Here is a 60,948-nt window from a genome sequence, read left to right as displayed (position 1 = left end):
TGAGAAGTAAATATTGTTAGCATTACATTATGTGTTGTCATTGATGTGAAATCCTTTGGTCCGGATTAAGGTCTGATGTAGTATGATGAGCAGGAGTGTTTGATCCATAGATGAAAAACTCGGATTTTGCAATAACTCGGCGAGGCCAAAAAAATTTAAAAACTCGGGACTCGCCAAAACTCGGCAAAAAACTCGGCAAAACTCGGCAACTTTATCGAACATTTGAAAATACATTTTTTTTTAATATATAATTCAAAAACACACATTTACACCAAATTTGTATAACATATATGATTTCCATGATATATAAATCAAATTTTTTTGGTAATACATAGCAACAAATGCAAGTATCATAGCATAAACCAAAAACCAAGTGCAACATATGTATAAGAGTTCAATACATATCAACGTTTCATAGTGACAGTCTCATAGAGTTATAGAGTCATAGACCACAAAACAAGAACCTCTGAAATTCTGATTACATATCAAGTTCAAAGTTTGGTATCAATGAAATTATGAAAATAAGAAATCATAAATTGCGTCTATGACTAAAGCTCAAAATAGATTGTGGCCGCTGGGTGGGTGGTGCTGAAGTAGTGGCAACATCCTCAACACTAACAGGTGCCTCTTCTGCATGATCAACCTCCTGCTCCTCCTCACGTGCTGCCACTTCCGCATCCCATTCCTCTCCTGCCCTCTCCAACTCACTCAGCTGCTCATTAGTAAGGAATGGATCCAAATCATTATCAACATCATCAGGAGAAGCAACCCATTCTGCTGCATATGGATCAATGTCATCCAAGTCAAGTGCTTCATGTGAATCTTGCCCTAGCACCTTCTTCTCATGTAATCGAATGTTGTACCGCACATAGACAAGATCATTCAAGCGTTGTTGAGTCAACCTATTGCGCTTTTTTGTGTGGATGTTCTCAAAAACACTCCAGTTGCGCTCACAACCAGAAGCACTACAAGGCTGTGATAATATGCGGATGGCAAGCTTTTGAAGATTAGGCGTTGTGGCACCATAATCTTCCCACCACAAATCTGCAAGGATACAAAATGTGATTTATAACTTGTAAAGATTTCAATAATCTTAAAGAGAGAAATAAATGGTAAAAATTAAACATATGTTTTTTTTTACCTGGTCGTAAGGTGGCTCTCCTACGTTTGCAATCAGGTGAAGAAAACAATTCCCCTAAGGCCTTCTTATAACTCTGCAACTCATCAAGTATCAGGTCTCGAAGGATCTCATCATCAACTAATCTCCGAATGCATGTGTCAAGGCCAATTCTAACCTCTGCATCTGCTTTGAAACTCGGAGAGTAAAAAAACTTGGGATTCAAGAAGTAGGCAGCAGCATGAATATGTTGGTGGAGTTGATGGTTCCACCTCCGATCAATTATGTGCCATATGGGTTCATACTTGGTCTTGTTTGACCCATACAAGTGTTGAATCGCCTCTTTGGCCTTATCCATGGCCTCATATAGATACCCCATGGAGTTATGATCCCCATCCACCATTCGTAGCACCCTCACCAACGGTTCCGACACCTAGATATAAAAAATCTAACAAAATCAGCAGATTGAAATATTAGAAAATTAAATAATAAATCATCAATTAAAGTTTCAAAACTTACATTGATGATCTCCTCCACCATCTTGGCAAAATTAGTATCAAAAATGGCAATCACAACCTTCTCTGCTTCAGGCTTTGTAGCATAAGGACTCCCCAACCATCTTTCACTCACGAACATCCGCTTCAGGTTGGGCAATGTAGCAAGTATGCTCTGCAAGGTGAGGAAATTGGTAGCAAAGCGTGTGACCCCCGACCGCACAAGATCCTTACCTTCAGTGTGTTCTCTCATAAGATTCAGGACCCATGTGTGATTGTAGATGTATTTGGTGATATTCCTTCCATCTTCAACCACTTTCTTTACCCAACTTAGTTTCCCTATGTCCTCAAGGAGCAAGTCAAGACAATGGGCAGCACAAGGGCTCCAAAATAATGTCGGATGTCTAGCCATTAGAAGTTTGCCGGCTGCCACATATGCAGCTGCATTATCAGTCACAACTTGGATGACATTCTGCACTCCCACATCCATCAGCACTTCATCCAACATGTTGCACAAGGTCTCCGCATTCTTCACTTCATTGGAGGCATCAATTGATTTTAAAAATACTAACTGTCCTCCTGAAGCAACTAGAAAGTTGATGAGTGTCCTGTTCCTACCATCTGTCCATCCATCAGAAAGAATGGTGCAGCCATTCTTTTCCCAAATAGTCCTTTGCTCTTCCACTAATGCATGAGTGTTTTGGACCTCATCCTGCAATAACGGTCCACTTACCTCGTAACGGCTTGGGGATTTGAACCCCTTACCTGCCACAGTCAACGCGGTGACCAATTGGTCCCAAGATGGACTAGAAATAGCATTGAACGGAACATCGTTGTAGATAAAAAATCTAGCACACGCCACCTTGGCTTGTTGGTGAGCCTCTTTATTCCATGCAGTGCCAAGCAATCCAGGTTGTGCACCAGGAGTGTTACGTGGAATAAAGAAGTTTTCCATGTTGCTGTCCAAAGTTCCCTTTGCTCGTATCCGTGGCCCAAGGGAAGAACCAGATGTCCCCACATCTGTATGTGACCCCATGGAACTCAAATCTGCCCTTGGGGCTGCCATTGCCTCTGCTGTTCTCTTTTTTGTTGCCTTCCTTTGATCATATGCTTCAAGCGTTGCTATTGCATCTCTCGTAGCCTCTTCAGTACATTCCGTACAGCTTGTGGTATCTCGGCATTGAATTTTTGCAAGGTGATATTTGAACCTATTAATGCCACCTTTTACAATTTTTTTGCAATGGTTGCAAAAAACATCTCCTCGTTTTGGACCTGGTCTCCCATGTTTCCAACAAGGGTCTCTCTTTTTGCCACCAACTTTAACTGTAGAAGCTGAATCCATTTTCTTTCAAAAAGATGTGGAAAAGAACCTAGCAAAAGAGAGGCAACATTTAGAGATAAATAACATTGTTACCAAAAAAAATCACAAACATCCAAAAATTACAATGACTGTATAACTGTATTTATTTACAGTCAAATTAGATGACTCTCTAAAATTAAAATTTTTAATTGGTTGTGTATTTTTTTAAGTTTTTAACTTCAAATTTAAATTTAAATGAAATACTTTAATACACATTGACATTACACAGTTGACACTTGACAGTCATTTCAAATGACTATGAGTATTTCACAATTGACTGTGTAATACACAGTCATTAATTACAATGTACATTAATGATTAATGTATTACACAGTCATCAGTCATTTGAAAATGACTATGTATTACACAGTCATTTCAAAATTTCAAATGACCGTGTATTACACAGTCATCAGTCATTTGAAAATGACTGTGTATTACACAGTCATCAGTCATTTGAAATTTTGAAATGACTGTAATGACTGTGTATTACACAGTCATTTGAAAATGACTGTGTAATACACAGTCATTTCTCATTTGAAATGACTGTAATGACTGTGTATTACACAGTCATTTGAAAATGACTGTGTAATACACAGTCATTTGGAAATGACTGTGTATTACACAGTCATTTCAAATGACTGATGACTGTGTAATACACAGTCATTTGAAAATGAATGTGTATTACACAGTCATTTGAAATGACTGTGACTGTGTAATGATGACTGTGTAATACACAGTCATTTGAAATGACTGTGACTGTGTAATGATGACTGTGTAATACACAGTCATTTGAAAATTTGAAATGACTGTGTATTACACAGTCATTTGAAAATTGAAATGACTGTGACTGTGTAATACACAATCATTTGAAAATTTGAAATGACTGTGTATTACACAGTCATTTGAAAATTGAAATGACTGTGATTGTGTAATGATGACTGTGTAATACACAGTCATTTGAAAATTTGAAATGACTGTGTATTACACAGTCATTTGAAATGACTGTGACTGTGTAATACACAGTCATTTTCAAATGACTGTGTATTACACAGTCATTTCAAATGACTGATGACTGTGTAATACACAGTCATTTGAAATGACTGTAAATTGTAATTACTAATTACTAATGATTGTGTATTACACAGTCATTTGAAATGACTGTGACTGTGTAATACACAGTCATTTGAAATGACTAAGACTGTGTAATACACAGTCATTTTCAAATGACTGTGTATTACACAGTCTTAGTCATTCGAAATAAAACAATACAAAAAGATACCTGGTTGTGCGTGCAAATGCAAACAATACAGTCATTTTGACTGTGTAATACACAGTCATTTCAAATGACTGTGTATTACACAGTCAAAATGACTGTGTATTCGAAATAAAACAATACAAAAAGATACCTGGTCGTGCGTACAAATGCAAACAATACAGTCATTTTGACTGTGTAATACACAGTCATTTCAAATGACTGTGTATTACACAGTCAAAATGACTGTGTATTCGAAATAAAACAATACAAAAAGATACCTGGTCGTGCGTGCAAATGCAAACAATACAGTCATTTTGACTGTGTAATACACAGTCATTTCAAATGACTGTGTATTACACAGTCAAAATGACTGTGTATTCGAAATGAAACAATACAAAAAGATACCTGGTCGTGCGTGCAAATGCAAACCCTATGCAAATCGCGTGGCGTTTTTTGCCTTCCGGAGTCGCGCGAGCCGCGAAATGGAATAAAGACTTCGGTTTTTTTTTTGCCTGCGACTTAAGTCGCGTTTTTCTCGCATTTTGTGCCGCGTTTCGGGCGGGTTTTGGCCATTAACGGCGATTATTTGCCAAAAAAATCGCGGCAAGTATATAAAAAAATCGCCCCGAGTATTTCCGCGATTAACTCGCGCGGGATTATGGATCGCGATTACTCGCGAGTTTTTGAATTGCTCGCCAAGTTTTTCATCTATGGTTTGATCTAGGTATATTGTGCGCTTGGAGGTTTCCTGGTTTCACTGGATGAGTTTGGTATCTCGAAAGTTGTCTCTCAGTATTACCTTTGGGTCCGGATTGGTCAGCAGCTCAAGGCCTTGGACCAGACATTAAGGTTGTATAACGTGCGAATGCATTTTGGGTTCGACTTTGGTATTGTATGTAGCATATTGATATGTTCAATGAAGAAATGTGTGATATAGTCCACTTCTCATTCCTTACCACCACCAGAATGTTTAGTGGAAACCTATTTTAGATCTTTGTCTTAACCGACATTGAGAAGTATGATTCTAGAGAATATATATATGAGTTTGATTTGATGAATTGACATATAATGTTTTGTGTTGAAGACATGCGAAATTGAAAGAATCCAGTAGCTGTGTGAGTATAGTGTTGCAGATTGTTACCAGAAGCAATTTCCACAGTGTAGACTGTTTTCGTGGTGGATTCTCTTTATTTTTCTTTCTTCTTCGACAGTGAGCCCACCGATAGTGAACCTTTCAAGGTGGTGAGCCCACCAGCAGTGAGTCACCCTTTGTAACAATCACCTTAACCGGTGTTTATATATTGAAAATTAGCATTCTCCATGGTTTTTTCCTTCTTGGGTTTTCCACATAAAATCTGGTGTTTCTTGTGTTTGTTCTGATTCTCGCATGAGTTTTCAAGATCTGTTAATTCTGTTTATTATTTTGGATTTGTGCATTAAGGTTAAAAAGAATTTTTTTTGGTGTTTCTTGTGTTTGTTATGAATCTTGCATGCGTTTTCAAGTTTTGTTAATTATGTTTATTATTATAGATTTGTGCATTAAGGTTAAAGAGAAAAATTTTGTGAACTGATTCACCCCTCTCAGATGCCCGGATATTCAACAATTGGTATTAGAGTTGTGGTTGTTTGATATAAAAATTTACCGCTTGAGGTAGATCCTGATCTGATGGCACACAAGTTATCCATTTCTATCTTCGATGGATCTAATTACAGCTTCTGGAAAGTAAACATGAGAGGATATTTTGTTTCTTTGGGTTACAATACTTGGAAAGCTATACAGACTAAAGTATGTTCTACGACAAAAGGTCTTAATACTTCGGATGAGATTCAAGCTTATGAAGAAAATGAAACAGCGAGGTATGCTATCTTCAGTGCATTATCAAAAACTGAATTGACTGAGGCTTTCTCTTTGAATACTGCTCATGAGGTTTGACAGAAACTGAAAGACATCTATGAAGGGAATGAGAGAGTCAAGCTGACAAAGAAGTTAACAACCAAGAGAAGATACGAAAACCTGAGGATGGAAGAAGGAGAAGATATTGTGAGCTATTTTGAGAAGGTTGATACCGCAGTGAATGAGATCAGAGAACTCGGAGGCACCTTGAGTGATGAAGATATGATTGACAAATCCTGATGACATTACCGGTAAGCTACAGTGATAAGATCTCAGCGATTGAAGAAACTTATGATCCAAAGAAATTCACAAGAGAGCAACTATTTGGTACCCTAACTGCATTCAAAGTAAGGAAGTTTGGAAAGGACAAAGATAAGTCAGAGACTGTGTTCAAGGCATCTGAAGACAGTCTAAATGATGAAGAGAGCACAGACGAGGTAGAAGCAAACTTTGTGAGAAAGTTGAAGAAAGACACTGACAAATACAAAGGGTATGTTACCCTTTAAATGTTTTAGATGTGGTAAGATTGGTCATATTGCAACTAGATGTCTAGAAGAGGAAATAGACAAAAGTTTAAGGAAAACGAGGGAAAGTTCAATAAGAAGGCATATTATGTTAAGGATGATGTTGGTATTTCAGATGATGAATCAGACTCTGAGGATGGTGATTGCTTGTTTTTGGTAGAAAAGGATGTTCCTAAGTTTGATATCTTTAAGATTGTTGCTAATACATTTCATGCTAGAAGGGATAAGAATGAATGGTTAATTGACAGTGGTTGTTCGAATCATATGATCAATGATAAAAGTAAATTCAAAAAACTTGAAAGATATGATGGAGGATCAGTTAGATTTGGAGATGATCAGACAACACAAATTGTTGGTAGTGGTTCAATTACTTTTGATGGAAAATATAACATTGACAATGTTTATTATTTGAAGGGTTTGCATCATAATCTCTTGAGTGTTGGACAGATGTGCGAAAATGGATACAATGTTGTTTTTCAAGACAATGAATGTGAGATCCGGAAGGAGTCCGGAACGGTTATTGCAACTAGAAGAAGGAAAAATGGAAACATGTACCAGTTGGAAGGAGCTATAAAACACTGCTTGATATCACAACTTGATGACAACTGGCTACGGCACCAAAGGATGTGTCATATCCATTTTGATAATTTGGTATAGATTAGTTCAAGGAATGCAGTAAGAGACTTGTCCAGATTAACTAAACTAGAGAACAACATCTGCAGGGAATGTCAAATAGGAAAGCAAACTAGAAGTACATTCAGAGGAAAGGATTACTCGTCTATCGGATTACTAGACCTGGTTCACACAGATGTCTGTGGTTCGACCCGAACAAGGAGTTGCAAGATGAAAGGTATTGCATGTTATTGATTGATGATTATTCTAGAATGACTTGGGTTGCATTTCCAAGAGAGAAATCTGAAGCATTAGAAAAGTCAAAGATATTCAAGGAAAAAGTTGAAAATGAAGTTGACAGGAAAATCGAGTGTTTAAGGTTTGGCGGAGGAGGAGAATTCATCTCGGATGAGTTCAATGACTTCTGTGAGAAGCATGGCATCAACAGACAGTTATCTGCTTCCCAAACACCCCAACAGAGCGATGTAGTTGAAAGAATGAACCGCACTATACAAGAAGCAACCAAAACCATGATAAAAGGAGCAGATTTATCAGAAGTTTATTGGAAAGAAGCAATTCATATAGCAGCATACACACTTAACAAAATTTTGTATCGAAGAAGGTATGCTAAGACATATTATGAACTATGGTATGACAGAACTCCGACAGTGAAATATTTCAAAGTTTTTGAAAGCAAGTGCTATATCCGGAGAGATGAGGATAATCTTGGAAAGTTTGACAACAGAGTAGATGAAGGCATATTCTTGGGTTATTCAACAAAGAGCAAAGCATATCGATGTTTCAACAAAAGATTGAATAAGATTGTTGAAAGTAAAAGTGTAAAAGTTAATGAGAATACTTAAAAGGATTTAGAGATTGCAACATGATATGAATCAGATGAGTATGACGAAAAGGAAAAGAAGAAGAAAGCAAGAGTGAAGAAAAGAACAATCAAGATGCTCCGACAGTTGCATCCAAGACTCCAAGATATGCCAGAAAGAATCCCTCAAAAGAACAAATCATTGGAGATAAGAGAAAAGGAGTTATCACAAGAAGCAAAGCAACACAAGAACAAGTCTTGTTGTGTTTGCTATCTCAAACTGAGCCAAAGACAGTAGAAGAAACTTGTAATGGTCAGAACTGGATGAAGGCAATGCAAGAGGAACTAGATCAGATTGAGAAAAACCAAACATGAGAATTGGTCAGCAGATCGGAAGACAATAATGTGATTGGAACTAAATGGGTATTCTGGAACAAGCTGGATGAAGATAAAAAGGTTGTAAGGAATAAGGAAAGGTTGGTTTGCAAATGATACACTCAGATTGAAGGAATTGACTTTGATGAGACTTATGCCCGGGTTGCAAGAATGGAAGCAATCTGGATGTTCTTGACTTTTACATCATTCAAGGACTTCAACGTTTATCATATGGATGTGAAATGAACATTTCTGAATGGAGAATTGAAAGAAGTGGTCTGCATTGAATAACTGGAAGGATTGAAATTGAAGGATGATCCAAACATTGTTTGCAGATTGAAAAAGGTTTTGTATGTACTGAAACAAGTTTCTAGAGCTTGGTATGGGAGATTAGACAAGTACCCAACTGATCAAGGTTTTCAAAAGGGTTCAGCGGACAACAACTTGTACTTCAAGGCAGGCTCAAGTAAAATTCTAATTGTGGTAGTATATGTTGATGATAGAATCTTTGGAGGAAGTAAAGACGTGCAAAAGATTTGTTGTTGACATGCATAAAGAAATTGAAATGTCCATGATTGTTGAGTTAAATTTCTTTCTTGTATTGCAAGTTAATCAGAATGATAAAGGAATTTTCATTTCTCGGTTTAAGTATATCAAAGAACTGTTGAAAAAGTTAACCAAAGATGATAAATCAATTAAGGCAGATGCAAGTCGATATAGGTCAATGATTGGAGGACTGTTATATATGACTGCTACCGGAGCGTATATCATGTGAGCAGTATGTTTGGCAGCAAGGTTTCAACAAGAACTGAAAGAATCACATTGTAGCAGTGAAAATGATTTTCAGATATCTTAAAGGTACAAAAGAATTCAGTTTGTGTTATCCGAGGAACTCAGATTTTACCCTCACAGCTTATACTGATGTAGACTGGGTCGGTAGTGTGGATGACAGAAAAAGTACTAGTGGAGGAGCATTCTTTCTTGGCTCTTAGTTAGTTGCTTGGTCAGGTAAGAAACAAGATTTTGTGTCTTTATCTATGACAGAAGCAGAGCACATTGCAGTATCTTCTTGTTGCACTCAGATTTTATGGATGAAGTAGAGTTTGAAGGACATTGGTGTAAAGTTTGATGATCCAATTCCAATCATGTGCGATAATACTAGTGCAATAAATATTTCAAAGAACCTGGTACAACATTCCAAAACAAAGCATATATCTATTAGGTATCACTTCTTGAGAGAAAAAGTTCTAGACAATGAGGTCAGACTTGAGTATGTACCTACAAAAGAGCAGATTGCAGACATATTTACTCAGACATTGTGCAAAGATACTTTTGAGTATCTCCATCAAAAGTTAGGGGTATTACCCCCTACCAGTATGAACTAATATGCATTGGTCTAGTGAGCAGCATGTACATTCTTTTCTGGATTGATGATGGTGTGCTTCCTCTCAGGGGAGCAGGAATGAGTTTTTCAGGGGGGTTTGTCCACCTTTGTCATTGTTGTCAAAGGGGTAGAAAGAGAGAGATGGTTGTGCATAATGATGATCTTTCATTTTTCATGTTGTTTTTGTTGATAGATGTTTTCAACAATGACAAAGGGGGATATTGTTAGCATTACATTATGTGTTGTCATTGATGTAAAATTCTTTACTCTGGATTAAGTTCGGATGTGGTATGATGAGCAGGAGTGTTTGATTTAGGTATATTATGCGCTCAGAGGGTTCTTGGTTTCACTACATGAGTTTAGTATCTCAAAAGTTGTCTCTCAGTATTAACTTTGAGTCTGGATTGGTCCGGAGCTCAAAGCCTTGAACCAAACATTAAGGTTGTATAACGTACATGTTAGCAGCAACCAAGAAGGAAAATTGAGAGGGGGCTCGGGAGGTGAATCAGTTTTCACTAGATCTTACAAATTAAGCACAATCTCAGATCTAAACAACTGCAGCAAGAATAAAGATAAACATAATAGCACCAACGCACATGACACCAAGATTTTGACATGGAAAACCCGATGAAGGGAAAACCCATAGTGGGAATCTACCCACAATAAGATGATACTCTACAGTAGTATGTGTAAATATTACAATGGGGAATGCACATACATTCAGGCACACTGCCTAGAGCTCACGAAAGGTTCACTACCTTACAATAAGATTTGGACTACAATCCGCATTACATGAACTGCAAATATAACATCTCCTTATGCCCAATGACAGTTCCGATTAAGCACATTTGTTTGCCTTGCAACAATCTCTGCTCAATACACCACACCGAATGATAAATTCGTTTATGCACACATACACCACTCACTGATAATGCTGACACAACATCGACACCCAAATTACATGACTATACCACCTATTTATACAATTCATCAACCTTGACTACAAGGTCGACCAAACCATCAACCCTTAATTACAAAATTACATCTCACAATACATCAATCAACCATCAGACCAATACAATGACATATATGACATAGCATGGACCTAAACCAAATCTCCAAACACACATCACCACTGGAAATCTCGCCATGATCAACCACAACACACCACCAAGAATACTGCATGACATGAAGAATATCATCCAATAAACAAAATCACCAAGAATGTGCACAAAGATCAATGCAGACCACCAAGACAAATAGGACACGATCAGGGAACGCCAACAAGCACATTAGAACCAACCGCAATAGCTGCACCAACACCACTTATTCAAATCTTCATCAATAAACACGCTAACTCACATGAACACTCAACAACAACAATTCAGATTAGAAAGATAGCTTGCGGAGCACCAGATCAGGAACCATTTGAACTAAAGATACACATGAATATACAAAACATTCTCCCAAATTTGCAACCAAAGATATGATCATACCGGAGCTCACCGTATCAAATACTAAACTCTGCCAACCATAGAACAAAAAAACTGGACTACAAACGGAATCAAATAATATGATCAAGTAAACTTCCGGATCACTGAAACCAATAAGGAATGAGGTATTCCAATATCCCAAATAGATAAACCAGCCATATTAACTCAACGAAATCACTGAAACACCAAACAACACTTTGCAATACCAAGATACGGGAATATGTTGACATCAATGACAACAACATATCCTGGCAACAACAATATCCAACAGTGCGGATTTATTTTGGGTCCGGTTTTGGTATTGTATGTAGCGTGTTGATATCTTTTATGAGGAACAAAGTGATATGGTCCACTTCTCATTCCTTACCACCACCAAAATGTTTAGTGGACACCAATTTTAGATATTTGTCTTAGCCAACATTGAGAAGTATGATTTTCAGAGACAGTATATATAGGAGTTTGATTTGATGAATTGACATATGGCTTTTTGTGTTGAAGACATGCGAGATTGAAAGAATCTAGTAGTAGTGTGAGTATAGTGTGCGGATTGTTACCAGAAGCAGTTTTGACAACGCAGACTGTGGTTTTGTGGTGGATTCTCTTTATCTTTCTTTCTTCTTCGGTAGTGAGCCCACCAGTAGTGAGCACCTTGCCAATGAGCCACCATTTGTAAAAATCACCTTAACCGGTGTTTATAAATTGAGAATTAGTGTTCTCCGTGGTTTTTCCCTTCTTGAGTTTTCCATGTAAAATTTGGTGTTTCTTGTGTCTGTTTTAATTCTTGCATGCATTTTCAAGTTCTATTAATTATGTTTATTATTATGGATATGTGCATTAATATTAAAAAGAAAAATTTATTGTCAACTAATTCACCCCCCTCTCAGTTGCCTGGATATTGAACAAATATGGGTGGTACAGATGTAGAGGGGATCCTACAATGAACGCTTTGAATGCATGACTCACAAAACAACGTGCAACTAATCATCATATTGCTTAGTTGGTTATGATGGCTCAAACTCTTACAAACAACAATAACAATGGTGTAAAAATGGAGGTAACAACTAACTGTTAGACATATCTAATACCGGGAGTAAACTTAGAGGGCGAGGGGTGAGGGGGGGGGGTGTGAATCAGTTTACCATCAGAAATCAAAACTAATGCATATCAAAACCAGCACAATGAAGGATAGAACATGAAAGCACAATACACACAACACCAATATTTTGACGTGGAAAACCTAGTAAAGGGAAAAACCACGGAGGGAAACCCTACCCACAATCCGATAATACTTCTGCAGCAGTATGTGAAATTAGAATGGGGATTGCACTTGCAATTAGGCCAACCGCCTAGAGCTCGCTACTCATCACAAAAAAAAGTCTCATTGACTTACAAAAAAAATCAAACTGCAATCTGGAAAGAATGAACTATGAAAGTAGCATCTCCTAATGCTTGATACAGTTTCGGTTAAGCACATATGTCTTCCCTACAATACAAAAACCTTCACCGAATGATATATCACTTGTTCACACATAAACCTTCCTCTGATAATGTAGACATAACCATCGATCCCATCCATCGATATTCAAATTACATGAATATGTCACCTATAAATACAGATCATCAACCTTATTGACAAGGTCGGCTAAACCCTACACCCATAAACCAATAATAACAAAAATTACATTACACGATATCATAGGACTAATATTATGATTTACATTACACAACATGGACCTAAATCAATGGAGCAATCATCGGTGAGGAGAGACCTCAAAGTGATCAATTTGGACCGGTCAACAAGAGTAAACACAACAAAAACACACAGATATGATAGAGGCAATGCATAACAGATAGTTTTATTGCATGAAAATTTATTACATCCAATTGGTAATAACTGGGTTACAACATACCAGCACACAGGTCTAGTAGAATAGGTCACAATCGAGACCTTGAATCGAAAGATCTATCTTCTAGGCACGGTCTATCTATCTGAAACTCTGATTGACTCTCATTCATTACATTCTAAAGCATGATTACAAATATATATCGATCCAAAGGATCTAGTCGGCCCAAAAGGGATCAAAACCCGAAGAACAAGACCTAACGTGCAAAATGAACAAGGTCAGCCTCCGCCAAGAGATTACTCCGAAAAATCCAAAGGATGAAACGTAGAAGATTGGCCACATGTCAAGGAACATCGAAATCAACACTCAAGGCTCTGCAAGCTTCGGAATGGGTTTCGGTAAATCACCAAAATAGGTCTCAAGCAACCGGTAACAAAGGAACAACCAGTAACAAGAAACGGTCATGAAAACCGGTAGCGATATCTTGTCGGTAAGTGATCCAAATGCGATGCAGTCTTAAAGCAAGAAAGATGATCAAGTCTTCAAGTAGAGTCCAACTTCACATGATCCAGTTAGCCAAAACCATGACACATAGAAAAGTAAACTGAAACTGCAAACAAAAAACAAAACAGAAAGGAAAATGTTTTTGGTTGATGCAAGATTGTTGTGAATTGGCGATGTTCCTGCATCAGACATCCGAGGTTAATGAAAAAGTGAGTCTGTCACTTTGTTGGGGTCAGAGGGAAACCAAGGCGGTCTACCTCTGCTTGAGAAATCCAAGATGAATCTTCAACTGGTTTGCTCTTCCACTTCACAAGATATTCTTTGTATTGATTGTTCCGAGTACTACGCCCAATCCTACTGTCCAAAATCTCTTCAATCTGATTTGATTCCTTCCCGGGCAATTGTTTCTCAAGGTCTGCAACACTATCCTCATTGAATTCTGGTTCATGGTACTCATGAAGATCTGCAATGTTGAATAAAGGTGAAATACTTAGGTTATTTGGTAGCTCCACTTCATATGCATTTCCAGAACTAAACTTCCTCAAAATCTTATAGGTTCCAAACTTCTTCATCTGCAACTTATTATAAGTTCCAACCGGGAATATATTTTTTCTCAAATATACCATTACTTCATCACCAACTTCAAATTCCTTATGTCTCCTCTTCTCATCTGCCTTCCCCTTATATTTGTTGTTCATGTCTTCCAAATGTTGTTTAACCTGAATGTGCAATGTTGCCATGTGATCTGCAAAATCTTTTGCTTCTGAACTCTTCCGGTCTTCACTGCTAATGTCTCTCAATTTTGCTATACCTCTAGGATGCACTCTGGTAACAATCTCAAAAGGTGTTTTTCCGGTACTTCTATTCACTGAATTGTTGTAGGCAAACTCTGCTTGTGCAAGGATCAAATCCCAACTTCCGGTTTTATCTCCCACTAAACATCTCAAAAAGTTTCCCAAACTCTGGTTAACAACTTCTCTATGTCCATTTGTCTATGAATGAAAAGTATAACTGAACTTCAAATCTGTCTTCATCTTCTTCCAAAGTGTTCTCCAAAAATAGCCAACAAACTTAGTGTCTCTGTTTGAAACTATGCTCTTAGGTAATCCATGCAATTTCACCACTTCCTTAAAAAATAGGTCTGTTGCTTGTAATGCATCCGATGCCTTCTTACAAGGAATGAAATGAGCCATCTTTGAAAATCTATCAACTACCACAAATATAGAAGCATTCGCTCTCGGTGTTTTAGGCAATCCAAGTACAAAATCGATGCTTATATCCTCCGAAGGTCTTACCAGTACTGTCAAAGGTTTATACAATCCCACATTTTGACTACTACCTTTTGCAACTTGACAAACTTTACAACTCTGCACATATCTCTTAACATCCTTATGAATCTAGGGCCAAAAGCACTGCTCACTCACCAATGCAATTGTTTTGTCAATACCAAAATGTCCAGCTAAACCTCCACTATGCTTCTCTTTTATTAGGTTCTCTTTTATGGAACTCTTAGGTATGCATAACTGAACTCCCTTGAATAATATCTGATCCTAAATGAAATAATCAAACCATTTGCTCCTATCAACCATAACCGGTTCTCTAGATGCTTTCGAAGGTTCTACAAAATTCGGGTCTTCATCATACAAGGTCTTCAAATCTTCAAAATCTAATATTGTCTCTCATCTCTGTCAGCAAATTTCTTCTCCTACTCAATGCATCAACAACTTTCTTAGATTTCCCACTTCTATACTTCAACACAAAGGTGTAACTTTGCAAGAATTCTACTCATCTCATATATCTCTGATTCAACTTACTCTGATTGTTCAAATACTGTAAGGCTTGATGATCTCTATACAACACAAACTCCTTAGGCAACAAGTAGTGTCTCCATTTCTTCAAGGCTTGAACCGTGGCATAAAATTCATGATCATACACTGAATATCTCTTCCGGGCATCATTCAATTTTTCACTGAAATAGGCTACTGCTCTCCCTTCTTGACTCAAGACTGCTCCTATTGTTGTTCCACTTGCATCACAATCCACTTGGAATACCTTATTGAAATCTGATAAAGCTAACATAGGCTGCTCAGTCGCTTTTTGCTTTAACAATATAAAATTTTTGTTTGCTCCTGTGGTCCACTTGAATTCCTTTCGATCTCCCTTCATGGTCTCAGTCACAGGGTTACAAATTGAACTGAAATTTCTGATAAACTTCCAGTAAAAACTAGCCAATCCATGAAATGATCTTACTTCCCCAATGATTTCCCATGTAGGCCACTCAACAATTGCTTTCACTTTCTTAGGGTCCATCTTCAAACCATCCTCAGATATCACAAATCCTAAATAGACCAACTCATCCTTCATGAAAGTACACTCTTGATATTGATCAGCAACTTTTTTTCTCTCAACCTCTGCAAAACTTGTCTTAACTGCAACAAATGCTCCTCTTTTGTTTTACTGAAAATCAGAATGTCATCTAAATACACAATAACAAACTTACCCAAGAATTTCTTCAATACCTCATTCATCAACCTCATGAAAGTACTCGGTGCATTAGTCAATCCAAAAGGCATCACCAACCATTCATATAGTCCTTCATTTGTCTTAAATGTTGCCTTCTACTCATCACCTTCTCTGATCCTGATCTGATGATATCCACTCTTCAAATCTATCTTTGTAAAGTATTTTGCTCCACTCAAACAGTCCATTATGGCATCCATCATAGGACAAGGAAACCGGTATTTCACTGTGATCTTGTTTATTGCTCTTGAATCGGTACACATCCTCCATTCTCCATTCTTCGTAGGTGCTAAAATTGTTGGTACTACACAAGGGCTCAGTCTCTCCCTGATCAATCCTTTCTTCAACAACTCCTGCACTTGTCTATTCAGTTCTTCATTCTCTGTCAGTGTCGATCGGTGTACAACTTTGTTAGGCGAACTAGCTCTGAGAACAAATCCATGCAGTGACTAATACTTCTAACAGGTGGCAACCCATCAGGTACATTATTTGAAATGATGTCCTCATATTCTGTCAACAAATCTCTTATCTCTTCCGGGTGTTCTTCTTCTGGTTCTGGTCTCTGAGTCTTCTTAGGAATTAATGCAAAACACACATTCTCATGTCTCAATCCATCCATGAATTTCCTTCCATGTACTAAACAGATTCTCGCATTTGTAAATGCAAAACACACATTCTCATGTCTCAATCCATCCATGAATTTCCTTCCATGTACTAAACAGATTCTTGCATTTGTACATACTTCATTCTTCAAAGGTTCCTCCAAAGGTAACAAAGTTTGTTTCATCCCATTGGCCATAATAGTGTATGTATTATTCCTTCCATCATGTATTGCCTGTCTATCAAATTGCTAAGGTCTTCCCAACAAAAGATGACAAATATCCATAGGCATAATATCACACAAAACTTCATCATGATAATTCCCAATTTTCAATTTTACCAAACACTGTTCACTTACTAACAACTTGTGTTCATCCTGAATCCATGCTATCTATTAAGGCTTAGGGTGTTTCAATCTCTTCAATTTCAACTTATTCACCATCTCTTCTGAAACAAGATTATCTGAACTACCACTATCGATAACAACTTTACAACACTTACTGGATAGCTTACATTTGGTCTTGAATAGATTCTTCCTCTGCAAGGGTTCCTCATCTCCTCCAGTATGACACAAAGCTCTCCTCATCATCAGCAGTTCTCCATCTTTCGACCTATCGTTTGATCCGGCGGGGTTTTCTTCCACCATTGCTGCTCTTCCGATAGCCTTTGTCTTCTTACATTTGAATGCACGGTGTCCTTCTCCTCCACACTTAAAGTAGGTTCCTCTGAATGTCCTCTTATCTTGTCTTCCAAAGTTCTCATTTCGGTAACCATCCAGTTCTCTCCTCCGATAGAAATTTCTATCCTTTCGGTATGAATTACCTTCTTTGCTCAAGTCCTTGTCCTTGTTCTGATCTGCATTGGTTCCTCTTCCTCCTTGAAATCTTCCTCTGGTAAACCTTCCACCTCTACCTCTTTGTCTCTGCTCATGTCTTTTGTTCAATTTCTCTCCACCCTTTAGTGCATACTCATAAACCTCTTCAACACTCTCCAATTTGATCATATTGAGTTCATCTTGTATAGACATCCGCAATCCATTTAAATATCTTGCAATTTGTTCAACTTCATCATCAACACGTTCAAATCTGATGTTCAATTTCCAAAAGCATTCGGTGTACTCCTTCACACTAGATTCCTTTTGTCTCAAGTTCTGCAATTTCCGAAACAAATCCACTTGATAATTCGTCGGGACAAACTTTGATTTCAACTTAGCAATCATCCGATTTCATGTCTTAATCTTTTCTTTACCTATGTTTTGTCTATCAACTTGCAAATGCTCCCACCAAAGAGATGCATGATCTTTCAACCAGGTACAGGCATATTTCACCTTCCTCTCTTCTGCAGTGTTTTCAAAATCGAAATACTTCTCCATCTCCGAGATCCAATCCATCAATTCATCTGAATCTAACTTCCCATAATATTCCGGTGGGGTAAAATGAGGTTTAGTGTTTGCCCTACTCAAAACCCTTAAAAACCTTTCTTCATCTGGATCAACCGTCGGTAGGTTCACTTGTTTTGTCGGGGTTTTTTCTCCTTCATCTTCGCTTACATCTTTAATATGTCAGCCTCTTCTCTGGGCTATCTCTACGGCTTCGAGTCGGGCTACTATTCCTCGTAACATCTCCATCATAGCAGGGTCTGCATTCCCACGTGCTCCACCATTCCTAGGTCCTCTTCGTGCCATCAATTCACGCTAGTCCTTTGCAATTGCAGGTCGGATCCACAATTTGCCACCCTACAACAAAATTCAACACACGCAACCTCCGAGACGAAACTTCGCTTTGATACCACTTGGAGCAGTCATCGGTGAGGAGGGACCTCAAAGAGATCAATTTGGACCGGTCAACAAAAGTAAACACAACGGAAACACACAGATATGATGGAGGTAATGCAGAATAGATAGTTTTATTGCATGAAAATTGATTACATCCAACCGGTAATAACCAGGTTACAACATACTGACACACAGGCCTGGTAGAATTGGTCACAATCGGGACCTTGAATCGAAAGATCTATCTTCTAGGCACAGTCTATCTATCTGAAACTTTGATTGATTCTCATTCATTACATTCTAAAGCATGATTACAAATATATATATCAATCGAAATTATCCAATCGGCCCAAAAGGGATCAAAACCTAAAGAACAAGACCTAACGTGCAAAATGAACAAGGTTGACCTCCGCCAAGAGATTCCTCCGGAAAATCCAAAAGATGAAACGTAGAAGGTCGGCCACATATCAAGGAACATCAAAATCAACGCTTAAGGCTTTGCAAGCTTCGGAATGGGTTCCGGTAGATCACCAAAATAGGTCTCAGGCAACCAGTAACAAAGGATCAACCGGTAACAAGAAACAGTCATGAAAACCGGTAGCGATATCTTGCCGGTAAGTGATCCAAATGCGATGCGGTCTGAAAGCAAGAAAGATGATCAAGTCTTCAAGTAGAGTCCAACTCCATAGGATTCGGTGAGCCAAAACCGAGACACATAGAAAGAAAAACTAAAATTGCAAACAAAAAACAAAATAAAAATTTGGTTGATGCAAGATTGTTGTGAACCGGGGATGCTCCTGCATCAATCAAGTAACCAAACAATTCCATCCACCAGAAATTCCGCTAAGACCAAAATGCAACATGTTTTACCAATCGATAGAAACCCTTAGTGAAGTAACATAGAAAGTCTAACTAGATCCAAATAGGACCACCATAACAACACGCCAGCCAAAAAAAAGTAACCAAACACTCGGAATATGATCAAGAAGCACCTTCAGCATGATAGAAACCGATTCCATAAGCCAAACCAAAATTGTCTGACCAAAACACCAAATATCACTTACCGGTAAAGCTAACTAGTATCGGGAAATACCAACCAAGAATATAAGCGATAGTTACCGGAGCTCCAAAACATGAACCAACAAAATATGGCAAACAGATAACCATCTAGAGTAAGCATCCAAAACCGATTCCAGAGATCTGATCATACCGGATCAAAATCATAGGCAAAACCAAGATGATCACCAAGACTAACTGGGATAGCCTCCAACCATTGACATCAATGACGACACTTAACCAAATCCAGCATATTGCCAACAATCTCCCCCTTTAACATTGATGGTAACACTGAATGTGAATAACATCCAAGTGCCAAGGAATTCCAACAATCTCCCTCAAAGATATGACTGATTTTCACATGAATACCACCTCTCCCCCTTTGACATCAATGACAAAGGACAGATACCAAGTCAAAAATACTGAACTAAACAGTTGACTACTCCCCCTGAGTAGTAGCATCATCTCATCAACCCGACTCAAAGAAAATATCTTATAAGCTTACCGAATTGATGCATTCCTACATCTCTAAGTCTCTTTTGGAGGGTTGGTAACCCCCAACTGATCTGTGAGATATTCAAAAGTATCTTTAGGCAATCGTTTAGTTAGAATATTTGCAATCTGCTCCTTAGTAGGCACATAAACCGATCTGACTTCCTTTGCTTCAACCTTTTCCTTCAAGAAATTGTACCTTATAGAAATGTGTTTTGATTTGGAATGAAATACCGGATTCTTTGACATATCAATAGCAGCAGTATTATCACAATGAATAACAATAGGCTCATCATAACTTACCCTTATATCTTTTAACATTTGTTTCATCTATAAAATATGAGTATAGTTGGTAGCAGTAGGTAATAAAATACATGATTGTTTCTTGCTAAGCCATGAAAACAACTTCGTCCCAAGAAAGAATACACCGCCAGTAATGCTCTTCATGTCATCCACATCTCCTGCCCAATCAGAATCTGTATATGCACATAATTTGAAGTCATTCTTTGGATACCATAACCCAAGGTTTGTTGTACCTACCAAACACCTGAATATCCTCTTAACAACAATATCATGAGTTTCTCTAGGATCTGATTGAAATCTAGAGGCAATACAAACAACATTCATAATATCAGGTCTAGTCTGAGTTAAGTACAACAATCCACCAATCATTGATTTTTCAAATTCATTCTTCATATCAGCAAATTTCATGCATAGACTATCTTCTCCTCCAAAAATGATATCATCCACAAAGACTTCATTGATTAGTATGTCATCAAGCTTAGTTTTGTAATATAAGTTACTATCAGCATTACCTTTGCTAAAACCAAGCTTAGAAAGATATTTGTCCAATCTAGCATACCATGCCCTAGGGGCTTGTTTTAGTCCATATAAACCTTTCTTCAATCTGCAAACCATGTCCTTGTCTTCTGATAAAGAAAATCCATCAAGCTGCACAATGTAGACTTCCTCTTCAAGATCTCGATTCAGAAACAAAAATCATGCATCATTTATCCATAGCTCCTAAGTAGAACCTAGGTTTTGTTCCTCGAGTCATTTGGTCAATGCCCATGTCTTCAGATTCAAAAAAATTTGCCTCAAGTACAAAACAAAAAGTAGGGTTATGTTTTTTAGTTTTTTTGTGGAATTAGGGTTTTGATCCTCAGGCCATATCATTACTGCCATGTTCTCAAAATTGAAAATTTTGGTCTTGAAGTGTAAAAAGCGAGGTAAATTAGGGTTTTGTTCCAAAAGATCATTCCTCATACCATATGATCAATACCCATGTCCTCAGAATTGAATTTTTTTTTTTTTTTGTTCTAGATGATCCAAGTATGAACACGACAAGTCAAAGATGGACATGGCAGTTTGAATGAAGATGTTTGGAAGAAAAGTGTCATGAAAATGAAAATTTGTCCAAGGGAAGATCAAGTTTGACCAGCCAAGCACATGGAAGAATGGCAGACAGAGGGTGAAGTCTGCCCTATCCAAAAGTTTGTGAACATGGCATAAAGCATGAACCAAGCCTGCCCTTGACTGATAGTCTCCAAAGTCCGCCATGGCATAAGAAAGGCCAAGTCCGCCTTGGAGAATTGAAAGTTGGTAAGAAGAAGATGGATGTCTAAGCGTCAAACTCCGCCCAAGGCAAGGCACAAGCTAGACTCTGCACAAAGCAAGAATGGCAAAGCATTGGACAAGTCCACCATGCACAAACAAAAATTGGCCAACAAGTAGCAAACTCTTACCTACAGTTAAGCAAGGATGGCAAAGGTTAAGTAAACTCCGATCTACAATTAAGTCAACACCATGAAGAATATCCACACTTGTTCCAAGTGCGCCTAGCATGATGAAATTATGGCTAAGACTATCTAAAGTCCACCTAGGCATGAAGAATATGTGCCAAAGAAATCTCTAGTCCGCCCATGGCAAGACTCCATCCAAGTCTCCCATGGCATGGAACTAATGAAGTCCACCTTAGCCTAAGTAACTCCAAAGTCTGCCTTGTCTTAAAGTTGTTCAAGTCTGCCTAGCCAAGGAAATAAAACAAAAGCAAAGAGCAACATAGACCTCGCCTTTCCATGAAGACCACCAATTCCGCCTTGTCAAAAGAGATGCAAACTCTGCCTTGTCCAAGCATGTGCCAAGTCCGTCTTAGCAAGGAAACCATCAAGTCAACAACATCAAGGAGATGTCTAACAATGTTTGAAGTCCACCAAAGAAGAAAGAATTAAAAGATGGCAAAGTCCAACTTAGGCAAGTTGAAGTTGGCAAAACATTGGCCAAATCCGACTAGGTATAAAAGACTCCAATTCCGCCTTTAGAAAATAATAAAAGTATTTTTGGCCTTGCGGAACGCGCAAGGGGCGCTGCCCCTTGACCCCAACTTGGGGGCGCTGCCCCCAAACCCCCGTTGAAAAATATAGGGGGAAACTACGCCGATAGAAGTAGGGAAAATCTAACCTCCGAGTCTGATTAGGCTCCATATAACAACACAACTTAGAAATCTTGGTATTTAGATTTAGTATTTCAAATTTCCTATAGTCTCATTTGAAATGTAATTCTTATACTGTAATTCTGTCATACATCTTTTGAAAACTAGTTTTTCAAGTACTGTATGTATATGTATAACTATATCAGCACCACCACCCCGCCACCGCCCCACCGCTGTCCCCCCGCCGTCCCCAAACTTAGGCCCTTGGTCCCCCCGTCTCAGAAACGCATCCCCGTGTCCCCCCTTCCCCAACGCCCGTGGAACACTGGTTAAAAGTAATTGAATGACGAGAGCTACATTTTAGCAGACAGCATAGGCGTGGCTGCTTCTAAACAGGATTTATCAGCCAAGACTCAAGTGAACGAGAAATTCACAGAAGCTGTCTGTGCTATTTCCCAAGAGAAAAATAAAAAATGTAAATGCAAGTAGAAATTGACCTGGCTGCATACCATTTGTCAGAATGGATCAGATAGAACATTTAGGAATGTATCCAAGTATAGAGTGGCAAGATTTTTTGTGGCCCCTCACAATCAAAATTGGGACTACTAGAAGTAGTCATAGATGATCAGTTACTACAAAACCAAATAGCATCCATGCATCTTACTGCAATCTGTTTCCCATCAATTACAAGATATAAATCAAATATCCATGGAATTAACTCTCAATTGAAATTACGAGAGTGAATTCTAGGATAGAATTTGGGACTACTATAAGTAGTCATGGATGATCAGTTACTATAAAACCAAATAGCATCCATGCATCTTACTGCAATCTGTTTCCCATCAATTACAAGATATAAATCAAATATCCATGGAATTAACTCTCATTTGAAATTACGAGAGAGTGAATTCTAGGATAGAATTCTAAATCTCTCAGTTTCACTAGGGTGTAGAATTCTAGGATAGAATTCTAAATCTCTCAGTTTCACAGTGTGTGTCTCTCAAAGAAACATAACTAGTTACATTTTCTGTTTCAAATTTCAATACATGATTTATAGAAGAAGAAAGAAAAAAAAGACCTAGAGTTTAGAAATCACAACACATACCTTGCCAAGACGTAAGCACAGGGCCACTCTCTGTAATTCTCCACCAGAAAGATTTACAACTTCTTGATCCATTTGTTGCTCAATTTGAAGGGGCTTCATAACATCAGTATTAAACTGAGGGTGTGTGTATGAATCACGAATCTTTTGGTGCAATAAATGCCTCACAGTTGACTGAAACTTTGGGCTGATCTTCTGTGGTTTATATGACACATTAAATTCAGGTATCTCCATTTCTGAATTTTCTACTATATCTGGCTTCAACAACCCAGCCTGCCATTGAAGACAGATTAACAATTCAAAATATATATGAGATACAAAATTCATAAACTCAAAAAATTACAGCTGATCTGCACTTGAGATCAATTTATGTTTCCAGTTTCATGTCTGTAACCAAAATTAAGACAGCCACTAATGTGCAATATGCATACCAGCATGCGTATGAAAGTAGTCTTTCCTGTTCCATTTTCTCCCAACATTACAACAATTTGAGAATCTGTAAATTCTCCCTCCTTTACACTATGCTTGAAATTACCCTGAGTTTTTGACATACTTGGGTACTGTACCAGGCATAGCTTTTTATTTCTTCTGCACTTTCTTGAGGTGTAAAGAATCAAATCTTCAATTATATGATTGCACAGAATAGAGAAAAAAAAGAATATTGTAGTGATATGCATATTCAAAAATTCACCTTGAATGTCAGTTATTCATCTCGAAATCGAAGATTTTCTGTGGGAATAAAACCAGCCAAAAAGATATTGATGCCTTCTCTTACTCAAAACGGAAGTGTTACCACCCTATAAGCTCCAGGCTTTCCGTACAGGCAGCAAATAAAGTCCGATAAGTAATTAAGGACACTAAGGTCATGCTCAACAACAATAACATAGCTGAAAAATTCAGGACACCCAAGCATCAATAACTGTTATGGGTAAGTAAACAAGCAAGCTTGCAAAGATTTTTGGTTCAGGGATTAGAGTTAAACTTGACCTGTTAGGCCTAAGCAGAGACGGGACTACTTGAGCAGCTTTAAGCCGTTTCTTTACATCAAGATAACTCGAGGGCTCATCAAACATATATATTTCAGCATTTTAAATTGCAACTACTGCAATTGCAAATCGCTGCAATTCCCCTCCAGATAAATCACCAACATTCCAATCAATAACTTGATTCAAATCCAGATCGGCACAAAGCTCAGATTTCATATCTCTTTCATCCTTTTGGGAAATCACTTGCTCCACATTCCCTTGTACTGCCTTTGGTATGTGATCAACATATTGAGGTTTAATTATTGCCTGCTCCAACGATGAGCCCATCAGTTAACTTTATCTGCATTTACTGCTTAAAACAACCAAATATGTATTCAATATATAAAAGTCACCCCAATGGTAGCAAAACATGAGTATTTATTACTCGTATTTTAACATCATCTGCAAATTTTATAGGTACAAAGAATGCAAGAGTTTGTTTTAGTTAATAGCAAATTAAGAAAAAAGAAAATTTAACTCCCAAAAATATGCATCCTTGGGCTTAGCGGTTTACTACTCACAAGATTATAATATGGATCTTTCATCAGTCATATTCCTATTAGCTTACACACTGTATTTATTGCTAATCCTCCCTACTCTATTTGATGTGCAAGGCTTTGTACTATATGACAGGATACCAATAAAAAACTTATGGTAATTGTTTCGAGTTTCTCTCCTGACATCAATATCATGTTCTTACTACAGTCAAAAAGAATTAATGCAGAGCAAGAAAAGAGAGGGCAACCTTCAGATTATCTTCTAAAATACAAGTGAAATAGTTTTGTAGCTCTGATCCTTGGAAATATGTAAGAATTTCCTGCCAGTCGGGAGGATTCTGCAGAGGCATAAAAGCCAAACCATAACAACCTTAGTTGTGAATGGTTCAAAATAAACATCTTGGTAGAATAAACAGTTACATTCTAACATTATCTACTTATAGTGACCAATTCCAGATCAAAAACCTTACATTGAACCTGCCAAGATTGGGCTTAAGTTTTCCAGCGAGGACTTAAGTGCAGTAGACTTCCCAATACCATTTGTTCCAACAAGTCCCAAAACCTGTCCTGGTCGTGGCACAGGCAACCTGTATTACAATAGTTAGCACTAATTATATAATTATCAATTTGTAGTAACAGTCAAATATTCTACACTGCCAAATTTTACGGTTATGATCTTTTCTTGCTAACCTTTGGAGCTTGAATGTGTTTGGCCCATATCGATGTGTCGTGCCTTTATCTAGATCTTTTGGGAGGTTAATGATCTGGATAGCTTCAAATGGGCATTTCTGTAAGAAATATGAAATAATTTGTTTTAAAAAATCAGTCATTGCTGCATTTTTCAGAACCTCTGTAGAGCCTAACCTTCTTTACAAGAATATAATTACATGGTTGAGCTTCACATAAAACAGATCATACAATCTGAATAGCTTCAAATGGGCATTTTCTGTAGCAAATATGTGTTGAATTGATGTATATGCATTATGTATATTTTATTTTTTTTATCATCAATTACTTTAGAGAGGAAGATTTATTCTTCCTTTATACATATCGATGGTGCCCCTTCACCAAGCGTCACCACTCTTCCAAGTTGATCTCCAATAATTATATTATTAATAATAATATAATAATTATTATATTATTATACAATATATTTATAATATAATTATATTATCTCATAATAAGAGTATAATAATTATATAGTATAATTATAATATAATTATATTATCGCAATATTATCACAACCTTAATGTTGTCTATGTCAGCCTGAAGGAATCTGACCATAGCATCAACACTCCCTCTTAGTCGATTAGGCCAATTAGGCCTCTTACATATTTGTCTTCCTCAGGCTGGAAGTGATGACCGACGCTGCCAATCTTCAACACTCCCTCTCAGCTAGGGAGGATACTTCCAGCTGCACAAGACATATCACCTCATCGAGATGACCAACACAATGACTATACTTATGAGCAAGCAAGAAGCTTATCACCTCATTGTGATGTTAGGTATTATGGCATATCCATGAATATCACTTCACGTATATCCACCATAGAGATTTCCTCAAATAATATCGACCATTATGGTTTATCCATAGATATCACTTCACATGATATCCACCATTATGGTATATCTAAAGATATTACTACATGGCATGTCCACGGATTTCACGTCACATGAAATCCACCATGAATATCTCTTTATATAATATCCACCATTATGGCTTATCCATGGATATCACGTCTCATGATATCCACCATTATGGCATATCCATAGATATTACTACTAGAGATATAAACCATTATGACATATCCATAGATATCACGTCCCATGATATCCATCATAATGGTATGATCAATCAATATCGTAAGATCGTTACCTTACGATAATGATCAGATGTCCAAGTGTTCACTATTGAGAGATCGTTACCTCACAATAGTGGTCACAGGGGGCTCATCAATCACTTAACCAAAATTGTCATGGAGTCACACATATGACATCCACCATGAACCATATTAGAGGGTGTACATATGGACTTTCTCCTTAAGTCTCTCTCAAATAGAAATGCAATCACAAGAGTTTACACTTTAAAACATCTTTTGAGAAGAAGAATACATTAGTGAATAGCATACCTTTCCACCATGTCTCTAACATAATGATACTTGATCTCCACATGGTTTTGACCTTTCATGAAATAAAAGGTTGGAGTTTGCATCACTCTTGGTGTATTCCAAGCTCACCAAGTATTCATCTATCTAGGAATATCATGACCTAGGAGTCAACATAAAGGCCTTCCAACCTACATATATGGGAGTCCAAACACAGAATAAAATACCTAAAGGTACCTTATCCTCTCTTGAACAAAGTTCCCAACTGCTAAAGATCTCACCGTAGGATCAGTCAGAGTAACTCCAAGGTTCTTGTATGTAGGTTCTCTACTCGTGGATAAGCTCTTTGTGGTACAATGTGATTTTTGTTGGAATCACAAGGGGACTTACACTTGATGACTGAACGTCTGATTCGCTTTGAATATTACTGGAACATAGGATTTCACTAGTCTAGATTTTGAAAAAAAAGGCAAAGGATGAGGTCGAGGAAAGTATCTAATTCTAACGCTAAGAATGTAAGAGCAATGAATGACCTTTGATGAAATTCTAACTAAGTCTTGTTTTGACATCCCAGGACCATCTCCACAAGGTTAGTGCGATCTTCAGAGGAAAGCTTTATGATCTTCAGATCATCACTACAATCATAAATACCATCAGGCTGATGCATGCCAATGAAGAAGTGACAATTGAAGTTAAGCTCAAGTTGAATGATTCCAGTTGACTACACAAGGCAAGTCTGCAATCAACACACTGCTAGTAGTATGGATATACAAATTTCACCATCAATCAAACACATTTCTTCCACTTATCTAATAACATGAAATCAAATCTGAGAAGTAGAGACCATGCAAATTGTTGAATTGACCCATAGATTTCACCATTTCTTCAATGAAGTTTACAAGTCTTTTACAACAACATCTTGGCAACAATCTTTGCCTTCTCTTCCTATTCTACTCTAACTGCTATTCTATTTGCTATTAATCATTAGCTATTCTAACCTCTATGAACTAACCATTAACCTTCTAGCTAGTAGCCTTTACAAATGAGGAGCCAGGGCTTATATAGTGCTCTCAATACAATTCAATGGCTCAGATCAATTTGAGATCAATGGCCAAGATTTAACAATGAAACCCTAATTAGGGTTTGTTACAACAAACTCAATTTTAGCCAATGAAATAATTGCATTATTTGGACACGTCTTCTCTGAAATATTCGACCAATGGATAACCGGGGTAGGTACATCGAAGTTTGTGTCATCTTTGATGAGTCAGGTATATTGAATCTGGACACGCTGAGGTGGACCAATCCGACTGGAGGAGTGATGATTGGGATGCCACCTTGTTTGACACTTGCAACTTGGTTGATGTTCAATTTGATGATGCTGAGAAGCTAACTTTAATTAACTCTTCTGAGACTATCTGCTTCTCCAATGGACCCTTGCTTTAACCTCCCTTGTCTTTGATGTGCAGGATGGATGGTGCACCTTTCCTTCAAATGCTGGACTGGAAGAGGTTGTCCTTGATGATGCTGGATTGGAGGAGGTCGTCCCTGTTGATGTTGGACTGGTCTTCTTTCATCTGCAAGACAAACCATAAGATGATTAAGGACACACTTTATATTTATTCTAACATAGCATTTTATACCTTAAATCGCCAACAAAAGATATTAAAATGAAGCTTGCTCAAGATTTTCCCTAGGGACAGGCCCCATAAGAATTTCGCCCTGGACCCTCTGGAAGGGTCAGGAGCGAAATTTGCATTCCTGGCCAATTTAGACCTCTTTTCAACATTACCTCACATCTAGCCCTTTGCCTGGCCTGAACAAGGTGAAAAATAGGAGTTTCGAAAGATTTCGCCCTGGACCCTTTGGAAGGGTCAGGAGCGAATTTTGTATTCCAGGATGATTCTATCACTTGTTTACTCCAAAACTCCTCCCAAGGCAAACATATGATAGTTTTCCTTCCTCCAGCACCCAGGGACCCACGCCTTGACCTCTATCATGAGCAATTTGAGTGAAATTGAGAATTTCGTTCTGGACCCTCTGGAAGGGTCAAGAGCGAAATTCCTGTTTTAGGCTTATTCTTCCATCTTCTTCCCTTTCAATTTATCTTGCAAGGCTTAAATAATCTCCCTCCAGTCTTTTCATGCCTTAGGAATCAAAATTTTGTCTTTACACAAAGGGGAAATAGTGATTTTGAAGAATTTCGCTCTGGACCCTTTGGAAGGGTCAGGAGCGAAATTCACTTTTTGCTTGCCTATTCACACTAAATTTCACTTTCTTCACTTCACTTCATCTGGACTCCCTCATACTGAATCCACTTCTCAACTTGGCAACATTGGTTTGATCTTCACAAGGTCTAAAAAGGAGAATTCGCTTAAAAAACTAGCCAGGGACAGGACCTATCCAGAATTTCGCTCTGGACCCTTTGGAAGGGTCTGGAGCGAAATTCTCATTTTAGCTCAAAATTCACACTTTTGATGGTCAAACATCTTTCCAAGCCATTGCAAATAGCTTCTCTCACCCTAGTCTAGGCCTGACTTAGCACAAAATTTGGAGAAAAGGATGGTTTTAGTGTTTTTCGCTGTGGACCCTTTGGAAGGGTCAGGAGCGAATTTTTTTTTTTGAGCTCATTTCTTCATATTTGATGACTCTTGGCAATTCAAGGACATGCCTAAGGACACCTCTAATCTTGATCCACACTAAACTTGGCATAAATTTGAGGGAAAATATAGGTTTTGCACAATTTCGCCCTGGACCGTTTGGAAGGGTCAGGAGCGAATTTCACCTTTTGCTTGTTTATCCTCACTCAATTCCATTCTTTTCACTTTGTTTACTTCGACTCTCATCCTTGGATCCCTCTCCCATGCTTGCAACATTTTATTTGACCTCAAAATGACTAGAAAAGAGAATTTTGCTAGAAATCATGGCCAGGGACAGGACCTATAATGAATTTTGCCCTGGACCCTTTGGAAGGGTCAGGAGCGAAATTCTTCCTCTAGCCCAAAATCATCATTTTTGGAGACAAAAATCCATTCAAGGGCAATCTCAAGGGCTTATATCATCTTTGTCTAGGCTTGGCTTGACACAAATGTGAAAGGAATAGCTAGATTTTAGAATTTCGCTCTGGACCCTTTGGAAGGGTCAGGAGCGAAATTCTTGATTTGGCTCAATTCCTTCAATTTCAATGATTCCTAGCAACTTGAAGTTACTCCTAAGGACCTCTCCCATCTTAATTCAGCTTAGTCTGCAATTGCCTTGGCATAAAATTGAGGAAAAAAGGTGGTCTAGTTAAATTTCGCCCTGGACCCTTTGGAAGGGTCAGGAGCGAATTTCCATTTCTAGGCTTGATTCTTCATCATTTCAAGTTGAATTCATCTCAAAAGGCTAGAAAACACTTCTCCTCTCACATCCAACCCAAGTTTGACTTGATTTTGTAAGGGAAAATAGGTAGCTGAAGAATTTTCGCCTTGGACCCATTGGAAGGGTCAGGAGCGATTTTCATCATTTGGCTCAATTCCTTCAATCTTGATAATCATTGGCAATTTGGAGTCATTCCTAAGGCCTTCTTTAATCATGATCCACACTAGATTTGGCATGAAACTAAGGGAAAAGATAAGTTTTGCACAATTTCGCCCTGGATCCTCTGGAAGGGTTAGGAGCGAATTTCCCTTTATAGCCCAAAATCATAATTTTTTGAGACAACAATCAATTCAAGGACAATCTCAAGGGCATCCCTCACCTTGGTCTAGGCATGGCTTGGTACAAATTTTGTAGAAAATGATGGGTTTTAGGATTTTCGCTCTGGACCCTTTGGAAGGGTCAGGAGCGAAAATCTTGTTTTAGGCTTATTCTTCCATCATTTCAACTTGAATCCACCTTAAAAGGCAAGAAAACACTTCTCCTCACCCATCCAAGCTACAAAAACCCAAGTTTGACTTGACTTTGCTAGGAAAATAAGGGATTTTAGGAATTTCGCTCTGGACCCTTTGGAAGGGTTAGGAGCGAATTTCCTATTTTGAGCTTGTTTTGACTACTCCATTACCTCAATCCAATATTCAAAGGCAAGAACACATCAAATTCCTTCTAACCACGCCATAAAACTCAAGAATTTGACCATCTCCAAGAAGAAAATATGAGTTTCCAAGAATTTCGCTCTGGACCCTTTGGACGGGTCAGGAGCGAAAATCACCCTCTTGGCTAAAATCCTTCATTTTTCAATGCTTTCAAACATTTCCAAAGGCCAAACATGTCCATTCTTCCTTTCAAGATACCTTGCAAATCAAAATTTGGTCAAACAAGGAAGGGAATGAGGTCTAAGAAGATTTTCGCTCTGGACCCTTTGGAAGGGTCAGGAGCGAAAATCATGATTTGGGCTTGTTTGTTCAATTTTCAAACTTTCAATCTCATTTGGGAGCAAACATAGATCGTTCTTCATCTAAGGAGCAAGGTTTCAAGCTAAAACAAGGGAGCAAATGAAGTATATAATGAATTTTGCTCTGGACCCTTTGGAAGGGTCAGGAGCGAAATTCATCTCCTAGGCAAAAACTTGATTTTGTAAAGCATCCCACTCCCTCTCAGGGCAAGAACATACTAATTCCTCCTTCATGATGTCAACGCCTAGCCAAAACAAGGAAGAAAACAAGAGATATAAGGATTTTCGCTCTGGACCCTTTGGAAGGGTTAGGAGCGAAAATCATGTTTTGACCTTGATTCTTGATTTTTCAAACTCTAATCTTCCTTGGGAGGCAAACATAGAGTACTTTCCTTTCATTTCCACCTTGGTCCTGACTTTGGCTAAAAGAAAAATGAGTGTTTTCAAGAATTTCGCTCTGGACCCTTTGGAAGGGTCAGGAGCGAAATTCGTAATCTTGGCCAAAATCCTTCACATTTTCACATCCCATCACCTCAAAACTAGAACGTTGGTTTAAACAAGGGAAAAAATGAGGTTTTCAAGAATTTCGCTCTGGACTCTTTGGAAGGGTCAGGAGCGAAATTCCTACTTTAGGCTAATTTCCATCATTTTGTCACCTCTAATCTCCTCTCAAAGACAAATGTGCATCGAAACCTTCCCATCACGCCCCAGAAGTCAACAAACTTGGTCATGTCAAAGAGCAAAGTGGAGAAAAATGAATTTTGCTTTGGACCCTTTGGAAGGGTCAAGAGCGAAAATCATCCTTGGGCTCAAATCCTGACTTCATTTTCACATTTCCTCATTCAAACAAGCGTTTTTACCTTCATTCAAGCCTAGGAATGCGTTAGTTCTAGGTTTTGGTCAAAATAGAATGTCTTATGGAGAATTTCGCTCTAGACCCTTTGGAAGGGTTAGGAGCGAAATTTGACATTTTGGTCTCTCTGTCAGGATCATTTTATGGAATATAACATTTAAGTATAAGAACTTATACTTAAAGTTATATTCAATATATACTGTCAGGATGTTTGAGAGTGGTTTCAGACCTCCAGGAGTTATATTGCAAAATCTAGTTTTTGGAGGATTCTTCAGTTTTCCAGACTTAGTCAAATTTCACGATCAGGACATTCCAGACTTAGCCAAATTTCAGGGCATTTGAAGATCAGGATGACATTCCAGACTTCATCACTCACCAACTTGACCTAGCTCGGACGTTCAAGAATGATACTTACTGACCAAGCAAGACACAATTAGCAACAAGAGCAAAACCAGGCCCTAAGGAAGACTTTCAAAGAAACCCTAACTTGGAGCATCTACTAACTCAACCTAGCTCAAGTAGAGCCTGCTATCCAGTGATCCCCCTGACAACACTCATCATGCAAAGGCTAATAGACAAAACCCTAAAAGACCTAGAAAACAAACCCTAGAAAGCAAAAAGTAGGGGTCCCCGTTTGCAATGGGGCAATGTGTGAATACATCACAACAAGTCTGAATCACTCTTGGTGTTTTCCAAGTTCACCAAGTATTCATCTATCTAGGAATATCATGACCTAGGAGTCAACATAAAGGCCTTCCAACCTACATATATGGGAGTCCATCCCATGAATCATAGTCCTCTAACTGATCACTCGAGAAACCATCTCGACATGATCAACTCCCTCTAAACCAATATGACCAAGATCCTCAGTAATCAAATAAAGCAGATCCTTTGGCTAGTCCCTCTGAAGCTCCAAGTACTAACATCAACCTCTTGTTCTTCTCGTCCAAGGTTGTCTCAGTTGGTTTGTCAAACTCCCTCTGAATGTTAATTCTTCCTCTTTGAAGAAACCGACTGATGCTAGAAACATACATGATCCTCTAATCAATGTAATTGCATGAATTAATGACTACATATGAAATTCATGAACATTATGAAATACTTATCTCTTGCAGAGGTATTCTTTCGATCAGTCACACACCCTGCCCAATTGGAATTAGTATATCTTTAGGCTCCCTTGAGTGCAATCTCTTATGCTTCTTGGTCCGTCCTTTCTTTATCTCGGAAGACTGCTTATAGAATTCTGGTATGTACTTAAGCAAGAGCCCCTATGGCCAACATTGCTTCCTCATGGACTGTTGCACTTTTGCATGCAAATATTCAAAGAAGTAGAGCCGTCATTTGATCAGCATATTGTTGAATAGCATATTTAGTACCATTCACACCTCCGAACTTCTGTATAATTATCCATTATGACAGGAAGTAACTACACTATAATGTTAGCAATTTCTACAGTAGAACACCTCATATTTTCATTTACGGTCTCATATGCGTATGTCCTGAGACGAGAGTCAGAAGCATCTTTTCTGTTTGTATTGCAAGCAGTCTGTCCAGTAATAAATCTCGTTGGAGTCTCCCCGAACCTACACCCAGTGTAATACTCTAGCATATGATAATGAGTTCCCACGATTTGCTGCAACAGCTCACACCAATATAGAAATATGGAAGTCATGATAAAGAAGCACCAGGCAGAGAGAAAGCTCTATTAGAAATCTAAGCTTTACGCCATGTATGGGATAGTTGTACCCTCCAAGTAACAACCTGATATGCTTGATAGGAGACTACTGCTAGTGTTTCAAATCACTAGGCATTAGGTGGCGCTTCAAATGCCCAACTCCAAATGCCAGAGCAAGGAACAACATTCTCAAATCTGTTCAATACTGTGATTTAACAACCATCGTTCATGATCTCAGACAGGCTTTGCATTCGGGGAAAATCATGCACAGGCTCTTCGATTCAAACTCATACTTCAAGGAAAGAATGTCAATATTGCACTTGCATGGGAGTAAGATTCAACCAAAATACTAATGTTTCCCTTCTGTTTGATAATCGAATAATATTTCTTTATTTCCTTATGGCAACCTTAGAAAGAGCGGCATAAATAATTAAATCGCACCTTATAAGCTCATACTGCCCTAGAGTTGAAGAATCATGACTTCGTGAGAATAATCATAGACTCCGTTATTAATATTCTATTGATTTACCAACACGTCTCCATTTCTAGAAAACCAAGCCATATTTCATAAATGCTACCTTAAGGACATCATCATTCATTGTAGCTATGTATATTATCTTAATTCTGATCGCTGAGCTTGCAATGTAAGGGATCCACTGCAGAAAAGTTAAAGCATCGTTTCATGTATGGGCTACCAAAGCCGGATCTAACAAAGGCCAATAATTTTCTTTCAACCCCAATTATCGTGCCTGCTTTGATACCATGTTGAATTGATGTATATGCATTATGTATGTATATATATTTTTTTATCATCAATTACTTTAGAGAGGAAGATTTATTTTTCCTTTATACATATCGATGGTGCCCCTTCACCAAGCGTCACCACTCTTCCAAGTTGGTCTCCAATAATAATATTATTAATAACAATATAATAATTATTATATTATTATACAATATATTTATAATATAATTATATTATCACATAATAATATAATTATATTATCTCATAATAATAGTATAATTATATTATCGCAATATTATCACAACCTTAATGTTGTCTATGTTAGCCTGAAGGAATCCGACCATAGCATCAACACTCCCTCGTAGTCGATTAGGCAGATTAGGCCTCTTACATATTTGTCTTCATCAGGCTGGAAGTGATGACCGACGTTGCCAATCTTCAACAATATGAAATAATTTGTTTTAAAATCAATTCATGTTGCATTTTCCAGATCCTCTGTAGGACCTAACCTTCTTCACAAGAACATAATTACAAAATTGAGCTTCATGTAAAACAGATTATGCAAAACAATCTCACCTTAACGCAGATACCATAACCAATGCACAACTCCTCTGATATAAAGGCTATTTTAGAGGCAGATGAAACCTCTATGCAGAGCTTTCCTGCAAGATACATGATTAAAAATCCTTCAGTAAGATTCATAAGATGAATGTAACTGAATCATATAGCCAAGCTCCACAAGATACTAAATAAATATTCTAATTTAACAGATATACCAATATCCATGTAATTCCACGAAATGAAGGATATTAAAAAACAGAGGGCATTGATTAAAATATAATTTCAGATATAATTAAGAGTTAGCCATGATTGAAAAGGGATTAGAATTAGAGATATGACACCTTCCAAAAAATGATTTTTTGATGAAAATCAGTGTTTCTCAGATATTTGTATATGGAAGGACAAGGTTATGGGGATGGCAAAAGAATCTGGATTTTGGAGACAACATGCAAACCAATATATAGAACCAATTTTATTTTTTTTAAATACTAATAAAATTAGAAATACCTAAAACAACTAATAAAATTAAAAGAAGCCAAACTTTAGAAACATGAACATGTAGGGAACCACGTAGGTGTCTTGAGTCAACACCAGTAGATGGATTCAATGAAAGATCTCTTCCTTGGGTGCCATACAGTAAATGTCGATCTGGAACAGATTCACTATTCAGTTAGTGATCTCTTATTCCTCCAGTTGAGTGATATAGACTTCCTCTTTCAGATCTCCAAATGAACCTGCCAGCCCAATTGCATTGACAATGCCAAAACCACATTTTGTAGACTCAGACTGCAGCATATTCAGCAAGACAAAAGTTTCTAACTCGCAGAGTAGTCTGTAAAACTCTGATCAACTTAAAAAACATAAATTTTTGAAAAAAACCTAAACTTCATGCAAAATACAGCTACAAGATGTATCATATGAGTTTAGTTGGTGTCCAAGGGCCACACTCCCAGTGGGATACCTAGCAGAGGTCTAGGGATAGCACCCCCTTCAGGATGTAGGGGCAAAGCCCGTAGCAGAGGTCTAAGGGGCAGCACCCCTAGCACATTGCAATATAGGGTAGGTTCCGAGGATGGAGCCCCTGCCACAAAGCCCAAATGAAGACCTTCAAAACCACATAGACATTAATGGCACACATCATTTTCATAATTTTTTTAAAGCGAAAAAGAGAATTTTTAGAGTGTTTAACCCACTTTTTTTTTTGCGAATTTGACACATTGCTAGCACGACAAGTCAGCCCGCCAAACTCACCTAAGTAGACTTTGGCAAGTTAAACCTACAATTAATCAAGGAAATGAACAACTCACCGTCAAATTCTGGCAAGTTAAACTGACAATTACTCCGGCAGTGCTCTTGAACAATGGGTTGGAACAGAGGCGAGGAAATGAAAAACTCACAAGTGCTCAACAACTTGCTGAGCCTGCAATCTATGGGGCCCAAAACCATTTTAATAGTCTTGATCTTTGTGGTGGGGAAAAAAATTTCTTCATAGTCAAAGCCTTATTTTGAAGCATAGCCCTTAGCCACAAGTCAGTCTTTGTACTTGTCAATGCTACCACCATCTTTGTATTTGATTTTGAAGACCCATTTGCATCCAAAAGTTTTCTTCTCTACTAGAAGATCAACAAGTTCCAAGTGCTAGGCATCATTGATGCTTAATATTTTGCATCTGCACCATCTTTCCAAGGTTGTGATTCAAGAGCTTACATCATTGTATTTACCCTTGCATCTTTCATGGTGGTATAACATCACTAAGGTATTTTATGCACAAGAGATGAGGATTGACGTGGAGATAGAGGTAGAAATTGTTCCATTAGAAACAAAACCTCTTCTCAAGATTCTTCTACACGATGAATATCCTAATGTTCGATCTCAATACATTTTGGTGTTTGGTGGCTTACAAATGCTAGTGAGAAAGATATACTACAACCTTTTTCCTTGTGAAAAATAATATCCCCAATGATGTTCAACTTCTTTGTAGCTAGAACCAAAAACCAATAGCCCTTCAACTCTAAACAATATCTAAGAATCATCCAACATTTTCCTTTGCACCTTAGGAATATGCATGAAAGCTTTAAACCGAAACACTCTCAAATGTGAAATTTGGGGCTTCTTCGCAATCCAAGGATCAATAGGAATGTGATGTTCTCAAGCACTTTCAAGGGTGTCCAATTCAACAAGTACATAGATGCATGAACTACTTCAACCTAGAATGCATTAATTAGATATGTAGCCTTCAACATGCATTGCACCATTTCCATAATGGTCCGATTACGCCTCTTGACAACACCATTTTCTTGATGTGTATATGTTTTGGTCAATTATTGTTTGATTCCATGTTGCTGAAAGTTGTTAGAAAAATCCTTCCTCGAGAAGCATCCCCCTTGATATAAGTAGATGACCTTGAGAATGACTATTCTTTCTATAAGGGTACAAAATTCTTTGGATTTTTCAAATATTTAATCTTTGCTAGTCAAATAATAAACCTACATTTTCTATATCATCCTCAAAAAGCTGAAAATATTGGGCATGACTATAACTAGGTGTAATTGATCCACACTAATCAATGTGCGCCACATCTAGAGGACCAAAACCTCATATGTTTCTACAACAAGAAAGGGAACTTGATTTTGTTTCCTGACAAGACAATTGGAACTAAGTACTTTTGCTTTCTCTATGGAAGGAAGTCCTTACACCATGTCTCATTTACTCAATGCAAGAAGATACGCCAAACTAAGATGATCAAATCTTTTCTCCCATTAAGTAGTAGATAATTTGTTTTTACTACAAGGGCCTTGTCTTTGAGGTAGACATTAACCAACTAAAACATTTTACTAACCCCTAAGGCCCAACCAACAACTTCACCAATGTGAGTCTTGTTTTGAATGAGAGATAGTTTCTCACCATAATATTTATTGAGTTCAACTTTCAAGTCGTTCTCTAGTAATTTCCTTACTAATACAAGGTTCTTTGGGAGCCCTAGGACATACAAAACCTATGTAAATTGACATTGGTGAGTCATGAGGAGTACAAAAATATCTCCAATACATAGAAAGTATCATCACTGAGTGAAATTTTCCCATAAGAAATTGTTGGGATGAGGTTATAAAACCGGTTATGTTCTCTTGTTATATATCTAGATGCACCAAAATCAACATATCAAACAAGACATCCAAAAGTGAAGACCTCAATATCTACAACATATAAAAATACTTCTTTGTTAGGTGCACTATTGAAGCAACATCTCCATATTGCTTGTGCCTTTTTTGCCAAAAAAAAAATCTTCTTCTTGTTCTCCTATGATACAGCACACATGGTGTCATGGTCAACACTAATGTAAGTCACTCCTGCAACATGATCAATAGCATTACCCCAAGCTGATGTCCTCCCTAGTGTGTCTGATTCAAGTATGAGTCAAGTCCATAAACATAAGGCAAAAGATTAAACCAGCTAACATGTCTTAAGATGTCATTTCACCAAGACTCATAATTATCCTTTTCCATGACTACCATAGAAGGATGTGTTAAGTTCTTTCAAAATTCTGTGATCAAAATAGAAGAGATGGAGATATGATCTGAAAGTTGTATTTTATCTGCTATAGCGTGTTTTAAAGATGCACCACACTTATCAATTTCGATGTGTACATCCTCCTCAATGTAAGCATGCTATATAAGTGGATGAGGGGTTATGTAGTGAAGAGATATGTCTTCCCACATGGGAAGACACATCTCTTCCCTACGTACCTCTCACCACAGTATATAAACTAGTCACCATTTACTTACTCGATCGGAAGGAGTGTGTCTTGTTTGAGAATCACTTTACCACCCGATACCATGAACGGTGTAACTGTTGGTCAAACACAATAAGTTAGCTTTGGTTTTATTTATCATTAGTTAACGTTAACATATATATATATATATATCGGAAGCATGAGATAGTACGACCGACGTTACAAAGTTAACACTCCCTCTTAACTAGGGAGGACACATTTCATGTTAGAGAAAACATCACAATTCATCCATTGATTGTGAAGAGAGGAGATATCACACCATAGTGATATTCAGAGATATGGTTCAACAATGAATATCAAGTCCCATGATACTAACCATAACTCATAGTTATCAAGTAAGGTATGTGCACTGGCATCAAGTCACATGATGCCTACCATACTGATAATAATTTCATGGCATGTCCACGAATATTATGTTCATAATATTCACCATGAAGATCTCTATCATAATTATGGTTTATTTAATGATATCAACCAACATATATCTACCATAATGTCTCAGAGATATATATACTATTATGACATGTCCACAGATATCAAGTCACATGATATCCATCAAGATAGTTAAATTGATAATTGTAAAATCGTCACCTTACAATATCAATTTGAAACAAGTGTTCATTATTGAAAAGTCATCACCCTTCAATAATGTTCACAGAAGGCCCATGCAGTCATGGAGTCACACACATGACAAATAAAAGAGTTTACACACTAAACATCTTTAAATATATTAGTATATCAGAATAAATGAGACTCTATCTCAAAATTAAATAACATTTTCAACCATACCTAGTTTATTTCTAAAGTGTTCAATCTTGATCCTGGAGAGAGGCTTGGTAAGAATGTCTGTAATCTGATCACCTGTACTAATATAATTCAGTCGGATCACATTCCTTTCTACCATATCTCGAACATAGTGATAAGGAATCTCAATGTGTTTAGACTTGTCATGAAATATTGGATTCATTGAAAGCTTGATGCAATTATGATTGTCACAGTAGATGACAGACAGATTTAAGGGCTGACCAAACAGTCCTCCAAGCAATTTCCGGAGCCATACAACTTCTCTTGCTCCCATGGAGGCTGCAATGTATTCAGCTTCTGTAGAACTCTGAGCAACTGAAGACTGTTTTCTACATATCCATGAGATCACTTCTGATCCTAAACTGAAGCAACATCCTGATGTGCTTTTCCTGTCAACTATGCTTCCAGCCCAATTAGAATCAGTGAATCCATGTAGGTCAAGTTTTACATGTTTATATTTCAAACCAAAAGCAATAGTTCCTCGAAGATATCTCAGAATATGCTTTGCAGCAACAAGATGTATTTCCTTGGGTTCACACATGAACTGACTTAGTGCATTTACAACATAACATATATTAGGTCTTGTGTTTACCAAATACATCAGAGATCCAATAATCTGTTTGTAGAGTGTAGGATCTGCAAACTTTGATTCTGCAGCTGTTTCCTTTAGCTTGTGCAGATTTGTCTCCATAGGTGTGGTCATGGATCTACAATCCAACATTGTAAATCTCTTGAGTATATCAATGGTGTATTTTCATTGATTAAGGATTATACCATCTGCCTGCTGCCAAACTTCCAATCCAAGGAAGTAGTGAAGAATTCCTAAATCTTTCATATCAAACTCAGAGGCTAATTCTTTCTTACATCGAGAAATACAATTATCCTCTCCTGTGATTAGTTGATCATCAACATAAAGAATAAGAATTAAGAATTCACCATTGATTACCTTGTAGTAAAGATTTGAATCTGCTTTATTCTTGAAAAACCCTGATTCCAAGAGATAGTGATCAATTCTTTCACACCATGCTTTGGGGGCCTGTTTCAATCCATAAAGAGCTTTCTTTAATCTGCAGACATGTGATTCAGCCTTATGAATCACAAAACCTTCAAGTTGCTGCAAATAAACTTCTTCTTCAATTTTACCATTCAGAAAGGCAGTCTTGACATCCATTTGATGGACTTTCCATCTTTTAGATTCTGCAATAGCCAAAACTGCTTGGAGATAAGTGTATCTGGCAACAAGAGCAAATGTCTCTTCATAGTCAATACGTTCTTTCTGTGAGAAACCTCTGGCAACAAACCTTGCTTTGTGCTTCTCAATGTTGCCATCTGTTGCATGTTTGATTTTGAAGAGCCGTTTTTCCCTCTTCATTTTGGCACGCCCGGTGGGACCCACGTCCCTGAGAACTAATGTTGTTTTTTTTAGGTTTTTGTGAGTTGTGAGACGCAGGTTCCAGAATAGCGCGATTGCAGTATATATATATATATATATATATATATATATATATATATATATATATATATATATATATATATATATCTTTTTCGTAGGTTCCAGAATCGCGGCTCTGCATTTTTGCGCGACAGCTCCTTATTATGTTCTGTTTCTGTTTTTTTTTTTTTTTTATGTTTATGTTTCTGTTGCAGCACGACAGCTCTGTTATCTGATTTGCTATTTGATTTGTTGTTTGTTCTGTTTTAGTATAATCTGTGTGAGAGTAGGAGAGTATGCTCTTGTCTATATAGACAATCAGAAATCCAGACGTTTCACTTTTCTATTCTGTTTAGCACGACTGTATGCTCTGACCGTAGGAAAGTGTGAAAATAGGAGAGTATGCTCTTGTCTATCTAGAGAATCAGAAATCCGGACCTTTGACACTTTTCTAGCTATGTAGTGCTACTGTCTACTTTGTTAATCTGTCTGAAAATTTTAGGCGCTAAATATAGTCTGCATTTAATTAATTTATTTCTTGTTATCTACTCTGTTTAAATATAATCTGTCCGTTCGTAGGAAAGTGTGAAAGTAGGAGAGTATGCTCGTCTATCTAGACAATCAGAAATCCGGACCTTTCACATTTTTATTTTATTCTGTTTAGTGCGACAATTTGCTGTGTTAAATCTAGGGTTTCTGTCTGCTCTGTTAAATCTAGGGTTTCTGTTCTGTTAAAGAGTAAATATTTTTTTGTTTTTTCGCCATATCTTCTTTATCTTGACTCCATTTCCCTTCAAACTTCACTAGATTCTCCACATTGCCATTTTCCACATTTTCTTCCTTGGAGGCCTTATCTCAAAAATCCACTTTTTGAAGCCCAAAATCCCATATTTCTCTATTTTTAGGGTTTGCCATAACTTCTTCCCTTTTCATCCAATCACCTCCAAATTTTTCCCATATTATCCATCTTCAACTTTTGCTTTGTTGTCTCTCTTGGACAAATTTTCCCATTCCTTCATCTCTCCTCCAAAATCCCCATTTTTCGCTTGCTTGTCCCTTGGAAAGTGGTAAAAACCTAGTCAAACCCCATTTACCCATCAAAACTTTCTTCAAATCCACATTTGTCATTAGTAAAAAAGTTTTTATTCATGTTTTTCTATTTATTTCCAAAAAAATAAAAATAAATTAATATTTTTGTCATTTTGTTGATTTTTGCAGGACGTTTGTTGAAGACTATTTTTCCAAACTACTAATCAAGTTGTTTTGCAGGACGTTTTTTGAAGATTCCATTTTTCAAAGTACTAATCAAGTGGTTTTGTAGGTTGCCTAGCTGATTCAACCAAATATTGTGCATTTATTTAAATTAGGCACCTAGATATTAATTAAAATGGAATGAATCATTGTCTTATGTGTCTTTAAGAAAAGCGTAAAGGTAGTAAAGTATGCTCTCGTCTTACTAGACGATCATAAATTCAGACCATCCAACCTTTTCTTGTTTGATTGTGTGTTTACTTCTAGCGGGCTTGCCCTCCCAACTTACTCTTTTAGAAGGTAAGAAGCGAACGACCCAAGGGAGTACACCCGGATCTGGAGTTCCCAACTCACTATAATAAATAGGCCATTGACTACGCAAGGGTTAATGGTTGGGGCTATATGAGAGTTCACTCTCACATTGGGTGATTAGTAGGATCCTAGAGATCTCAATCATGCTTGCGTAACTATTAAGTTCTTGGTGCTTCGTTGGGTTACAGGCCTCAATTGCGCTTGCGCAACTTCGAAGGGTAGCTCCTAACGAGAAGACTTACTAAACACCTTGTTCATAGTGGCCAAAAACCCTCTAGTCATTAGTGCAGGAGGTTAAACCTCTGAAGCGACCCATATTCTTACGGCCTTTAGTAGAGACACAAAGTTTGCCATGAGGAGTTTTCATGGGAATTGATGCTTGGCTGCCCCGAGAAGTGAGTGCCGTGGAGGGGAGCTAGTGGGGTCAAGCATCTAAGTGTCCACTCTGGGTAAGCGTAGATGGGAAACCAATTGAGATTCAATGACTATTGTCCTTGCTAGCCTTAAGAATGTTGTATATGAGCATGAGTGTCTTTGAGATAATATGCATTTAATCATTGTGTTTGCTTTGTTTGATACATACTTGCCAAGAGTAGACTAAAAACACATCACTATCCCCAAACACTTTGCAAAAATATTTGTCAAGACACAAACAAATTGTACAAGTCATTACCCACACCAAGTCTAAAATTGCGTCAAAACTCTGTCCGTCCCATTTTTCATAAGCTTAAGAGAGAAGCTAAGAGTTTATCCTCTACGTCAACATTCAAGTTTGTCCTTTGAAACACCTACTATCGTCCAAATCAGGGTGGTCATATCTCTTCATACAACTTGCCATTTAAATAGATCTTTCATGTTTATGCCAAAGACAACCTAGTCATTAAGTTTTCATCTAAACCATCACTACCATACCTTCTTCATCAATCATCCTCAAATTTCTTAAGTCCTTTCATTCTCAAATTTCTTAAGTCCTTTCATCACAAATTTCTTAAGTCTTTTCATCCTCAAATTTCTTAAGTCCTTTCATCACAAATTTCTTAAGTGCTTTCATCCTCAAATTTCTTAAGTTCTTTCATCACAAGTTTCTAAAATCCTTCCATCACAAATTTTCTAAGTCATTTCATCACATTTTTCCTAAGTCTTTTCATCACAAATATCGTGTATGGTCGCAACTCGATCCCAAAAGAAAAAGATGGCTGATCAACAATATGGCATGCCAGACATTGGTGTCCTATATGAAGATCCCACACAAGATCATACACAAAGTGGGCAACCAAGCGATCAAGATCAAAGCCAAAATCTTGACATGGTTAACCAAGAGGAACTTTGTCCGGAAGTGCAAACTTTTCTAGCGGATTCTTATAACCAAGAGATGATAGAAAAGTTTATTAAACACAATCCTACTGCACTTCTGAAAACTCTTCTTGAACATGGAGCTCAACTTCCACCTGAATTTAATAGATCCGCTCTCGTCCAACAACCACAAGGAGACCTCGCTCCCACACAAAGTGCTGCACCTACTATTCAAACTCAATCAATTGGAGCCCCATCAATCATCAAAGCCCAATCAATGCCACCCGCGACACCTCCCACCACTGTCTCCATCCCGCCTTCTTCCTCTTTACCATTGATACCACTATCAAATCCAATCTCATCCATTCTCCAACAAACTTCTATACCACCTCTTTCTATTCAACCACATATTTCTATTCCAAAAACTTCCCTTTCTCCCAACAATGTCGCAAATTTTATCTAGACCGCATTCAATCCCGTCACAACAGTTGGCGGACCGCAACCAACTATCACACGAACCCCAGCGACATCGGTCATCACATCCCACGTTTCCACCTCCTCATCATATCAATATATTGGTGGTGGTGCACCTTCTTTAGTTCACCCAATTTTTGGGGCAGATACAATTCATCAATATCAAAGTCCACAACAAGACCTCATCAAGGAAATTCAAGACATGAAGAATATCATCAAAAACATGAAAGAAAAGACTAATAAAAGGAAAGCTTACTTATTGGAAGAGTTTTGCCGTTGTCCTTACAACCCATCTATATCAGTTGCACCATATCCCCCGGGATTTGAGATCCCTAAATTCACCAAGTATGAAGGCAAAGGAGACCCCCGCGACCATGTTCGAGAATTCCACATCTTATGCCAAGAAGTCTCCTATACTGACCTTTATCTTCGCAGACTCTTTCCCAAGAGTCTCACGGGAGACGCCCTGACATGGTTCTCATCTTTACCACGAGGTTCCATTGTCTCTTTTCCAGACTTTACAGAAAAATTTGTGGCCCACTATGCATACAACATGGGTAATGACGTTTCTATGATGGACCTATGTAATACAAAACAAAGGCCTGGAGAAACCTTCGCCAATTTCCTACAAAGATTGCGACATCTTATCAAAAAATTCCAGTGGGACATGCCAGAACAACATCAAATTGAACTATTTCAAAAGAACTTGGTGCCTGAACTTTCAAGACCTTTAATATCTCGGCCTCGCCCTCGAACGTGTCTTGTTGGAGGAAGGGACCTTGAAACATTACCAGAAGTCATCACAAAGTTCTTCTTCTTATCATAACGACAAGCCAAAATTCTGGGCTAAAAATAAAAATGTGGTCAATGATGGTGTAACTGATTGAAAGCGGGTCCAAACCGTGGCCACTCCCCCAAAATCCACCACCAATATTCATCAATTCAACAATCAAAACAATTCAAATCAATCTCAAAAACCTCACAACAATGTCTCAATCCAAGGACGACCACCCCGATCGAATAACAGGACTCCAAGAGATTTCACTCCTCTTGCTGAGCTTATTGAAGTGGTGTTTCAAAAGCTTGTCCAAGCAGGTATAGTGGTTTTTCCAATCACTCGCCTGTTTGATCCCAATCAACCTAAACCAAGATGGTATAATGAAAATGAGCATTGTGAATACCATCGTATCAAGGGACATGATACACGAAAGTGTATGAAACTGAAGATCTACACACAAGATCTCATTGATAGAGGTGGGATTAAGGTAGCAAATGCAAAACCTGGTAATAACAATGACAAACTCAAAATGTACTAGGAACCCTTTCCAAAGCATGATAAAGGAAAAGACTCATCATCTAACGCAATGGATTATGACTACGCTAATCATGTAACCGGTTTTAATTTTTTAGTAAGTCGCATTGAACCTACAGACAATCATGTCAATGCCATAACTATCCAAGGAGTTAATCCTCCTTCTTCCCAAAGCAGACCAAATCCGGCTAGAATAGTCATTCAAGGTGCCACGCCTTCCACTTCCCATTTCCAGAATGACTGTAATGCAACTACACGCCGATGAAGAGTCACCATCCAAGGAGTTCCTCCCCCACCAAACCCCCCACCCATGTCTTCCACCTGCCGATATGACCTCCTTGATCAACTTGGGAAAACACCTGCACAAATCTCCATTTTGGAACTTCTCAAGACCTCCCCGGTCCATAAAGAAATTTTGGAACAAGCCCTTCTCCAATCACGCATTCCAGATAACATCAACGCCACCCAATTCGAAGCCCTCATTGGAAACCTTGCTGCTCAGCAGCACATTGTATTTATCCCCAAAGATGCTCTTGTAGATGAAGACCATAACAAACCTTTGCACATCAAAGCTCTCATCCACAAGCACAAGGTCAAATGTATCTTGATAGATGGTGGATCCGGGCTTAATCTGTGTACATACAAATTGATTAGACAATTGAGACTTTCTAAGGATCTAATAAACACATCAGGAAGGATCACAATAAAGGCATATGATGATGCAGAAAGAATTTCAAAGGGCGTGATCACCTTACCTCTTCAAGTGGGCCGCATTACAATTGAAACCCCTTGCCAAGTACTCGATCTTGATCTCCCCTACAACATTCTCCTCGGGAGGCCATGGATTCATTCCTTGCAGGCCGTACCCTCCACCTATCACCAATGCATCAAATTCCCCTATAATGGAAAAGTGATCACTGTCAAAGGTGATCCTCAACCTTTTTAATATTGCAAACTATTAGAGGGGAAGCATCCGTATCATTGCCCACTAAATAGACCTTCGCCAACGCCTCCATTTGACACATCAAATGTTGCCTCCACATCATCCCAACCAAATAATCAAATCAAGATCTTGGACAATGGTTGTGGAGAATACAAATTGGAGGACGTCTTATTAATAGGCAACCTCCCTCTCTCTCCTAAGTCATTTGGTAAACCAAAAGAGCTAAAAAAGGACCCGAAACTAGTCATGCAATGCCAAAACACCACCTTCCAGCAATGGGGCCCACTTGATAACGAAAACCTCGAAGCAGATATCTCTTCATGGCTGTACCGGGAAGAGGACGATGATCCAACAAGAATATCCAAAGAAATGTATCCAAAAGCATTTGCCATAGTTGAAAAAATGGGTTACAAAGGACACGGTCTGGGACCAGAGGAGAAAGGAAGAAAAGCACCCATAAATCCTATCTCCTACAGATACAACAGAGGCTTGGGGTACAACACGGTGCCTAAGATTACTATCGCCGGTGGCCCTTCTAGTCCTTCTTTGGATATCGAAAGCACTGACGAAGAGGAATTCCACGAAATGCCTTATGAATACAAGAAAGATACCTTCTTCGATGCTTGCATCAATACCATCACCCTCGTAACCCCTCCCACTTCACATGAGCTACATTTTGTCCATCTTGATCTCATTGACTGGGGCCAACGAGACAAACCCAATTTAGATATCTGCGTCGACGATAATGCTCTCATTGCTTTCCTAACAACGCAAAATATGGAAGACTAATAGAATTGAGTGTATTCAACTACACGAAAAGGGATACTTTGGTAGTCAAGTCAATGCCCTTATCCACAAAAAAGATAATAAAAGAAAAATATATGATTTCCTAGGTGAAAACCTCTCTGAGGCGCCTTTGGATGAACAAGAAATAAAAACAAAGGGCGTATCTGAAAGTGAAAACCTGGAAAAGGCACTTGACAATGAGGGATTTGACCTCCCTACCATTGGTTACCTTCCATAGGACAAATCAAATTTGTTGGTAGAAGAAACAGACAACATCAACATGGGAACCGAAGTCATTCCAAAAAATGTGCTAATTGCCAAATCCCTCACCGAAATCGAGAAACGAGACTTCATCAATTTCCTTACAGAGGTTAAAATCAATTTTGCATGGTCCTATTTTGATATGCCAGGGTTGGATCCTGCCTTGGTGGTTCACAATCTCGCCGTCCGCCGAGATGCAAAACCTGTGAAACAAAAACTCCGCAAAATGCACCCTCGTATTGCTCTCTTGGTCAAGGCAGAACTTCAAAAGTTGTTAGACGTAGAATTTAACAAACCCATAGACTACGTTGAATGGCTCTCCAACATTGTGCCTGTCGGCAAACCTGCTGGGGGCATCCGCATTTGCACAGATTTCCGAGATCTAAATATAGCTTGTCCTAAAGATGATTTCCCACTCCCAAACATAGATATGATTGTGGATCTTACAACAGGACATGAAATGCTATCGCTAATGGATGGGTTTTCTGGATACAACCAAATCAGGATAGCAGATGAGGATCAGCATAAAACCGCATTTACAACACCATGGGGTACTTTCTGTTACTGGGTCATGCCTTTTGGCCTTAAAAATGCTAGAGCTACATATCAATAGGCAATGACAACAATTTTTCATGACCTCTTGCACAAAATTATGGAGGACTATGTGGATGATCTGCTAGGCAAATCCAAGGCACGACAAGAGCACATCCCTATTCTAAAACAGATCTTCGAAAGATTGGAAAAATACAAGCTGCGCCTAAATCCTAAAAAGTGTGTGTTTGACGTCACATCGGGAAAACTACTAGGATTCATTGTTTCCCACAGAGGCATCGAGGTTGATCCCGCAAAAGTAAAAGCTATTATGGAAATGCCTCCGCCAAAAGCTCTCAGACAACTACGCAGTCTCCAGGGAAAACTCCAGTCTGTCAGGCGTTTCATTTCACAGCTAGTCGATAAGTGCCATCCATTTGCACATTTGTTACATAAAGACACAAAATTGAAATGGGATTGCCTCTGTCAAAAGGCCTTTGAAAAATTAAAAGAATATCTAGCATCACCTCCAGTTTTGATGCCAGCTACCTCTGGAAAACCCTTCATTTTGTACATATGTGCTACTACAGTGGCATTGGGGGCATTACTGGCGCAAACAGATGATCAAGGGAAGGAACACACCATTTACTACATCAGTCGGACGTTGGTAGGATATGAACTCAACTACACCCCCATTGAAAGAGCATGTTTGGCATTAGTATTCAACACACAGAAACTACGACACTATATGCTAAACAACAAGACAAAATTAATTGCTAAAATTGATCCACTTAAATATCTCCTGTCAAAAACTGCTCTCACTGGCAGAACGGCTAAATGGGTCATGTTTCTAAGTGAGTTTGACATCGAATATGTGGATAGAAAGGCAATCAAGGGACAAGTTATTGCAGATCAGTTGGTTGAAGCTCCACTTCCAGGCGACCATCCTCTTCTCACAGAATTACTAGATGAGTTCATTATGACTGTTGCCACATCCTCCACATGGAAATTGTATTTTGATGTCTCCTACACTCAAAATGGATCGGGGGCAGGAATATTATTGGTCACACCTCAAGGAGATGGCATCCCCAAATCATACAAGATAACCTTTGCATGTACTAATAACATAGCAGAATACGAGACCGTCATCACAGGTTTACGTTTGGCTATCCACTGGAAAATAAAGGAATTACAAGTCTATGGCGATTCCCAGCTCATCATAAAACAAGTTAATGATGAATATCAGACAAAAGATGATAAACTCCTTCCCTACCGTACCATGGTTGAAGATCTTAAACAACATTTCACGGCAATCAAGTTTGATCAAATCCCACGAACAAACAATAGGGCTGCAGATGCAATGGCCACCATTGGCTCCTTCCTTCAAATGCCAGCACACAGTCAGAAGTGTGAGTTCTTGGTCGAGCAATTGTTTATACCAACATACGACCTACCATAATCTGAAATGGTGTGTGTTTTCGTTGGTCCAGAGTCCCCTTGGTACCAAGAAACCTTCACTTTCCTGAAAGATAACACCATTCCCCCTCGTCTCACCAAAACCCAACAACAAACTTTCATCTGCTGATTGTGCCCATTACACCATCCTTGCAGACACCTTGTTTAGAAGGCATTTTGATGGTCCCCTCCTAAGGTGTTTAGATAAACAAGAAGCCGAATGGGCATTACGCGAAGTACACGAGGGCATCTGTGGGGCACACTCAAGTGGACTCACATTGGCTAAAAAACTTTTGAGAACGAGATACTATTGGCCTAAAATGGAAGAAGATGCATACAACTATGTGAAGAAATGCATCCCTTGCCAACAACATGGCGACAAGATTCATGCACCGTCACAACAATTGCAGCCATTCATTACAACATGGCCCTTCTCGCAGTGGGGGCTCGATCTCATTGGGAAAATCCACCCTTCATCTTTCAATGGACATAAATTCATTATCACCGCCACCAAATACTTCACCAAGTGGGTAGAGGCTATCCCTCTTACTTTCACCACCGGCAAGCAAATATCCAAATTCATCTTGAACTACCTAATCTGCCGATATGGCATCCCAAAAGTTATCATCACAGATAATGGTAAACAATTTAAAAACCTGGATGTCAAAGAGCTCTGCCAAAAATTCAACATCCAACACCGCTTCTCCACTCCATAATATCCCCAAGGCAATGGCCAAGCTGAGGCTTCTAATAAAACCCTAATAAAAATCTTCAAAAAGACAGTGAATGAAGCGGGCCATGATTGGCACCTCCAAATCCATCCTGCATTGTGGGCCTACCGTAGCTCCATCCGCACCCCCACAGGTGCCACTCTTTATTCCTTAGTATTTGGTTCCGAAGCTATCCTTCCCCTTGAGATCGAGATCCCCTCTCTAAGGGTTTCGGTACAAAACATCCTACTAGAGGAAGAATACATAATTGCCTGCTTACAAGAGCTAGAATTGTTAGATGAAAGGTGCCTCAAGGCCTTGAATCATCTCCGAGTATATCAAAACCGTCTGCGCATAAGTTATCATAAAAAAGTCAGAACCCGAGAATTCCAAGTTGGTGATCTTGTCCTCATGGAGAATCAGAAAAATCTACAAGAAAGAGAAAAGAAAGGCAAGTTCGAGCCTAATTGGCTTGGACCATATGTAATCACAGCGAAATATGGATCAGGAGCTTATCAGTTGGCTACTCCTGAAGCCGATCCTTTGGATGATCCAATGAATATCATGCACCTCAAAAGGTTTTATGCTTAGTCCTCAGAAAATCTTAAATTGTCAAAAAAATAAAAAAAAATCAAAAAAAAAGATTCTGAAAAAATCGTCACTTTGGTGCAAACCTGGCAAATAGGTACCTTATGATACAAAAAAATTAAGAAAAAAAGAAAAAAATCAGAAAAAGAAAGAAAAACAATTTGTGGCACTATGGGCAAGTATCTTGGTGAAAACCTCTGTGCAGGTGCCAAGGTAAATAACTGGATCCACTGTCTATCATGTCGATACTATAAATCATCTGCCATCCAACCCACCCATGCACAACATTTCTTCTTTTCCGCCTCCCAATAAAACATGCGTATGATGATGAGTCTTCGCCTAAGTCATGAACAAGAAATGTCCTAGTGAAACTAAGCTTTTATGCCCCTGTATAAGCTTCAAGAAGTCTTGAGAAACAATCCGAAGTCCATCCTAGTTCTACTCTTGGCAAGAGGTATTATTTGGTCACAAGGAAGAGATTTGTTATATTTTGTTAGATCTTTTCATATAGGCTTGCATCTTTTGCCCTACTACTGCCACTATTTACGACTGCCTGGGTTCTTCCATATCCAGGTATGTTATGATAGGTGCATACTGGGGCATATTTCATAGTATGACATGTTTTGGATCCTTCTTGTATAAACTGACGACTTGGTACTAATGTTTATCAACACTTACCTTCTCGTGTACAAGAGGTATCAGTGTGTTTGAGGGTTTCCTTGCACGAACCCACAACTTTGTATTAGTGTTTCTTAACACTTGCATTGTTGTGTGCAAGAAATTCCCGTTTGTCTGCAGAGTCAGTCCACGCCCTGGGTTTCTCATGGCATCCTGATTTCTATAATCAGTGGTGCAAGTCACTCAGGGCAACATCAAACTAGGTTGGCTCTCCACATTTATTGTGCACAAAATCTCACCACCATTCCATCAAATCCTAAACTCAATAATCCCATGGAGTTCTTAATTGCCTCCATTTTCCTCCGCGGTCTCGCATCTCTTATTCTTCTTTCCAAATACCTCACGACTACTTCATATATCTTCCTCATTTATCCCTTCCACCCTAATTTTTCTTCCTCTATTTTTCTTTTTTTTCCTCACATAATCGATTCTGATTCTGATCATGTCTTATACAGGATGAATCCTTCCTGAAACCAGACGTTGTGATCTGATCATGTCTTATACAGGATGAATCTTTCTTGAAACCAGACGTTTTGATCTGATCATGTCTTATACAGGATGAATCCTTCCTGAAACCAGACGATCTGACCATGTCTTCTACAGGATGAATCCTTCCTAAAACCAGACGCTCTGATCATGTCTTATATAGGATGAATCCTTCCTGAAACCAGACGTTCGTTGTGATCGATCATGTCTTATACAGGATGAATCCTTCTTGAAACCAAACATTGTGATCGATCATGTCTTATACAAGATGAATCCTTCCTGAAACCAGAGGCTCTTATCATGTCTTATACAGGATGAATCCTTCCTGAAACCAGGCGTTGTGATCAATCATGTCTTATACAGGATGAATCCTTCCTGAAACCAGACACTTTGATCATCTTTGTCTTATACAGGATGAATTCTTCTTGAAACCAAACTGAATCTAGATCTTATCAATCAAATCAAATCAAATCTATCAGGATATCAATTTCGCAAAACTCCAAAGATCAAATACCTCAATTGATCTCCCGAGGGGGCATCACCATACCGTAATCTATAAATCAAGAGCCGAGGCATCCTATCAAACCAATATAAACATCAAAACAAGATTATTCTTTGAATCAATGCATCATCACACCTTTCTTTAAAGAGGGGCAAAATGTAGACACCTAAAAATAATTATTTTAATTATTTTCAATTCCTCACATAATTAATTAATTAATTATGTTAATTAAAATTCTTCTCAATATTAATTAAATATAATTAATATTGTCACTATAGCATATGATTGATTTATTTAATAAATCAATCCCATTCTTTATTCTTCTAAAAAATCAAATCCTCAAAAATCTTCCTCTTAGCTAATTAATTTTAATTAATTAGTTAACCTACATGATTCCTACAAATCATCTTCTTAATTCATCATTAACCTAATAAATTCTTCTAGAAACTCCCTAAACTCACTTAACATTATTTTTCTAATTTTTTATTCCCTCCACTCATTCTCTCTCCTAGTTAAATTCTCCTACAAATATAAATCCCACCTAACATTTCCTCTAATCCCCCTCCTAATGAGTCGTTAATGGCTAATCATCATGATTAGCCACAAAGTCAACTCTTTGTCCTTTCATCCAGCCACTAGCTTTAAATGCTCTTTTTCTAGATGAACGTAAGATTTTCTAAATCTCACATTCCTCTAGGCATTTCCCTCTCCCAAGGAATTTTTAATTCCTTTTTATTTCTTTAATCCCCATAATATCCGTTTTTGAAGAATTTTTAATTCCTCCAATGCATCTTGTAGCGTGTGGAGATACGAAATGCCTTTCAGGCAATATTTCTTGGTCTCCACACCCTCTCTTGGACCTTGTGTGACCTCACAAGTAAATCTTAGCCCGTCATCTCGAATTCATCCTAGCCATCCGTTTTCCTCTCCTCTTCCTATAAAATAGGGTTCCATTCCTTCATTTGAACATCTTGAAATCCAGTAAGCTTATGCTGCCCTTTTGAGCGCAGGAAATCATCTTGGTAACTTGATCATCTCATCCTTATCATTTGTGCACAATATTGGAGAGCCATCCACATCCAACAATCAAAGGAGCACATCAAGTGGAGCATTATCAAGGGGCGCCTTCACTTCATCAAGCTCAATCCAAAGGAGAAGGTAAAATAGCAAGGTGAAATGGTTTTTTTATGATATTTTAGCATTCTGCATGTTTATTTCGTTATGTTTTGATCAGTTTACCTTTCAAATCTGTTTTTCCCTCTTCACCGGTAAACCAAACTTTAATGCCGGTAGACAGTTTAACAGTTAGTTGTAGTACCGGTAAAGTTTAATGCATGAAATAGAAAGACAAATAACATACACAACACATAACACAATTATTTGTACGTGGAAACTCTGTAAGGGGAAAAACCATGATGGGAAACCTTACCCACAATCAGATGATACTACTACAGATAGCATGTGTGTACAATATGGAGTCTGCACATGCAGAAAGGCCAACTGCCTAGAGCTCACTGCTCAATCACAAAATGGGAGTCACACTGACTACAATTGGATGGTTAAATCCAATGATAATCTAATGCTTAGAATAACATCTTCATATGCTGGATTGAGTACCAGTTAAGCTCGGATTTGCCTTCTTCAAACCATACTTCAATCTTGAATGATGTCTGCGTGTATAGCTCTGCTTATATTCGCATGTACCTTATTATAATCCTTTTCCACACTCTTCCACACAATCTCATAAATGAGATCTTACAGATATATACCAAAACCTAGGACCAAATGAGTAGGTCAGCTCACTAAGATATTACAATAAAATCAATTACAAATGAATCAATATGTGATGCATGATGTCAGCTCAATTTATTTACAATAACAATAAATCATCTTCATGACGTGTCGTGTTGATCTGGGATAGATATGCTTGTTGGTCCATAACCTAGACTTATTTGTCAGTAACAACAAATATGCAAACCCAATTAGACCAATGAACAAATCACCAAAACCAAGTGTCCAAACAATGTATTCGACATAACCAAGTAGTCTCCAAGTCATTCCAAGTGTCGGTGAACAATATAACCTGCCGGTGAACTAGATATCGGTGACTGTGCATAAGTCACTGAACATGCCGGTGAACATAACCAAAGATCTCTAGGTGTTTCTGAAGTGTTGACAAGTGTTGACATCAATGACAAAACCATATCAACATATCGAAAATACCAACACTTCTAGACTCAATTAAGAAGATAAGTGATTGTAATGCATTGTCCTACAAGGCAATTGATGACATAATACCTATTCTTAAAATGATTGCACCAAAATGAAATGTAGATCATGTAAAGGATTCTTTAGGACAGTTAGACACATTGTCTAAATTTATTGTTGGAAATGTAATAATAGTGGATAAGGTAAATGAGGATAAATTAAAAGTGAAAATGGAAAAAGAAAAGGAAAAATTCTTTGAGGAGACAATAAAGAAGTGCACTGAGCATATCAACACACTTTTATCGGTACTAAATACAAAAAATTTGGAGTATAAGGAACTGTACAGAGAAACATGCAAGCCACATTTGTTGACCCAGGACATTGAAAAAAAAATATGCAGAGTACAAAAGGAAATAGATGATATAGCTGATAACATTATTGGTTTATCTGAACCTATATCAGTTATTGAGCAAGAAATAGCAGGATTTGAGGAAAAGTTAGAGAAATTTGAGAAAGAAAAAGCAAGGATCAAAGCAAATGTTAGAGAGCTAAAGTATAAACTTAGTCCTAAACTAGATAACTTTATCTCTCTGAGAAATGAGATCTCTAAGGCATTAATTCAAGGAGAAAGATCACCGGAGGAGCATATGCATCATCTCACTGACACGATCCAACGAACTGAGGCAACCATGAATGATAGAAACAGATTCATGCAGAGTTTAAATTTGGTTTTGGCTGATATATTTCAGATTGTAACCAACCGGTTACAAACCTTAAGGTTAAATTTTTCACTCGTTTGACATTTTTTGACAACCTTTGTCATTGATGTCAAAGGGGGAGTAGTGACAGAGAAAAATGGCTATTCAGAGGAGATCATCTGCTCAGGGGAGCACATCATTTTGGTAAAATTTTGGACTTCACTTTTTGGAAAAAGTTTTTGGATTTTTCTCATGAGTGTTGCCATCAATGCCAAAGGGGGAGATTGTTGGCACTCTACACTCTAGTGAGAAATGATGGTGTTGTCATTGATGGCAAACTACTGGCAACCACCCGACATTCATCTGGTAAACCACTGGCAAGCACCGACACCGGTAAATACTTCACTGACAGCGGCTACAATGTATACCGACACCCCAGCCGACAAGAATAAACTTTTGTTTATTGTATTTAATTGTAAATATCTTTTTGTAAAACCGACATGGCATATTGTAATAGACTCATATATGTATGAGATCTTATAAATAATTTTCATATATAGGATGGAATAGGAGATGAGATAGGAATGAGCGAATAATAAGGGAAAATTTTGTATAAGGTTTTTTATTATAGTATGAGCTTAAACCGGTATTGAACCTAGCATAGTTGATGCTGATTTGAAGTAGTACATTGTATTGGATTTTCATAATCCATTTTGTAAGTCAGTGAGACTTCTACCTTGTGATTGAGAAGTGGGCTTTAGGCAATTGGTCTTCCTGCATGTGCAGGCCCCTCATTGAAAGTAATATTTATTCATTGGCTAGTGAGTGAATATTGTGGGGCACAAATCCTACCGAGGTTTTTCCCACACCGGGTTTCTTTGTTAAACATCTTGTGTTATGGTGTGTTTTCTATGCTAGCTTTATTGTTCATGTTTATTGCGTTAATTCTTATTTACCGGTACACTGTTTTGGAATGCAAAATACTTAATAAGGTTAAATATTTTGTTAACCGATTAGATATTGATTCACCCCCACCCCCTCTCAGTATCTTTGGGACTATCATCAATCCTAACAGTCACTTTTCTAAAATCAAAATACAATCTTGGATATCCTCCTAAATATTCTCCATAAATTTGTCAGACATAGGTGTGTGGGGTGACCTTGTCCTCCGTTTTTTGCTCCTACAAAAGTTAGATTTAATCGTTTCTGTCTACTCTACTTAATTCCATAATTACAACTTTTGAATTTGTCGCTTGCACATAGAAGGAGATAAGTTGTGTTGGAGATAGGGGTTTGCCTAATCCAAACCCTAGGTTTGAAATTAACTCTTGAATTAAATTGAAAATGTTGAAGTAAAATGCTTAATGTTATACCTCATATCTACTATAGCTGATGAAGGTTGATGATGCAATGCTCTTTGAATGTCATCACAAGTGTTGATGCAATAACATGACATGAGGTGACAAGACCTAAAGGAAATCAAACATGCACATATTCTTGCATGAATATTGATACAATTTGTTGGTCCATGATGTTTAATTCTTGAAGAATGCCTGAAGAATATGGTGGGATGAAATGTTGCCTTGATGATTGAAGGTGGATGATAACAAATCCTTATGATTGATGAATTATGGATGGATGTAAAAATGAATAAGAGTAATTATCTTTTATATGGTACCAAGGTATGTCATTGATTAGGCCAACCTTCAATGGTCAAATTGAAGCTTCGTGATTGGGAACCGATTGGCAAGAAGTTGTTAGATTATTGGAGAGATTGTTGGATTTGGTTGATCATTGCTACTGCTAGGATATGTTGTTGTCATTCATGTCAACATATTCCTATGGTCTATTCCGGTGAGTTTGGGAAGAGTTTTTGATCCGGTTTTGTAGTTTGGTTTTGTTGATCACTGAATATTTCCTCTGATATATTTCGGTGTGATCAGATCTTGTGTTGAGACTTTGAATTATTGTTTGAGTTGATCTAGTGTATCTTCATTTCAGATGGTTCATGATTTAGTGCTACACAAGTTATCTTTCCTTGTGACAGTTGTTGATTGGTTGTGTTCTTGAGCTCTGAGATGTTGACCGATGAAGATTTGAAAAGAGGTGTTGGTGCAACTGTTTTAGATGATTCTAATGTGCTTGCCAGTGTTTCCTAGTTGTGTCCTATTTGTTTTAGCGATCTACATTGATTATTGTGCGAGTTTTTGGTGATTTCTATGAATCGTGATGATTTTTCGTGTTATGCGGTATTTCACGTGATGTAGCGTGTTGCGGTTGATCTTGGCGGGATTTTGAAGCAGTCACCGGTGAGGAGGGACCTCAAGGAGATCAATCCAAACCGGTCAGCAAGAGTAAACACAATGAAAACACACATACATGATGTAGGCAATGCATAATACATAGTTTATTGCATGAAGTTTGATTATATGCAGCCGGTAACAACCGGATTACAAAATACCAGGACACATGTCTGGTAGAATAGGTCACATCGGGACCTTGAATCGAAAGATCTATCCTCTAGGCACAGTCTAACTCTGATTGATCCTAATTGATCTTCTATTGATTATATTCTAAAGCATGATTACAAATATATATATCGATCCAAAGGATCCAATCGACCCAAAAGGATGAAAACCCGAAGGACAAGACCAAACGTGGAAAATGAACAAGGTTGGCCTCCACCAAGAGATTCCTCTAGAAAATACAAAGGATGAAACGTAGAAGGTCGGCCACATGCCATTAACATCGAGATCAACATCCAAGGCTCCGCAAGCTTCAGAATGGATTCTAGTAGATCACTAGAAAAGGTCTCAGGCAACCGGTAACAAAGGAACAACCGGTAACAAGAAACTGTCACGGAAACCGGTAGCGATATCTTGTCGGAAAGTGGTCCAAATGAGATCTGGTTTGAAAGAAAGAAAAGATGATCAAGTCTTCAAGTAGAATCGAACTCCACATGATCCGGTGAGTCAAAACTGGAACATAGAGAAAGGAAAACTGAAACTGCAAACAGAAAACAGAACAAAAAACAAAACGTTTTTGGTTGATGCAAGATTGTTGTGAATCGGGGATGCTCCTGCATCAGATTTCCGGTGGATGGAATCATTTGGGAATTTGAATTAGGTCCATGCTATGTAATGTAAATCAAAATATTGGTTTGGTGGTCGATCTTTGTGTCGTGCAATGTAATTTTTGTAATTGTGAGTTGAGGGTTGAGAGTTTAGCTGACCTTGTTATCAAGGTTGATGCTTTGTATATGTAGGTGAGATGCTTATGTAATTTAGGTGTCAATATTATGTCTGCATCATCAGTGAGAGGTGATTGTGCGAACAAGTGAGTTATCATTCGATGAAGTGTTGTGGTAAGTTTAGTGTTGCAGAACAGACAGTTGTGCTTAACCAGAACTGTCATCAGGCATTTGTAGATGCTATCATTGTAGTTCATTCCTTCCACATTGTAGTCTAAACCATATAGTAAGTCAGTGAGACTTTCCTGAGGGTTGTATCCTTCTGGGCATATATCTTTTGAGAAGTGAGCTCTAGGTAATGTGCCTAAATACATGTGCATTCCCCATTGTAATATTTTCACATAATACTGTAGAGTATCATCTTATTGTGGGTTGGTTCCAACAATGGTTTTTCCCTTAACTAGGTTTTCCACGTCAAAATCTTGGTGTTGTGTGCTATGTTGTTAATTTGCTTATTTGTTATTGCTGCAGTCTATCAATTTATGTTTTGAAGTTTAATTTGTTGTAATCCGGTGAAGACTGATTCACCCCCCCTCTTAGTCTTCCTTCTTGATTGTTTGTAACAATTGGTATTAGAGCTAGAACCTTCGAAAGAAGCTTAATCACTTGAGGATATTCGAGATGGAAGCTCAAGGTATTATTTTCAAGAAGGATAGTTCGAGGTTTGATGGAAGAAACTATACTGTATGGAAGCGACAGATGGAGGTGCATTTGAAATGTCTTGGAGAAGATTATTGGAAGATTAATAAGAATGCGTATGTTGTTCCTAAGAATGGACCATCCACTCCTGATGAGGTTAAGAAAGTTGAATATAACATTAGAGTGAAGGAAGCATTGCTTAGTACCCTAACTGATTCTGAAATGACAAATGCTATGGAACTTCAGACCGCACATCAGATCTGGGTGAATCCTAAAATCCTGTATGAAGGTGATAGTCAAGTGAAAGTTGCTAAGTTGCAGAGTTTAAAAGTTAAAGTATGAGACATTGAAGATGGGAGATGATGAGAACATACATTCATACATGGCTAAGGTGAATGAGCTTGTCCTTGGTATCAAATTTGCCAGTAGAAAGATTGAAGAAGATGAGATTGTTGCTAAGGTGCTGAGATTTGAGCTGAGCGAATTTGGAGAATCACATGAAAAGTCTGAGACAACATTCAAAGAATCAACATCTATGCCCGCTAAGCAAAAATATGATCTTGATGAGTACAGGATATCCAGATATGAAAGAGAAAGAAGAGAGATAGCAGAGCAAGAAAGAGAGCTTGATGAGCTTGAAGCACTAATTTCCCTAAGATTGTCTAAAGGTTCCGGTAAGTATGATGGAAAGTTGCCCTTGAAATGTTTTTCTTGTAATAAGATATGACATTTTGCTTCTAGATGCCCAAAGAGAATGGCTAAGTATGACAGACATGATAAGTTTGATAAGCATAATAGTAATGATAGATATGAGAAGTATGAGAAGTATGAAAAGTATGAAAAGCCTTATAAGTTCAACCGGAAATATAGGAACCAGAAGAAGTGTTATTATGCTACAGATGAAGGTGTTACAAACGATGAATCAGAAGGAGATGAAGTTGTGTTTATTGCCATTAAAGAGGATAGATGTATGCTTATTGATTCCACTAGTTGTTTAGTTGAGGAGAAAGCTTTGGCTGCAAAGGTAGAAGAAAAGGGTGTATGGGTGATTGATAACGGTTGTTCAC

The 60,948-nt window shown here is 38.0% G+C and overlaps 1 pseudogene; it reads right to left on the bottom strand.

Annotated features, from left to right (window-relative positions):
- Positions 1-23,333: 23,333 nt before the first annotated feature.
- Positions 23,334-35,592, bottom strand: LOC131029906 (ABC transporter E family member 2-like; annotated as a pseudogene).
- Between the last annotated feature and the right edge of the window lie 25,356 nt (positions 35,593-60,948).

Source organism: Cryptomeria japonica, chromosome 10, assembly GCF_030272615.1.
Source record: "Cryptomeria japonica chromosome 10, Sugi_1.0, whole genome shotgun sequence".
NCBI lineage: Eukaryota > Viridiplantae > Streptophyta > Pinopsida > Cupressales > Cupressaceae > Cryptomeria > Cryptomeria japonica.
This window is presented reverse-complemented; position numbering and strand designations above follow the sequence as displayed.